The following is a 68010-nucleotide window of genomic DNA, read 5'->3' as shown; positions in this document are numbered from 1 at the left end:
CATATTGTCACAGAGAAAATTCTTTCTGTCATTGCTAAGATTAGACAATTATTTGATAGCACATAATTAAATCAAATGAAAAGGAAGAGCAATTCAACAATAAAGTCAGTCATCCAAAGAGCTCTTGCCACTGTTCTTTTTTTGGATCTCTATTAGTTCCTTATTTGCTGGATAGAATTTTCTTTTAAAAAATATCTTCCTCCTTGCTCACAAATAATTCATAATGTCAATGAGCAGAGAGACCTACACATAGTTTATACCATGGAAGTTTACAAGGGGCAGTATGTGATACATAACTGACAGCATGATGCATGCAGTAAGTTTTATAATTTGCTACAGTTGTGTGTGCAACTGACACAAGTTGCCTAATTTGTCTCAATATACACACTACACTCTTGTAATTCTATGAGATGCCTATGGTTTTTTACAGATGCACCTAGCACAGATATCTAGATTATAAATGAAGTGGGTTCTCCTTCTCTCTGCTTATACTTCTGCCTACACAGGTGTAGGTCTAAATGTGTGGTCCACATCTGAACAACCAACCATGTTCTTCTTGGATCAGGATGATTATCTATCTAATATTTAAGGAAATTGAAATCCAGTGCAGCTGCTCTACATATCACCTGTAAATAAAGCTAATTAATAGGATACTACCAATCATAAATTTTATTATTTTGGAAAACTCCTGATACAATATTATTATGATCCAAATCATAAAATTAATACTAACTGGTTATGAAGAAGCATAATCCCAATCTATGCTTGGCTTCTTGGATGTCAGTCCCTGTTCTCAGGTGACCTCTCTCAGTCAATTGTTATACAGAGATGTTCAACTGGATAGTAACTATGCACTCCTCATAGAAATTGAATATTATAAGGGGGGGGGAAACCCACTGAGGAAAACTATTATTCTGGGTCATAAAATGCCAACATTCCTGTTGCAAGGACTGCATCAGATAGTCAGAATCAATGATCCTGAGACTAGACTTCACTGTTACTACCCCAATGCATAAGTTCCATAGCTTCACTTGCCCCCAAGTGAGAGGGTCACAGATCCAGAAAATAAAAGTGTGATTTAAACCTTGCTTTTGCTATATATGTTCTGCATTTTACATTTTCCAATAATTGAAGTTCTCCATCAACTATATTTCTAGTGTCTGTAATAAAACTAGATTATCAGAAACGATGTCCTTGAATCTCTGTCTGTGAAAACCTCTAGTACCAGCTTTGGTCCATAAGAAGCCTAACAATGCCTGAAATAATTTTATACAGTACCAGAATATATTTGGACAATCAACATAGACTGCAAAAAAATCCACTTTCAATTTAATCTTGTTACTCAAAAAAATAATAATGAAATGATCATATTGCAGGCCACACAAAAAACTGCTACCACAAAATATATAAAATTTCCACATTGAATTGTTTGTCTTTTCTTATTATGGTTGTTCACACAATCAGACAGATGTTTAGGTTGGATTTGGCATATTCATCCATCTGTTCAGTCCTTTCCAAGGACCTGGGTTAGGCAGACTTCTTTGCTTGATGATATTAAGGGTTTATAAATATAATTATTTCATAATCAAGGAATAACAGTACAAAAAATAAAAATGATCACATTTTTGACAGGTATTTTTGTAAATTCAGATGCCAGTCAGGAAGCTAGGATTTATCCATATAATGTAATTATAAAATGACCAAAAGTGGGAAAGCACAATATACAGGTGAGATATTGAATACCAATAAATATTTAATCTGCTCGTATTCCACCTAATACATCAATACATAAATGAATGTCTTTGTAATAATCTACCTATATTGATAATTACCTTTCTATATCTTATTTTATTTGAATTCTTTTCTTGATCCTGCTGTCCTGGTGTATTGACACATCTACAAAAAATACTTTTTTTCTTTGTTGTATCTGGTGGGTTGTATTTTAGATGGTGATCAGCTTATAAGCAAAAGTCCCACAAATATTAACATCATCATTTCAACTATTTTCTCAATTTTGTCATCATACTACACTTAAGAAACTCAGAAATTATAGTTTGGCATAGATGCCAATGGAATAAAGTGGCTATTCTGTCATAACATCATTTATTACCAGGCTGAGCAATTTTGCAGCATCTATTAAATACATCGTCTGTTTTCATCTTTTTATTTTCAACTTCTGCATTTGCTGCTACATTATTGCCATTGTTGCTTGGTGTGAAAAGCAAGGTCCTACACACAGGGAGGTATTCAGCAGGTTCTGACCAGTTCTGGAGAACTGATAGCGGAAATTTTGAGTGGTTCGGAGAACCGGAAAATACCACCTCTGACTGGAAATTTTATAGTATCCTTCCCCTGCCATGCCCACCAAGCCACGCCCACAGAACCGGTAGTAAAAAAATTGAATCCCACCACTGGTCCCACAACTATGCAGGAAAAGAAATGTACAGGTATAGAATCAGCAGTAACTAAGTCAAGAGTAATGACTGTGAGAGAGAACTAGGTATCCCCAATGGACCACCATCTAGTGAGCCAACAGTGTGCTGCAGCTGCCAAAAAAGCCAATGCAGTCCAAGGCCACCTTGACAGAGGGATAGCATCACGATCACAAAAAGTGATAGTACCACTTTATACTGCACTAGTGAAGCCACACTTGGATTACTGCATCCAATTCTGATCACCATGTTACAAAACAGATGCTAAGCCTCTGGAAAGAGTGCAGAGAAAAGGAACAAAGAGGATAAAATATCTACAGGTTAAACCATACGATGAACAGTTAAGAGAACTAAGTATGGCTAGCCTAAAGAAGAGGAGGATTGGGGGATGACATGATAGCACTCTCATGGTACTTAAGGACTATCACACAGAAGAAAGGTCAACTTATTCCCCAAAGCATCCAAGGGCAGGACAGGAAGCTCATCAAAGAGAGAGCCAACTTGGGACTAAGGAGAAATGTCCCAACAGTGAGAACAATCAATCAGTGGAATAGCTTGCCTCTTGGAGTTGTGGGTTTTCCATTGCTGGAGGTTTTCAAGAAAAGATTGACCATGAAAATATTAATTTCATCTAAGATATTCAGGATAGTTTCAACTTTAGAAACACTTGAGCAAGCAAAAAATAAATTAAAACAGCAGAATAAAGTCTGTGTCAGGATTCCAGCAGTTACCCCAATTAAATCATGAGTCTTAAGCCAAACTTACAAAACTTCAAAAGGATTTATTGGACTTAACATGTCCAGCACTGGCTGAGTGTAATTGACTCATAATTCATTATCACCCTTGACCCTGGTTTTCCCCCACCCCCTGGGTGTATCATAATTCATATTCTCCAATGAGACACATCCATAGCCAAGAGTGATCAATCATGTTCTCTAGTTAGAATTTTGCATGGCAGAAACTTCAGTCACCTAGTTACTATCTTTGAAAACTATTTATGGAATGCACTTTCGATTTCCAAGCTGCTGCACTGCTCTTTCAAACCCCTCCCCCCCCTTTCTGTTGGCAACTCTAAAAAGACCATTGAAATATTTTATGAGTTGACAGTCTGGAGGACCACTGGTGATCTCTTCACCAGAATTCTTGCTCCAAGGGGAAGAAGTAGAATAAGCAGGGAGAAATTTCAGATAAATGTATAGGAAAATTATTAAAGACAAAAACAGTTCATCTCTGCAACAGAAGCTGATGCCAGGAGCTAGTTGTATGTGCATCACTCAAAGTATTTAACTAGATACCAGATAGCTACCATTCATGAATGTTTCAGGCCCATCATATTTTACAGTTTCTCCATTAAATATGTCATCCGATAGGATTTGGGAATCTTTTGGTTTTGCTTGTATGTGATTTTTAATTGCCTCATGCTGCTCGTGTGCCACTGCAGATCACCCCTCACAGCTTCTTCCTGACCATCCATATTTTAATTTGAATACTCTTTGCAAGGGCTTCATTTTGAAATTAGTTTTCTATGCCATTTTTATAGCCATTTTAAAGTGACCCAGAAAGCAGCAACTGGTTTATTTTTCTCTTTGAACTCAGTTACTTTAACGTATTCAGAGGGTCTTAAGGAAACAGTGAGCCAGAGTCATGAGTAATCATGGTGCAAAAAAAGTTTCCCTGGATACATAATTTACTGTTGTGGGAGACACAATTGTGGTCATGCCCAGCCACTCTTTCCATTTGTAAAAACTGATATATACAATGTTGCAAGCAGAGAATGTACAATGTTGCAAAAGCTTTTTAGGCCCATTAATTGACAGTGAGACTGAAACTGATAAAAGTATGTCGACTTAGGAAAAGCAAATACCAGCAACTTAATTATAATTAAAAATAAATCCCTTTCATGATGCAGAAATCTTGAAATTACACAGTGTGGTACCCCAGATACACTCAAGAAAATCAAGATACCCAGTAAGGTGAGAAAATAATGTTTTCACCTTCCGGAATGTCACGTCCATCAGAACAAACACCTTGATCCCACAGCTCACAAAGGACCAACTTTACTATAAATATCACTAGCCTCTGACCTTCCATTTGGTAGTTACCTCAATTGCTGTAACCTATGCTAAACTGATAAACTACCCTCCTTTTCAATCAGCTTGTCCAGTGCATTTCTTTCATAATCTGCTTGGAACCGGAATTTTCTTTTGATATTGTACTAGTATTTTTGCGCATTACCTTCAACTATATCTAGTTTGCACCTTTTCTGTGAGCTTGAAGGCCACTCAAGCATGCTAGCAGCCAAAAGATTAAACTGAAATTTAAGTCTCTGCAATGTTTGTGCTGTGCATTTTCCTCTTTAAAAACCTTTCAAATGTTAAACAGAAAAGATCAATTTTTCAATGGCACTGATTCTTATAAATTCTGGGGATGGTAGATTGTATAATTGGTTCATAATCTTTATATATCTTTTCAAGATTATCATAATCTTTGTAGCATAAAAGAATATGCTTTTAAAATCTTTATATTTTACAAACAGAAATCCAGGAAGGAATGAAGAAGTTTTACTGATAACAACCAAAACTGTATTTAACTTAAAAAGCCATGCATGCAGATGGTCATAGAAAAATAGTCACATTAGTTTAAATTTTATAAGTTAATAATATGAGTAGTTATAAGCAAATCAGCTATAATCTTTCTTCTATAGATTCTTCTATGTATACATTATAGATTTTTTAAAAAAAATATATACTCTCTCATAATGAAAGGTAATAATACATTAATAATAAAATCCATTATATAAAATAATGCCTGTTCTTGATGATGAAGCTTAATTTGAAACAATAGATATATTATAAGATCATGTTGTAATACAGTTACATGCAAAAACTTGATTTAGGAAAGCAATTACTGTTCATGAAGTATAGCTTTTTGAATTTAGAGCTCTATGAAATCTTCTCACCTGACAGATTACATAAATATTCATTTAGCTTTTTAATTAGTACATTCAATCTCTGAATGGGTTGCCTACAGAGTTTCAGTCACTTGAATGCTGGGTTGACTAATTCTCCAGTGGGGATTGTAGCATTTTATATTTCAATATAACATCTCTATTTTAGGGCAATTTAAAATCCCATTATCATCAGTTTCTATTTTATTGATTCCTTTCTTCTTTTTCTACCATTTCCACACACTTGTGTGCATGCAGGTAGTCCAAACAATTTTCTTAGTGCAAACACTTCTAAGGTTTTAACACAAAGACTTTAATTTCAAATATTTATGACAGCACAAAGAGTTAGGGCCAATTATTGTTACTAAATTTGGGTTTCAAAACTAACAAAATACCTTCATGGAAATGTATTCATTTCTTTCCATACATACTCAGAATTACATGTATCATAAACTTTAAGTGAAATTTCTCATGGCAGAAGTGTCATTTTATATTGTCCAAACCAACTATGCATGTTGGTTAAATATTTGATTAAATGGAGAAATGGTCAGCCATTTCATGTGGAAAAAAAACAATGGTTCTCACTTCGTGGAAATGTTGAAATTAAAGAAGTAGATTATGACACTTGCTGTTTATATGGAGGAAAAAAATATGCTTCATTCCAAGCGACTTCATGCATACTTTCATGTTGGTTTCTTGATTAAAGCATCAAATTTGATTACAGGACCAAATAAAGTGACTTATTTATTCCCAGTCTAACCTATAGCTCTGACTGATGCTCCTGTTCTCTCACTTCACTGTGAATTTTCTCCTCATCACTATTGCTTGTCTGCTGCTGCTTAGGGTCTCCAAACAAAAAGGCAACTCAGACACATGATGGATACTTACACCTAAAGAGCTTTCCTAGTTTTAAATCTCAATGTCTTTGGTTCTAAGGGACAGAAGAAGGGGATGGCCTTATTAGTCTAAAGTGGCCAATAGATTAATCCCAACTCTTGAGGGATCACTTGATTACACTACCAACAAAATCATTGTTGAAGGTCATAGGATGATATACATAAGAGGAAAAACACTATTATAACACTACAATAGTGAAATAAGACTTCTGGCACAGGATAGGGACCATATGAAGATAACATTGTGAGGAAATAACATAAAACAATGATTACTGAGACATGTGAAGGGGCCATGTTTAGATTCAAGTTGTGAAAGGCTGCATCTTTTCTTTTTGATGCTTTTGAAATGCTAGCCTGGAAATTGAAGATAAATTTATGCTTTCTCTTCTATCAGTTGAAAAGGTTGATGTGAAATTAGATCTTGGAAATGAATTAACATGTAACATACACTAGACTCCATCCGCATTTTAAAAAGAAAATTTAGAGAAATAAATGCTTTGCTGGAACAAAATGTTTTCAGCCATAGAATGGACAATCACCGGATTCTGCCTATTTTCTCTTCTATGTGTTGTAACCTTTATAGCTCTTAATGTTATAGAATTTCTTCATAGAAATTTTCCTCTACATCTATCATCACTAAGAGGCAAAAATGTACATGCATTCAAAACATTAGTCAGTTATTTGGGGGAAAAGATGAAAATATATTGAATCAGCCTGTTATTCTTGGAGCTCTGAACATATAAACAAAATTGTTGGTATGAATAACCTGCTTAGAGGTGAAGACTGTGTATCAGTAGAATTGGTGCAAGTTCTCTTCCCACTACCCACTTCTTACAATATGTATGAGGAACAAACAAGACAGCAAATTACACATGGAAGGATAATTACATGTACATAAATTAATTAAGAATGCCATGGTTAAATTATTCCAGAAAGAGAGAATGAAAGAAAGAATTCATATAATATGTGGCTTGGTACTACAACGTGCTTAAATTTTAGAGATGATTTGCTCTGCTTGGAATTCAGAAAACTGTTCTACAAATGCCAGGTTTTACATAAATCCATTTCAAAGGACCATTAAAGAACAGGTATGTGCTATATACAATGTTCTACTTACTATTCTACTCTGCTTCATTTCCAGTGAGAGATTTATAATGAATAAGTAAAAAGTGTATCTAAAAGCTACAAGCTTTGAGTTCAATTAATTGATTCTACTGCACAATTGAAAATAGTTAAATCATTTATAGTGAGAAAAATGGGGTTAGGAGATAATAAACAATCCCACTTAACAGAACTAGAACATTTAGATGTACATTAATTTAACTATGAAATTGCTTAACTAGAAAAATTGTTTGAATTAGGGTGGATGTTAACAAAGAGATCGTTTTTGTCTCTTTGCTGGTACCTAGAGATCATCTGGAATTTTGCAGATAACCCTTGTTTGAAAGAAAGCACTCATCCAGTTGAACAGCTTTGTGACAAGCAGTAATATAGCCATTGCCCATTGTCCATTCATACGCCCAATCTGAGAATAAAATAGAACACTGTCAGCCTTATTTTAATAATAACATTATTAAATAGACCTTGTATCATCTGCCTGAATGACATTTTAGCACTATGTAAAGATAAAATGTTAAAATCTGAATATTTTATTGTGATCTGCCTGATTTAAATTTAAGCATCTCCCCTGCCACTGTCAACTCAACCCCACCCCCGGGCACACAGTGGCTAACTTAATCCAAGATCCAGGTCTCATTCTGGAATTTTCAGTTCACCCAATCAGACAAAGGCTATTAAAAAGCAAACAAACCCAAACAGGGCACTCATCAAATTACACTGAGGTTTCCATCTGTTATTTTAACCTTTGTTCTCAAGTAACATTGAGAAGGGATGCTGCAAAACCCACCTTACTAAAGATTTCATTTGAAATTATATTTTCACGTTTTCCTGCATGCCTCATCTAGGATTATATATGCCAGCCCAACAGAAGAAAGTTGTTTTTTGCATAGCGGGTGTGTTCAGTTTTGCTTGTGCTCTGGCCATTGCAGCAGCTATAGGAACTCAGCTATGGATCCAAGGAAAAATTCTTTGCAAAACTGGAGCATTGCTTGTTAATGCTACTGGCCAGGAATTAGATAAGTTTATTGGTGAAATTCAGTATGGACTATTCTATGGGGAGAGGGTTAGACAATGTGGCCTTGGAGGGAGACCTTTTCAGTTTTCATGTAAGTAACAATGACAATCTGAATTATTTAATACTTTGTGCATGCTATCATGGTCTGACAGACAAAGTAAATGAGCTTTCTCCTATTTCTTCTGAAAGAGTTACAAATGAGAAATTATAGCGCTATAATATATATGTATTAATCTATCATTTTTTAAAATTTGAATTGTGTTTGAAACTCTTATACTATATTATATACCTTTGCATAAGATAAGGCAAGCTCAACCTATAGAGATTTGCATGGTAGTAACATCAATTTATTCCATAGGGCATTTTTTCTAAATACATTTGCAGAAAATTGCAATATTAACTTCTCAGCTGCTTCCCCTCCCTCAAGCTAGACCTTTGTCTTCCCTTTTAATCTGCTTAAAATGAGTGAGAAGAAGTGCAAGGAGAACTGGAATGAATCTTCAGTTTCAATAGATGCAGAAAACTAAATGCAGTAGTACAACCCTACCTGTGGGCAATTCCATTTATTGTCTTAGACCGATAGATGTATAAATATAAGGTGAGCCTCCACAAACCTAATTTGGCTTGGCATTTTAAAAAGAAATATGGATTCAGTTCCAATATATGTATTTCTAGATTGAGACACTACCTTAAATGGAGAAATAAAATGTTGCTTGTGCTGCTAACCCCTGCTCTCCTTGATTGGCACAAAAGGAACTATACTTTATGATGCATCAGTTTATCTTCCACACCAAAATATTGTTAAGGCTGCCAGTCACAAGGCTGACTTCTTTGAGCATCACACAAACCATGGTTATAAAGACAACAGCTGATAACATGTCACCTAAAATTTACTTATTTTTTTATCAGCAAGAATTGGCAGGCAATCTGCAGAGAAGCAGTTCTGGCTGCTCCGAATAATTTGTGATGGTCTGAAATCTTTGCAGTGATGGTAACCATATTCATTCAAGTTATTGTCAAGAATAGCCTTGTTAATTAAATTCTACAGCAAGCAGAGTTTAAACTTTTTCCCCCAAAATTTTCTCTTTATTGAAGATCTACTTTTCAAATTGCAGCCTACTATGAATTTTATTAATGCTGTTGTAAAGAATGAAACAAGAACTGGATGTTGTTTTTACTAAAATCATCTTGCTTAACATTCCATCCCCAAGAAATGCTCTACTAAGGGCGCATGAGATAAATTGAAGAAAATGTATTTTACTGAGCCTTACTCTTCTGATACAATTGTATGAAAGAGGATAGCTTTAGATGAATTGGATTAGTGAGAAAAACACAAATCCACAAGTCACATTTAGAAGATTTCAATAATCCAGTTAAATATAACTACAGTTTGCTGTGTTTGAATTTGAGAATTTATTTCAATAATCCAGTTAAATTTAATTACAGTTTGCTGTGTTTGTATAATACAAACTTTGGTTTATATACAACAGAAACAATCTTCTACTCTTTTCACTGATGCCAGAATTCAGACATAACTTAAAATGAGGCAAACTAAGTAAGTTTGCTTTTTCAATATGCCTGGAATTCTTAAGATTAAGTGTTTGGTTATGACAGGTAAAAAGCATCCTAAGAATGCAGTGTTCATCTCTTGTAATATGAGAACTTGGTTACTAATTTATTAAATGCAAAATGGTGACCACTCTAGATTCAGGCAACAAGGTAAGTTTCAGGTTTTTGTTGAAGGAGCCACGATGACAATATAATTGTAACCTGAACATGCTTCTTAAATAGATGCTTCATTGGCAGTGCAGATAAAACCTCTTTTTTTTTCACCCAGCATAAGCCAAGGGAGGATAGTATTGCTTTATTAGGACAGGGGGGGAAACAGCCTGGCTGTTACATTGCTGTTCTAGTCAAATGAGACCTTGCTAAATGGGGCAGAAGAGAAATATGCAGTGGGGTATACATGCTTCAGAAATGATTAAGAAATTCAATCTTGCGCTGGTATTCATTCAAAAGCTGCTTGCAGTTTTCTGTTCAAGGCTGGCAACAGTGTCACTGCTTTTAAGGATCTCAGCCGCTCTGATAAGTGGATTCTACAGCAGCAATTCCTTTCAACCTCACATGGAAATTTTTAAAAAGTATTTCTCAAACTTGGTGTGAAGACTTCAACTCCCAGAATTCCCACGCCAGCAGGGGTAATTTTTTAAAGTTTGAGAAATACTTCTCTAATAGAGAGCTTGCATTCGCACAAAGTTCCGATCATTTCCAACATGTACACTAATCCAAAATTTGCTTCAATAAGTGTAGTGATTTACAGAGACTAGATTACAGGTAGTCCTTGATTTATGACCACAATTGAGCCCAACAATTTTGTTGCTAAGCGAAACATTTGTTAAGTGAATTTTGCCCAATTTTATAACTTTTTTTGCCACAGTTGTTCAAGGGTCTTCAAACTTGGCAAGTTTAAGACTTGTGGACTTCAACTCCCAGAATTCCTGAGCTAACATGACTGGAGGAGGAATTCTGGGAGTTGAAGTCCACAAGTCTTAAAGCTGTCAAGTTTGAAGACCTCTGTAAATAAACGAATTACTGCAATTATTAAGTTAGTATCATAGATATTAAGGGAATCTGGCTTCCCATTCTCTTTGCTTGTAAGAACATAACAAAAAGTGATCACATGGTCCCAGGACATTGCAGCTGTCCAACTAGCCAAATACTGCCACTACTAGCTGATCGTGGTTGCCCAGATTTCACTACAAATTTTTTACACCTACCAGGAGATATTAAAAATTAAGTCTGGTGTTTTCTGACTGCAAAGCAGAAGTTCCTTTATTTCATTACAATCCTTTGATTGGAGATGCTACAGAGCAAATTCCTACTGAGGAGGCATAAGTGTTAGAAAGAGGAGACATAAGTGTTGGAAAGAGGCACAAACCTCTGAAGGACAGACTCCTGTCATTGTAAACAAGCACAACATTATTTTAATGGAATTTAGGCATTGTGTTGCCAAGTGATCATTGCTCAGGCCCTTGGTTCTTTTGGATCCAGGCAATAAATGTACCAGTGGATAAGGAAATTTCAAATTTTATCATTTAACCATAACAGGAAAACTAAATAGAAACACAAAGAAGCATAACATTCCAAGCAAGGTAGTTCCCCTTCAGCTGCAAGGAGGCCCATTTCAAGGAGCAGGTATACTCCAAGGCCAGGGATGCACAGCACTGAGTTTACAAACCTGTGCAGAGGCACAAAGCTTTAGTGTTATTAAATCCTGGCACCAAGACTTCATGGCCCTGCTTCCATGGTCACCAGACAGCAAGATCTGGCCTTGACCAGATAGTGTATAATTCTGGAATGGGAACGATCATTCTGATAAACAGTTCTCGCCTAAACAATCTGCAGCTGTTTGAAAATTCTCTCTTATTTATTAAGCAACAGTGAAAACAAGGAGGTTAAATATAGCTCAGAATGAACTCTAAACTTTTAGAATTTCCTTAATATGAAGGAGAAATCAAAATACAGATAGGCCTCAACTATCTGGGTGGCCCTTGACTGTCTGTATCACAGTTGGGAATCAGTATTTTTCATTGCTAAGCAAGGCAGTTATTAAGTGAATGCAATTTTACAACCATTGTTGTCATTGTTGTTAAGCAAATCATTGCATTATTAGGTAAACCATGTAATCATTAAATCATAGGCTCCCTTTGACTTTGCTCATCATAATTATTTAATGTGGTTCAAACTGACATAAGTACAATTGCCAAGCACCCAAAGTTTGATCACAAGACTGTGGAGATGTTGCAGTGGTCATAAGTGCAAGGACCAGGCATAAGTCACTTCCTTCACTGTAACTTCAAGCAGTCACTAAATGAACAATTGCAGGTTAAGGACTATTTGTATGTCAGTAAACTCCTCAAAATACAAATGTGTTCTATATTGCAACTAGAGATACATGTTAGGAGTAAAATCAAGTTTTAAACAGGCAAATGGGCTAATAACAACAGATGAATAAATGTTTTAAAATGTTGTACCTTATTTCCAAGCAACACCTAATAAACTCCTAATAAACTCTGGGTGGCAAACAGTAAAACAAAACAACAGCAACAGTGCAATTAAAACAAACCACCCACGATACAATAACATTCCTATTGAGGTTTATGCTATTTGGTCTACAACTACTCTTCAAAAAATTGCTGTTTGATGCTTTAGAGGGACATCAGCAAATTTCTCATACAGTCTATGTAAATCCACTGAAACTGGTAAGCAACCTGTGGTTCTAGGATCCAACTCAGCCTTCATGTGCTGTAGGTATATTTGGCAATATGATCAAAGGCTAGAGGGATAAATGAATATCCTTTCTAAATTTGGAATTTTGATTATCTCATTTACAGGAAACTGGGTAAAGCATGCAGATTATAAATGTGTGTAATGTATACAAGGCAGTGCATATATGGTTTTGCCAATACATGGAAAAAATTGTGTCTATAGTGCAATATATATAATCCTTCTTTCCTTGTATATAACGTACATTGTTTTTATACTGAAAACAGGTGTTTCTACTGAAATCTTTGGCAGCAGAAAAGTGTAATTAATCTATGGACAGCAAAAAGCAATGATAGTATAAAATAATACTAGCATCTTTTTGCCCTTTTTATGGATTTAAATTTTTTGCACTGTAGCTTTAAGGCAGCTAAATCCTATGAAAGGTTTAGCACCCATTTTATCATCACTTGCAGCACCACTCATGCAAACTCTATTTAAGTCACAAAAAATGTCCCTGGTGATAGTACCATTTACTTCTGCTAGCTGTGTTTGCATATCAGTGCATTGAGTCCCTGTATGTCATGCTTGAGAAGAAAAATTAAATCATCTGCCCTTTTTAGGCCTATTCTCCAATTCAATGTTTTTCCTATTAACCACTATTATATATATATATATATTTTAATTGTAAAATGAATTTGCTCTGCCTATAAAACCCATGCAGGCATAGAGAGAGCCTTCTGCTTCGTTTCCTCTGACTTTTGTCAGTTTCTGGGTCAGCAGTTCATTTTCTAAAAGGCCATCAGCATTCAGATTTATTCCTCGACGTTTAAAGTGGCTTTGCTTCTAAGGCAACATTGTTGCAGGATTAAATTTTATTAAATGGCCAGCTATAAATTGTAATGATAGATTTTTAAAATGTAAATGTAGCTATGGAGAGAAATAGGTGGCTAGTGTGGCATCAAGCCTAAGTATTGCAATTGCTAAAAAAAAATCTCACCCTAGCTATCAAAACAATCAACATTTTGTGATTTTACATGTATATTATGCACTTTTTTTTTTTGCACAATATGCATTGCAGCTCAAAGCAGGTTTATTCATGACCACCACTGGGTTAATTCACCAACATAGCCTTCCATAATCTGGAACTCTGCATAAACTATAGTAGGTTTATATGTTGCTTTAATTGTATGATAAGACTACAGATGCCACAATGTGCAGTGACCTAAATTGTAGCTTGGTATGATGGGAGAAAATCCAAAGACATTTGGCAGGCCAAATTATTGAAGTCAGTTATTGTATGCTTAACTTGAAGTTTTTAGTGAAGCCATATGTTTTGTGCATTCTGCTACATTGAGCTCATTGCTTATTTCAAAATAAAGTAGAATGTGACAGATCACTGAAATTCCCAACATTATCATAGCATAAATCTTTGGATATGCCTGTAAAGTAGGATATTTTCAAAGATATGTGCTACGTGTTAGATGTTTGATTAACTTAATGTTTGAACAATTATCCTCTATAAGTATCTTTGAAAGGAGTACAATTGCTTAAACCATGAAAGAACAATTGAAATAGATATCATGGTGTCCGACCTTTTATCTGTCATCAGCAATAGCCTCTTTACCCAGTTGCCTTATTTCCAGAGAAGTGTGCATAGGCATATTTACAATTCTAAAATCTTTTGTTTAAACAAAACTTCACCAGCTTTTTATTAAGTCAATCAAAACATTCTTCTGTTTATCCTTACTCACAACAGATAAATTTTGTGACTTTTTAAAATTTATTTCTGCTAGTACAGTACAGAACAGAACAGAATAACAGTTGGAAGGGACCTTATAGGTCTTCTACTCCAACATGCTGCTCAAGTAGTAGACCCTGTACCATTTCAGACAAATGGCTATCCAGTCTCTTTTTAAAAGCTTCCAGTAATGGAGCACCCACAACTTTTGAAGGCAAGCCATTCCACTGATTTATTGTTATACATATATCTTGATTTTAGCTAAGCCATGCGTTTTGTGCATTCTGCTACACTGAGTTCATTGCTTATTTCAAAATAAAGTAGAATGTGACAGATCACTGAAATTCCCAACATCATCCTAGCAGAAGTGGTAGGATAGTGATATTTATTTAAAGAAGATGGTGCTCTTCGGGTTAAACTAAATCTCCCAGAAACCTATAAATCAAATGGGGGGGAAAAACCAGAAACAATTTTCAGAACAAGGAATTGTGTGAAAAAGGAACAATATGGTGTCACACAAATCTTTTGGGGGAAAGAGCATATTTGAAACAAGTATTTCTTCACTTAGCACCTGTCTTGCCTCTTGAAGAGCAAAAGCTTGGAGGCAAAGCTTCGATAATGATCTGACATGTTCAGGCAGGCTTGTCCGGGAAGACATTGTCCTTCTGATAACTGGATCCAAACTTACACAGATTTTAGAGATTAAGATCAGGACAGGACATTGAATTGTGCTTGTAAATGAAAAAGTAATTAATGTTTTTACACCAGTACATCCAAGCCTTCCGTTTGTGGGCAACGATCTAATTTGCAATATTGAAGACTAGAGCTTCATTTAAAAAAAAAGGGAATGTCCTAGAAATCCACATTTTAAGCCCAACAGCATAGTCTACTGCACCATTACTCCACCAACAAATTATAATATTAAGATGAAGTGCTTGAATCTCAAGTCAGTTGACAGAATTAGAGAGTTCAAACGCAGTTGCAGATAATTTATATTATACGTGTTATATAAATTTATTTGCATTACCTACATTGGTTTTTCTCAGCATGTTTTAACCACAGCCAAGCAATTCTAAGGAATTATTAGCACCAGTTTAATCATACCCCTGTGGACTAGGAGCAGTTATCTTGTATTCTACAAATCATTCTAAAATATCTGTTGTGGCTAACTCAGCAGAGGTATTTAAAAATCAGTAGAAAGATTAACCCACAAACTTTTCTGCCGAAGTAGTTATCTACTTGTACATTGCCTTTAGAGCCATTATGTGACTATATATATTTTATATAAATAGAGCATTTCTTACTATATATTAATATACAATATGTTTAGTAATGCTGAACCAAATAAGGATATGATTCACAAACAAAAACTCACCTTCTGTGGAATGCATCCTGTGTTTAAATTATTTGGAAATTAAACTGTACAGGTTTAATTTATGCTCTTACAAGCCTTCAATGAGCAACCATTCAAAGTTATAAAGGCAAAGTTGCAAAAAGTGATTTATCACTGTTTTTTTTGTGGGGGGGGGGGGGAGTGATTGCACTTAGGACTGTTGCAGCATCCCTGTGGTCATGTGATCAAAATTAAGATGCTTGGCAACTGACATGTATTTATGACAGTTGCAGTTCTGTGTCATGTGATCATCTTTTGCAACCTTCTGATATGCAAAATCAATGAAGAAGCCAGTTTGCCTTAATAACCATGTTACTAACCTAACAACTGCAGCGATTCACTTAACAACTGTGGCAAAAAAACAAGCATGTTAAGTGTGTTTTGCTCCATTTTACTTGTTGTTAAGTGGATCACTGTAGTTGTGAACTTAGAAACCAGGTTGTTAAGTGAATTTAACTTCCCCTTGACTTTGCTTGTCAGAAGGTCGCAAAAGATGATCACATATCTCTGGGAACCATCATAAATACGAGTCAGTTGCCAAGGATCTGAATTTTGATCATGTTACCATGGAGATGCTGTAATGGTTGTAAGTATGGAAACATGGTCATGAATCACTTTTTTTTAGTGCCGTTGTAACCTCAAATGTTCACTTAATGAACTGTTGTAATTTGAGGAGTACCTGTACACTAAATAATGGAGAGTAACCTGGAGAAATAAATACTATTGTCCATATATGTTTGGGCTGCTGGTAGTTTTTGTCTAGAAGTCTAGCTCTTCTGGTAGGCACCATGTTAGGAAATGTAGGAAATATACGTGAATGCTGATTGGCAGATTGATGTACCTCAGTAAGTTTGAATTTGTGAGTTTTGCTCCAGTGATGAAACAAAAGGAAACTAAACGTTGCCAAACTGCATTTAATTGCTAACCCTTCTCGAAAAATGTATATGTATTAAAACATAAACATTGACAACATGTCCTCTATTGTATCAGCTTTACTATCTTCATATAGTTGTCTTTTTTATCTGTACTTCTATTTAATGTCAGTCCTCAATCATAAGCAAGTTACGAAAACATCTTGTCTTGCTTATCAAGATTCTTTCCACGTTGATAGTAATTCCCTGTTCCAGCCACAATGATTGATGAGGCAACATGCAATGTCATGGATAAATAAATGAATATTTTTCTGCATTATTTTTTTCAGCTTTTATAAATAATCAATATTTTCTGTTAGTTTTTCCAGAATTATTCAAAATTATGCCTGCAAGTATCCATGTAAGCATCATCCTCTTTTGCTTGGCATTATTCGTCTTTGCACTGATTGCAACCGGCTTCTTCATGTACAATGCATTTGGCAATCCTTATGAAACCTTACATGGCCCATTAGGACTTTACCTGTGGAGCTTCATTTCAGGTAAGTCCAGTAATACTTTGGCGTGTAGATATATCTCTATAAATGCACTGATCAGATTCTCATGTAAGATGAGGTGGACGAAGTATTCAAAGTATGATCCCAGGCTCTTTTTTTTTTTTTTTTTTTGCTGGTTATTCTTTTCTTTCTTTTTTTACATAAAAACAGATTTTTTTTCTTTTTAAACTGAAGTTTTCTACTCAATATATTCATCATCATATGCAATCTAATTGATATTTTGACAGTTGTTAAGTGAATCACTGCAGTTGTGATTGTTACAGACTCAACAACTCCATCTAATGTGAGAGGCCATCCTTCCCTTCCCTTCTCTTCCATTTCTTTTTTAATATGGGTAATGGATTCACATAGTGGCTAGACCCTCAACATAGAACTATGCTTGGATTGAGAGATTTTAGCAACAGTCTAAGAATGACTAGTCCTGAACAGTGAACCCATCATAGCCCTGCTGGAAGTTGAAAATTTGAGTGCTGTAAACATTTAAAATAGCTATTGAAAGAACACTACTCTGTTACATGTGCTAGAGATTAAAATGTAATTTTATACCCAATAATTTTACAAAATGGACAAAATAGCTTATATAAAATTGGCAAAGTACAAAACTAGACAAAATGCAGAACTACAAAATAGCAAGCAAAATCCCTTGAATTTAAAATAAACTGTAGTTTAAAACAGCTCTGAGTCATATTAACTTCAAAACTGTATCCTTAAATAAAACCATTTTCATTGTTTAAATTTTCTAGCACCTGCTTCAGAAGGCATATATTGATTAATGATTCTTGCACATTCTGCATGGAAATTATAAGGCTTTCCACTTGCACAACTATCAGCCACACTATACCTTACCAATAAATCCTTCATTCCCATGTGCATGTAAATCCTTGGTTACATATGCATATAGCCAGGGATCAATCCAAAGCAAGAATAGGCATTGGGAATTTGAGTCTTCATTTATGTGTTTGTTTAAAATATTTATATAGCCACACATCTTATAATGAACTCTGGGTGGCTCCCAAACAAAACAGCATAAAAATCATTTTAAAACTATCAAAGATTGCTAAAACAGAATGCCTATTTGTTTATTTGATTTCTATATTGAGTTCTATGCAGAACAAGTCACTTTGGACAGTGTGCATCATAAAAACAATTTAAAACAATACAACATTAATCCATATAGGGGCAGGAGGCTGACTGTTTAAACTGCTTAGAGAGGGCTGTAAAGCACTGTGAAGCAGTATATAAGTTTAAGTGCTATTGCTATTGCTGTTCTGTACCAGTTGAAGCTTCCTAATGCTCTTCAAGGGCAGCTTCATCTAAAACTCATTGCAGTAATTCAAATGAGAGGTCACAAGGGAATGAATGACTATGAGCAAAGCTTCCTGATCTAAGAATGGATGCAACTGGCACACAACTCTATGATGGGCAAAAGCTGTCCTGGCCACATCTATCACCTGCTCTTCTAGCAAGAGCCATGAGTTCAAGAAAAATCCCAGGCTGCCCACTGATCCATCTGGGGCAGAGTCACCCATCCAGGAGCAAGAGTGGAAAAACCTTATCACTGGAAAGCCCAAATACCCAAAGGACTCATTCTTGCTTGGGTTGAGTTGAAACCTATTGCAACCCACCCAGACTCTTACAGCTTCCAGACACTGAGACAGGACTATGCAATCTTTTGGACCAAGTTGCACTGTGGGAAGCTGATAGCATCATCTAGAGGGGCAATCTTTGAACAGAGATCTGGCATAAATAGCATATTACACTCCTAGTTTTTGCTTTTAGGAGAAAAGGCTATTTATGACTGTCTCAGGCAACAGGGAATAGAATTAGCTCAGCAAGCACACTTGCTTTACAAGCAGTGGGAAAGAAATTACCAAATATTACCATTCAGACAGATTAATAAGTTTTATTTTTCATGCGCAAACAGATTTGGGGGAACTTTGTTTAATTTATAAAGAAGAAAAAAGATAGAGATAGCATGTTCACCTGTAATACATGAATTGGAACACTCATTTTAATCCAAGCAAATACCAAACAAAGCAAGAAAGGGGATCTGTCAGATGAAGCTGGCAGGCTACACAGACCTGGTGAAACTCAGTGGAGTGTGGATTTTAAACTGATATATTTAGAGAAAAGATGGAGAAGAAAATCAAATTATAATTATCTGTTCTTATTAATAATTGGATTCAACTGGGACCCAACCTCTTAAAGAAGAAAATAGATAGAAGAGCTAATTTATAAATGTTGAAAGGCTGCAGAATTAGGTTGAAAAATTGACCAAATATTAATTTTGAATTTCTTTTTTTTTTTCAGTGTCTTGTGGTTTTCTTATTTTGATACTGTTTTCTTCAGAAGTGAAAATCCACCACCTCTCTGAGAAAATAGCTAATTATAAAGAAGGAAGTTTTATTTTTAAAATTCACAGTGAGCAATTTGCAAAATCCTTCTGGATCATCCTGGTGTGCTCATTAGTACACTTTATGAACATTCTGCTTATACGCCTGGCTGGATTTGAGTTTCCTTTTTCAAAATCAAAAAATTCTGAGGCACCGAATGGAGCGATGGATCTAATGTACTAACTAAACATACTTTAAATCTTGATTTATGCAAATAAGACATAAGACATAAGAATTTATTTGTCATTACACTCGCAAGCGGGTGCAACGAAATGAGGTGCTCTTCCACAAGCAAAACTGGACAAACACCACTAAAAAAGAAAAAGAAAAAAAAATTAAACTAAACACAACCAACCATACAATAATCTCTATACAATTTAAAAATGTAAATACCCCACTACTCTCAGCCATTAAGCTCCACAAAAATCTTATGACCCCGCATTCAAACTCAAAACTGCACTTGGATAAAAACTGTTCTTAAATCTGGTCGTCCTTGTTCTTAATACCCTAAATCTCCTTCTCGATGGTAATAGTTCAAAGAGCTGATGTCCCGGATGAGAGGAGTCATTCAATATGTTAAGTATCTTCCTCCTACATCTATTCCTATACAGTTCTTCCAAAGAGGGGAATGAGCAGCCAATGATGTTTTGGGCCATCTTGATCACCCTCTGAATTGCCTTTTTCTCTGCCACTGTGCAGCTCGAGAACCATACACAGAGACAGTAGGATAATATACTCTCAATTGAACTCCGATAGAAGGTAGTCAATAGACTCTCAGCCAGTTGTTGTTTCCTAAGAATCCTTAGTAAATACAACCGTTGTTGTGCCTTCTTAATTAAAGCAGCGGTGTTTGCACTCCAGGTCAGGTCATTTGTAATGATGGTCCCGAGAAACTTACATTCAACCACCTGTTGAATGAACTCCCTCTATATACAGTGGCTGAATGTCTGCTCTTTTTTTTCTATAGTCCACTATAACCTCCTTAATGCATCCTGGCTTTTTTCCAAAAGATGCAAAGAATACACATATTTAAAAGGTTGGTTTTTGCTAATGTACTTTGAGGCTGAAAGATACACAGCAAACAGGATATAATAAGAGCTTTATTCAGGAATATTATTTTCATTAGTGTATCACTTTTCATCACAGCAATACAAAAAGAACATAAAACAGAACACCTGCAGCAATCCATAACAGAATCTGTTTATTTCCTATTTGCAATTCTGTTGAATAGTGTTTGTTTAGAAGTATTGTCAATCCATACTTTGAAATATATTTGAAAGCTGATCAGCTATTTCAATTTTCATTCAAAGAACTAAGGGCTCAAGAATTAAAATTGAAAACATCTAGCCATCTAGCATTTTGTTGGAACACTGACGAAACCATAATTTCAGCAGCAAGTCATTTAGATTAAAAAATTGATCTGCTAAAATTGTTAGAGATGAAAAATTGTGTGCAAAATCAAGAATGAATAAACTTTTCCAATAGAAACAAAAAGTGCCATTTTGAAATCAGACATAATTGGCATCCAGTATTTTCAACTCACCTCAAAGGAATTTTTTTTCACAAAAGAGTTTACTCATAAACAAATCCCTTCTGTAGGTCTCAAGCAGCTTCTGTTCATTGAGTACATCTATTGTGCGCCATCTTGTATTATTTCTATTCTAAAGGAAAGCATTTATGTTAGAAATCAATGTTCTATAATTAATTCCTAATTGAAATACTTTTTATGAACTACCAAAGATGTTTGTACCTTCTGTTTAATGTTGTATTTGAAAGCACTGGGCCCATAAACTATGCATATAATAAAGCTGTAATATTTTTCTTTCTTTATTCACTGTTATCCTTTAGTTTTGGATCTGATCTTTCTCATATGGAATTTTATGCTTCATAAATAAATCTGTTGTGCCCTATAGCTTCAAATAATTGTCAGTAGGAAAAAATGCTCAAAACAGAAGAAAATAAAATATCTGTGTTGGAACTTATTCTAAACTCATCTTGTATGTTAGTATTATGTGTAACAAGAAATTTGGGACATTACATCTCTGACATTTTTATCTTATTATTCTTGTTATTCTGTTATTCCATATTTATTTTCATGTTTACAATTTTAGTTCCAATAGTTGGTGCTATTTACAAAATGCATACAATGACATTTCATATTTTTGTGTATTGATTTATTTCTTCCCCCAGCATATTTCAGTAACTACATCAGAAAATCATCATGCTGTATTATCTTAAATAACTGAGCTATGTAATATAATGAGAATTAGAGACAACATGTCTGAAAAGTACCAGATTTGAAAGATTGTCATATAGCATATCTCAAGTGAAACAATAGTCTGGTTCCTATGGCATGCTAAATCATAATGTCAGAGGCTGCACATCAAACTAAACTAAAAACTAAAAACCAACCAATCAATAAATATTGAATCACAGTCCAAGACTAAATAATAAATGTTAAAACAAATATAAGTCCTAAATATAACCAATACTGATCAAGTAAACTACTTACTTCTATTGTTCTATTGCTTGTCACACAGCAAGCCTTATTGTTTTGGAAAACAATTTAGCCATATGTTGTTTCAAGATGCTTATCTTGTAGTTAACCACTATAGAAAATGATAAATAACAGCAACAAATTTTATTGGATAAAATAGAGATTCTGATCTGAGTGTAGAATTGGAATTCAAAAAAGATGCTGGATTACAAAAAGAATATGGAAAAAGATGCTGTAAAAGATGTAAAAATGGACTTCAAAATGCCAAAGTGATATGACAAAAGATGACAACATGATTTACAAATTATCCCAGATGATGTCTTAATAATTAAATATACTTACAAATAATAAATAATACAAAGGAATGTGGAAGGCCTTCTTATCTCATATTTCTAAAAGGAAAGTATGAAACAAAGGAAACTGTTTCTGAGAGCAGATAAAGAGAAATTGATAAGAAATCAACCTGTGGGACATTACTTAATGCAAATAAGGATCAAGATTTTTAAAGGTAAATAGAACTCTACAAAGTGAATCAATTTGATCAGAGTTAAAATGTATAAGTTGTGGTTTCTGTTATTAGTTATTAATAGGATTTTTCTTTTTACCATGATTGAATGATGAGGCTGTAAGGATCTGTTTATAAGTGGAAAGATTTTTCACTTTGTTTCTTAGAGAACAACATTGGGTTACAAAATGATTTTTTTTGATTAAGGTTAAAATAGTTGTGTTAATATTTATGATAGCTCTTTTGCTGGTTAGAATTGAATGATGAGTTTTTATTTGTTTGATAACATAAAATATGGGAAGAAGAGGGCTTTTTAATTGAAATACTAGAGAAGATGTTAAGTTACTGAAATGATTTATACTTGTCACCACCAACCTTTTGGACCTCAGGAACCACCAAACTCATAATTTTAAATCCCAGGGACTATTAACTGGTTCTGTGGGCATGGCCTAATTTGTGGGTGTGCCTTGGTGGACATGTGACTGGCTGGGCATGGCTTGTATGTAAATATTATAAATATTTATATAAATATCGATTTTTTTATGAAAAAAGAGTAACTTTTACCCAAAAGCAGGCAAAGCAGGCAGGCAGATTGAGTTGCCCACAGAATCATTCAGTGATCTATCTATCTGCTATCAGCTAGCTCAGTCTGTCACATAAAATTTGCTTGCTGTGAGTCTGCACTGAATAATAGAACCTTCAGTCCTAAGGGAGGTTTGGCTGTGCTTAAAAGCAGAGCCAAAGATCTAAAACCTAGCTAGAAAGCAAGAAATCCAACCATTTCTTGCTTCCTAGCTAATCTAAATCTCCCAGCATAGCAGAACAGCTGATGGTCAGAAAAAGGAAAAATAGCAACTTAACAGGCAAGTTTGCTGGGTAAGGAGTGAGTGGGTGGGGAGGGTTCCTGCGGGCCACGTGGGCGGCGCAGCCTTGTGTTTCTGCACAGCCTGGATTAATTGCTTTGGGGTGGGTGCTCTGGGGGTGAGATTTCTCTGCAGCCCACCAAAATTTTCTCACAGCCACGGCCCACTGATTGGCAACTGCTGGGAGAGAGGGGTGTGTGTGTGTGTGTGTGTACCTTTTCATTTTTCATTCACTTTATACTTTTTCTTTTCTTTTTATATTTTCCTTAGTTTGTATTAGTTTTTTTATCTTTGTATTTGCAAACTTCAATAAAACTATTGTAAAAATAATAAAATGTGTGGACTCCACTCATATATTCAGGTTTATGGTTCAATACAGTTGGGTTATTGGTTAAACCATTGTTAATTGGTAAAGAAACATTGGTGCATTTTGGTTAAAGATATAAACTCACTTTCTATTAGAGTAAATCAATGGTACAATTGTGTTATAAAGCTGATGAAATTCTCCTGATCATTCCTCAAGATTTTTGGGCTTATTACAGCCTTAATACCTCCTTCAAAAAATATTAGCTTGCTCTTTACTCACAATAAATGCCAAAAGAATGACTCTTTATAAAAAAAAAAGTAGACTAATAAAAATGTTCTGTCTACCCAGCCTGGAAATATGGAAATATCATTATGTCAAGGTGACCTTCTTTCAGCTGCTCACTAATGCTTCAGTCCCAACATTTTGAAGAGTTTTCAATGCTCAGATGAAAGAAGATCTGAGTTTTGTTATGAATTGAGACTAAAATTGCTAGGAAGTCTAAAGGAATAACAAGCTGAGAATTCTAGAAAGTTATTAGCTGAAATAAATGGAATTCAGAATGAAAACATTTTGGGGTTGGAAGGTCGCATGACAGCTGCAGAAAACATAAGTGCTGGCTTTAAAGATGCAAATTCAATTATGTGGTTCTGGGAAGGATTATTATGCTCAAAATATAAAAACCTACCTTTTGGGATTCTTTCTTTCTTTCTTTATAGTTGCTTAGGATTCCTGCCGGATCATCTGTCATAATTCTTAATAAACTTCATTCCAAAATCTCTAAAACTAGGGATACTGTCCAGGGTCCTGAACCTTTCCCATCCAATTACAAAACATATTTTTAGATTTTTTTTTCATCCCAAGTTTATTCTTTTTCTAAATAATTCAAAGAGGCAAACATACCTAACAATCCTTCCTCCTCTTATTTTCCTCACAACAACTCTGTGAGGTAAGTTAGGCTGAGAGAGAATGACCAACAAAAAGTTATCTTTCATGCCTAAAACAGAACTAGAATACACAATATTCTGGTATCTATGTTGATGTCTTAGCCACTAGTCCAAACTGGCTGTATTGTTCCTACTTTCCTGAGCTACTGTCACAAAATCATGGAAATGAAGCTATTGTATTAGAATGAGGTAAAAAGTCCATGATTCTGTCAAATTTAGTAGATATGGGACTTTACAATGAGGGAATTAAAAGCCCCTATCTCTATTTTAAACATTCAAGTTTTGTCAACTTTCTGTGACTAAACAGTACAGAAAAATAAAATAAATGCTGTGATGAAGTTATATTTTAGACAATCTTGTCACCAATTATTGTCCCATGTCATTAGGCTTATTACCAAATCAGAAGCACTATACTGATAGCAGAACCTTAAAATAGCTGAGGGATGTTCATTTTCTACTGAGGACTGATTTCCCTGAGGATACATTTCTTTATAATGATATCATATGTTAAAAAGGTGTAGGGCTGAAACAGGACCGAGAATAAGAAATAGTGGGAGTATCATTCTCTCCTTTTTTTTGAAATCCATTTTATTTTCCTATTTTTTCTACTGCAGGCCAAGATAAAATATGTTGCTTTAGCAAGAAACTATAATATTTTTTTTGGAAGACTTTTTTTCAGGTGCCACAAAAAAATAGCTAAAATATCACATGTAGTTATATAGTAACAGGACTGGAGGTGATTGTAGCTATTTTCCAATCATATGTCCCTGAAATTGGTTTATCTTTGAGTGGCAGAAATCCCTACGAAATTAACTGAATTATTAATTTTCCTATAGTGCTTCAAGCAGTTGACACTTTATCTCTTCATGGAATTTGAAAAATCATAGCTTGCTTGCAAACAAGATTTCCTGGGAAGCAGTGAACTAAGTTTGAGACTGCTAGAATTTTGAGCTTGCTCTGACTAGAGATGGTTTTATTAGATTATGTTGTCAAACTTTTTTTTCATTTTACAACTGAAATTATGTTTATTTCTCCACTTCTTAGGCATGTTCTTCAAAGAAGACGTAATTGGGAAATGTAACTGATCAGTAATAGGAAACAATACTATTTACTTATTGCTATATTGCTCAATATAAGTCTGAAAGGTGAGAAAAGTGTTGACATTTCCACAGAAACGAATGGGAGGGTGAAAACTCTGCATATGGCCAGACAGAACCTGAGTGAACATTAAAGACTGGTGGCATTTTATGATGAAAATGCAGACATAACTTTTAGCAGAATGGAGATGGATAATTTTGGACCCTTCCTTGGACATCAATTGACAAGTAGGGCAAGCAAAATCAATGGAGTAGATGAGAAAGAAGAAATAGAAGCTAAAAATGAAGAAAGTATGAGTAACTGGTTGCAATGCCACAGTAAACAGCAAATAGAAATCTCCCTAACAGGAAGCAGGAAAAGGACTGTGAGTATAAAACCAATATTTATATTATAGTCCATTTAATTTAAAGGAATGATTGTGTGCTTAGATATAGATTTCTATTATAGAAGTCTTAGTAACAGATTATCAAGAGAATCAAATGGGTTTCTCTGTAAAAAAAATAATTCTTATAATCCCAGAAGCCCTATTTAGCACTATTTATTATTTATGGTTCTTCTATGGTTAATTATGGACTGCACAGGCTTGACAATAACTTACAGATCTCAAGAACTTAAAAATTTAGCTATCACCCACAGGAAGTAGAAGACTCCCAGAGGCACCTTGCCAAGATTAGAACTTTATCTCAGACAAGAATGATGCCTCAGATACAACAGTTGGTTATACACTGCAGTGCAAAGAAACCAGAGACGTATGTAATTATTCCCAGTGGTTAAAACTCTAGGCTTCTTCTTCTAGTCATTCTGAATTCACAGTTATTTACTGAATGTCTTGGTGGCCTTGGGCACTACTTTGACAGCAGCTCTCACTAACCACTTCAGTTCTTAGCATATCATTCAAATATAGGCTAACTGCATTTTAAAATCAACACCTAATCACAATTTCAATTTGGGATTACCCCTGCCCAGAACTGGCAATTGATTTTCTTTCTTACAGTAATTTTATTGCACATTACAATTAAAACCATAAAAACTAATTAAAAAGGAATAAAATGGAAAAAAATAGGTTCAGAAAATAAAAAAGAAAAAGAAAGAAAAAATAAGAAAAAATAAGAACAGAGATATATAAAGAAATTATTTTCCCCTTCATCAGAAGCATAAATAATTTTAGTAATTTATCACCTTCTCTGGGATTAAGATAATTAAATGCACTTACTCCTTTCCACATATATACAGCATAAACAGCTGCATGTATACAATTTTCACAAATAGCATAAATGTAAGAGAAAGAGAGAGAGAGAGAGACAGAGACAGAGACAAAGACAGAGAGACAGAGAGAGAGACAGAGAGAGAGAGACTACAGCATATTATTGCCCTACAGTTGGGAATACATCTTGAATGGTTCTATGGAGAACAACAAGGCATTTATCTTCTTGGCTCTGCTTCTCTAATGTATCCTAGCCTGGTAGCCACTGCTGTCTTGAGGGCTTAAAATGGTCAGGCCCATGTATTTTTTTCAGTAGCCCAGTCTTTTCTTCATGCCTTTCTGTAATTCCACCAGTTACCAACTTCTCTGAAGTTGCCTTGATCTTAGCTTCATTTTATGGAGAGGTATGTGCTGCTGTTCTTCTTGGTTCTGTGGCTAAACATATCCGGGATTACAGTAGCTGTGGTATATACCAGTTTATTGGTTTAAGTTATTGTGGTAGTAGGGATTGTTTGCAATGGTATCTGATGGTACTTCTTTACTGAATTTTGGTAACTGGTTTTATGCATTGATAGTCCCTAGCTTACCTACGATCTTATGTCTCATATCAGCTGTTGTGCTCTGTAATGGAGAGGGTAGCAGATGTTCCAACTTCAGGGGTTGGCTGCACATCCAATTGTTCTTTTTGAATATGGAATGGAATGTGTAGTAGATCTATTTCAAGTTGTGAGAGCATCTTCCTCTTCACTATGTTGGAGCATTGAATAACTAGCTGTTTTTCAGTTAGTGGAAGATACAGGTTTTCTGTTCTCCATAGTTGCCTCATACATTTCATATATCTTCTCTAATTAGCTCTATTATTATAATAGCATTCCACCAATTGTGGGTTCTCTTGTCCATGTATAGCTTGTTTCAGTAATCCATTTATCATCAGATTGTCCTGCTTCCTAAACATCAGATGCAAACCTGGTTAATCAGTGTGGCATCAAATTATATAACTCTCTTATTTTGAGGTAGGCTGATGAAGCATTAGGGGGTTCTGCCAAAGGACTCTACAAGTAAAGTAGGTTAGATCTGAACCCAAGTCTCCCAAATTGAAAGCAGCTTTCTAATCATATCCTATTGAGCTGCATGCAGGGGTGGGTTTCTATCGGTTCTCTCCACCTCTGTAGAACCAGTAGCTCTGAAGAGCAGCAGACATAGAACCGATTCTATGTCTGCTGATGTTTTTGCCCACCCAGGCTTTTACCTGATCTTTATTTCCTGATTTTTCAATTTCAGCTGCCGTACGAGGCACAGCTGCAGTTTAAAAAGCAGGAAAAGAGGGCTGTTTCGAAGGCTGCTTCTCTGCACGCAGCATGCTGATGATGATTTACAGGTGCATGCTCGCAGCGTGCAGGGAAGCAAATCATAAATCACCGAACCTTGTAAATCACCGAACCGGTAGTTAACCCTGTCGTATCCCACCCGTGGCTGTTTGTTATATATACATATGTATATAGGAATGTGCGTGTGTGTGAGTTTTTACCCTAATCCTGTATCTTTCTCAATTTCAGGTCTTCTATCAGGTTCTGTGCAAGATCTTAGCTGTTTCTAACACTGCATTCTTCTGGACAGACAGCTCTGATTTTGTACATTCTCTCTTGTTCTTCCTTCAGGACCTGGTATTTCTCCAGTTTCTCATACTCCTTCTTCCTAATGTTGCTATCAGTTGCCACAGCTACATCTATCACCACTGCTGTTTTTCGGTGCTTTATCTGGTTTATTGGCTGTACCTACTTGTCTGTCTGGATCTGGATCAGGAAATGCCACAGGACTTTAGCTCTCTTATTTCTCACAATCTTCTGTAGAATCTCCTACTGAGACTTAGGATAGCCTATCCATATTCTGTACAGATGTTCCTATACACAATACATCTACTTGTTGTGCCATTCAGTATATAATGTTCCTGCCTCCCACTATATGCAAAGACAACCCAACATAGTAGAAATATGTAAGATATCCATAGAGAGAGAGAGTTAATGGGAAGCAATAGTGAATATCAGGCACAACACTGAGAGCAAGAGTGAGCAGCTCTACATTTGCATATCTTTTCATCTAATTTATGAAGAAAATTTGCAGTAAGTTTATATGCAAAAAAGAAACTAGGATAGTAAGAGCAATTTCTTCTCTCCAAAGTTGGACATTCCAAATTCTCCTGTATTTTTTTTTCAAACAGACAGCAACAGAAAAACAGCTCACCAAGAATTATTTGCTCTCCAATTATTGCTCAGACCTGGGTTTGTAGCATGCTTTAAAACAACTCCAGTGATGTTTCATCTAGATGTTTAGTGAAGCCCATTACCACTCTACTTATTCTGAACTTATAGGCTTTTCTCATAAAGTTTATTTCACTGCTCACCATAATAGTTCTGTCCTGTCCCATCCTATCCAGTCCTGCCCTGCCCTGTCCATAGAAACTCATTACTTGCATTAGATGAAAATAGCATTGTGGCATTGCAGTGCAAGTTCCACCCTTTTAGGCATGTGTGTAATTTAATGACATATATTCCAAACAGACAGCCATAAAGTTGTTGATATCATTTTGACATCCCATTCCCCTGCAGATACTGATTTTTACTTTATTCTTTCCTGTATCAAAATATGTGCCATAAAGCAAACACACGTCTTGTGGATTACCCAAAGTTAGAGACAAGTACACACATTTCCAAGATACCTGATGTCCTGCCCATGCTGTACCATTGGACAGAGTGGGCATACTCCAAATCCCATCACTCAAACAATGTCACCTAATGGGGCCCAGGAAGCAGGCACCTGCCCTCTGGAATAACTTCCCCAAAGAGTTCTATATAACCGAGATCCTACCTTTAAAAAAATCCTTGTGGTTTACTTGTGAAGTGGCTTGTTTCATGTGAATAAAGACTGCATTTGCAGCCGAAGCTTGAAAATAATACCATTACTGTTTCCCCAAACAAAGAGAAAGGTAATAAGAGTAAGTGTCCCTGGGGAGGTATTTGGCAAAATTCTGTCTGGCAAGGTTGAAGAAGTGACGATGAAACAGAAGTTTGGGAGTTGGGTGCTGCCCTGCGCTGGACAGGAATCTGCACCCACATTTTTGGATTAGGTTACTTCATCTGGTACTGGATCACCAGGCAAATGATTAAATCATGGTGGTATCAGATCCAGGCATATTGTATTGTTTGAGGATTTATTTTACTCAGTGAAAACACAGAAAATGTTAGGACAAAAAAAATTGATTAGATAGACGATCAGATGCACCTGCTGCTTTGTTGCCTTTTTAAAATAAAGAACTAAATATGAAATATATTCACAATTTTATAATTAAACATCAGTTTCATATTAGTCATCAGTCACTTGTTTATCTAATTTTTCTGGATGACTCATCTACTAGATAAATCTAAGAACTCAGATGTCACAATACATGTCTGTTTCTAGTTTTGGACTTTTAAATGTACAGTACCATATTTTCTATCATCATCACCAACATTGCCATCACTAAAATCTTACATATGATGACCTATTTAAATGATCAAGCATTTAAACAGTTTTCTTGAGACATCAAAAAAGATCTGACAGAGATGCCAGGTATCTAAAGCTAATCTAAAACAAGGGGGGTGGAATTGCTAATATTTGGAAGTGGAAAGTACAGCATTGTTCACATTTTAACTGTATGTGTGATGTTAACATATATGTCATGTCGAACTGTACATATCATATACTATAGCTCTTTATATGCTAGCTGCCAATAAGGGATATTCATCAAAGACCACATTATCTTCAGGTTAAATTCCTCATTTCCCAAATGTATTATCTTATAAAGAGAACTTTGTGAAATACAATTGTTACTGCTGGCTGTTCATGTTAGGGCACAATTTTGGTTTCATTTTATTCTGCCAAGCATTCTGCTACCAGCAAACTGAATAAAGCATTAACCCTCATATATGTTGCTGCCTGCCCAGTGGTATGAAAGTAATCTGTCAATCTTCTTCACTGGATCCAATTTCCCTGAAATGAGTGTGTAATTGCAGCCTGTTTCTATATAAATCTGTGTCTTGCATTAAACATTTATGCCATATATACAATGGGCAGAAAACACAGGACTATGTACAACTCTAATGAAAGTTTAATTGCAATGCAACAGTATTAAGTTTACAGTAAGTGTAATGAGGATACAGAAAAGGGGGCAAGGTTGTTGGGTACAAACCGAAGTTCAAACCTTTTCTGATAGGTAATCATATAAAAGTATTTTTATGTCTCGGGAAGCTTATTGCTAATGGTGAAAATACATAATTTTGTGCAGCAAACAGATGGACAAGGAAGCATCTAGTGATGTGCGCAGCTCAGTCCAAATGGAGCTGGAAGAGATATCCAGCAAAATAGCAGATCTAGACAAGTGGAGAAAGATTTTCAATGTTCATGGGTAAGGCTTTTTTCTCTAATGAGTACTAAAAATTAAACTACTTTTAAGGTCAAGGATTTATAGAAATAAGACCCACATAATTTATGAAGACTTTTATTGTAAATGTGTTTAGGACTGGAATGTTCCCTATATACTGTACTAAGAGGTAAAGTGGTTTGATACAGAATGGTAATCTTTATGATTATGTATGCATAAGCTATTTGTTGGCTAGATGGTTATTTTCAACTGTGTTTTTCTCCATAGGTTGGAAATCAGTCACAGAACCTTTCAGGTAAGTGTCCTCCAAACTTTTCCAGTATGATGATCAGGTTGATCTTTTGATCTTACATAAAATTGAGTGTATCAGTAGATTAATCTTGCTATCAACAACTACTCATAAAAATAGCTTGTGAACCTAAGGGAGATGATGAGAGTTTTCAATAAATCAAAGAAACTATTTACACTCAAAAATGTTTTCACACAGAGCTGTTTCTCAATTTCTGTAACTTTAAAGGCATTTTATAAACCTTTGCATATTTAGATATCTTATGGATTATTACTAGTGCATTTTAAGAAAAAAAATCTAATCCAGTTTTTCTGTATCAATTTCTAAAGCATTCTTAAAGTAAACTAGACATTTGGTTTTCTAAAAATATAGATATGTTTACATAACTACACAATTCTGTCTTTCCCTTCCACTGAATCAACATGTTTATGGTTCTAGTTTACAAATAAGACAGCGTCTTATTCTATAATATTTGTGGTCTAAGATAAAAAGTAAGCAATGCCCAGTCTATAATCAACAATACAGCAAAAAAAATCCATATGGACATTTTGCATTAAAAATTAAGGGAATCTCATTTTGCGAGGTTTTGATTAAAATTGTATGCATAATTGCTGATAAGAAGATCAGAAGCCACATACACAAACATATAATATACATATTCATGTTTTCTAATTTTTTTATTATTTTCTCTATCCCTTTTTTCTTTGTCTCTTCTTTTCCTCTCTTTTCTTTTTCACATTTATTTTCACATTTGCAATTTATTTCCTCTTTCCTGTTTCACATTTACTTTCCTGTATTTTTCTTTGAATGTAATTCTTATTATGTGATAAAATCTTTTAATAAAATTATTTTTAAAAAACAATACAGCAGAAAAGTAACTGTCATCATTAAAATCAACTTGAAAGTGAAGAAGTGAGTTTAATTATGAATGGAGATACTAAGTTGTATTTCAGAAAGTATGACTTGGTCATTTAGGTTATGCATATGCGTGAAAGTGGGAAATCATAGCTGGTGTGGTTTATATTTCAGTCCTATTGATCGCAAAAAAAGGAAGAATTGGGTGTCTTTTGGGAGAGAAAGTGTAGCACTCTGAATAAATGTGATAAGGAAGAAATTATTCTGTTACGCAATAGAAGTGGATGGGAGAGAAAAAAATCAGAACTTGATTGATAAATATCTGCTTTGTTGTCTGATGTTTTGAAATATTGGTTTAAGTGTAGATCTATTTATGTAAACAAATGAGAAGATTGATGACAAGTTTTGAATATGGGTCAGAATTTTGGTACTGGCAAGAAAGCATCTTGGGGAAATGATATGAAAGAAAGGGAAAGACTCTAAAATAAAAACAAAATGATTGAAGAGAAAGTATGAGGCTTGTATGAGTAGAAAACAGATGAACTGGGTATAAAGAAGGAGGATATGAAAGCTGCTTGAAAAAATGTGAAAAGAATTCTATTATAGAGTTTACAGAAGTGTGTGCAGTCAGGAAGACAAATAGGCATAACTGAAATTTAGCAGAAGGATGCTCATGATTGACACATGCCTTTGGAAGGAACACACTCAACAAAAAAGGTGTTTGTGCTCTACGGGGGGTGGGGAGAGATGGATAGAGAGATAGAGAGAAGGAGGGAGGGAGGGAGGGAGGGAGGGAGGGATGGATGGATAGATAGATAGATAGATAGATAGATAGATAGATAGATAGATAGATAGATAGATAGATAGATATAGACAGATAGATGATAGATGGTAAACAGACAGACAGAAACAGACAGACAGACAGATAGATTTTGGTGAGATTAAAAGAAGAGGGAGAAAAAAGTAATGCCATTATTAAAGACCCCTCTGGACAAGCAAAAAAATGTAGATGAAGTGCATCCAATGCACTTCTTTCAAAGTGGCATACAATAGTGATAATGAGATACATAATCCAAAATGCTGAAGACAAATAAGCCCTTCCTTCTACAGGAAATGGAAGGAGGGGCTTATAACCAAAGATATACTAGGTAGTGTCCATAATATGTAGGAATTTTGTCGAAAAGGCAAATTCCAGAATGAGCTGAGGCCTGTGAAAGATATAGAAAACAACAGAGTAATTTCTGACTAAGTTAGAAACAAATGGACAGCCAGAGACTATAGTTCTATTGTGAGGAGAAAGTATGAATTAGTAATAGGTGATGATAAGAAAATAGAATTTCTTAATTTCTATTTTGTGCCTGTCTTCTGTCTGAAGAAAAATAGAGCACTAGCTTTATTTTCATTCTGCATTGGATGAAGGAGAAAACTGCAACTTAGGATACACAAGGAGAGGGCAAGAGACAACATAGCTGACTTAAATGAAAGAAATAATGAAGATGATCTTGGAATTGTTTTAACTCTTATAGTGTTTGAGAACTTCCAGACAGCTTATACAAACCGCAGATGAACAAAAATAGGAAAAAAGAAGATCTGAGAAAATAGAAATCTATCCGCATATTTGGATGTGGCTGGACAGGCAGGAGCTAGTAAAGGTTTAGCTTCAAATTAATCTTGCTGGATTTACTTTCAGTAGCATTACTACTTTAGTAGATCAGAAAACCATATGTGTATTATACCTGGACTTCAGCCAAACCTTCAGCTGAGTTTCTCATGATATGCTCCTTAATACACTGGTAAAGCATGGCTAGATGATACTGCTGTTGATGGACTGGTAATTGTCTAAGATATTGTACCCAAGCATTCTTGTTAATAGTTCCATTTCAGCTAGGAGGGAGATATCTAATAGAGTGTCATAGACTGTGTAATGGATTCTAAACTATTCAGTATCTTCATCAATTACTGAAATGAGGGAGTTTGTGCAGATAGTACAAAACTGCTGCAGCTGGATAACACTTTAACAGGAAGAGGTTTTTTTTTAAAAAAATCTAGATATTTGAATTGTGGGCTGAAATGAATAGCACGGAATTCAAAGAAAACTGTAAAATTCTTCATCTCGGAAGGAAAAATGAAAGGCAGAAATATGTTAATAATAAATGTTCCAAAATTTATGTATTTATTAAATGTATTGACCATCCATCTTATTACCTACATGGTGATTCTATAGAATGCAGGAGACCCACATTGGCAATAGTGCATGTGAAAAGTATCTGGTGTCCTTATCAACCACAAGTTAAACCTTAGTTTGCAGTGTAATGCAGCTGCCAAAAGACAAGTGCTAATTTGGGGTGCATTAACAAAAACATTGGTCCTGATCATAGTAACTATTCACTCTAATTTCAGCAAGTCAGACCCTATTTCAAATTAATGTCAATTTCTGGGCATGATAGTTCAAAAAGGATAATGACGAATTAGATAGCAACAACAAAAGCACTTAGACTTATATACCGCTTCACACTGCTTTACAATCCTCTCTAAGTGATTTACAGAGTCAGCATATTGCCCCCAACAACCTGGGATTTTACCAACCTCAGAAGGATAGAAGGCTGAGCAGAAGTAGCCTGCAGTACTACATTCTAACCACTAAGCCACCATGACTCATGAATAGTGCTATTACTTTGTGTGTTTGTAAAGACAGGATCCATCCAGTGGTGGGATTCCAATTTTTTTACTGCCGGTTCTTTGGGCATGACTTGGTGGGTGTGGCAGGGGAAGGATACTGTAAAATCTCCAGTCAGAGGTGGTATTTGCCGGTTCTCCAAATCACTCAAAATTTCCACTACCGGTTCTCCAGAACTGGTCAGAACCTGCTGAATACCACCTCTGGATCCATCCCTTTTGTTGGAAGAATGCCATTATTGTTTCTTTGTATAAAAAGGGGGGAGATAATAAGAAGCAATAGAAAAACTATACATGGATTAATTTATTAAATATTCTTGGGCAGAAATTTTGCAGAATTCTGACTTAATAAGTATAAGTAGTGACCAATAACAAAAGTTGGGTGAGCAGTGCAGATTTACACCTAAAAGGAGGTCATAGACCAGTTTTAGTTCTTCAGCAGTTCAGTGAGAAATGTATGAATATTGTATATTTGTTGATTTAGAAAAACATGAAAAACTGAATAGCTTGAATTATGGAAATTTTTGCATGAATTAAACATTGGTTGATGAATGCAATAGGGTAATGTTTTTGAGAGTAAAACAGAATGCCTAGCAAATGGTTTTGAGCAGAATATAATTTATTATGTTACCTTGATTGTTTAATGTATTTATAGATAAATGTATTGGGACTCTCTAAATGAATTATAATTCCTTAACCTATAATAACATTAAACAAACAAGTCTAATATGTTATAATGTTACAGTTGTGTTCCTGGGGACATGAATGCATGTGTACTTTGAATACAGATGATGCCATTTTGCTGGTAAAAAATTCAAATGATTTGCAAACATTAAATGAATTGTATGATGCAATGAGGAATATGGATCTAAAACATAATATATCAAAAGCCATGATAGTTGTTGTTTCTGGGCTTTGTATAATGTAGCTTTCTCTGAAAAGAAATAATACGATGGATATGTATGAGTATACTATATGTATAAATACACATTTCTGCACATATTAATCACTTAGAGATATCTTCAGATTTGATAGATGGACTCCTTATATGAGATCAGGGTAAGTGCATGTTTTTTTTAAAAAAAATCCACTAACAATATTTTGAGTCATCCAATGTTTATGCAAGTGAACAAATATTAACAAAATGGATCTATAAACCATGCATATGGCTGTTTTAGAATAAACAGCAAAATTGAGGTCTACTTAATTCAATAATGCACCTATTACTCTTTATCCATATAAATATATAAATATACTGCATATGACTCATAATCAGCCTTCACCGAAAATCAAATTTTAAAAAAACTATTTAAAATAACTATTAATTTATATGGAGACAGGAGAATCTTTAAAAAAAATGTATAAAGAACTTATCTCTATTTCCAGGATTACTTTGACATTTATTTCTAAATAAGATCATTGTTCTTGAGTAATTCAGAATATTGTACTAAGTCAGTTCTCCTTTTTAAACGCCACCAGTCACTTGATAACTTGTGACATCTTTCATTCTATCCATTAGCTATGGATAGCAGACTAAAACTAAGCCAGCTCAAACGATGGGTAGGTTCTAAGTTGAGTTATATAGAAATATTGCAGGATGAAGTAAGCAGGAATCAAATAAGACAAGTAAGACAAATATTTATCTTTTCTTTCTTAATACAGAAAGTAAAACTGACATGTATGCTTGGGAATTCCAGAAGTTGGTTATTTTTAATTAGTTAAGTTTGCTGTAGACTATAATACATGAATCAGAATATAAATGAAACAATGTATGTAGCTCAGGAGTAATTGTGAATGCTCATTCTGAGCCTCCTAACTCCAAATATTTCAATGGAATTTGTTTCTAAGGAAATTTGCTTAAGCTAACAAAGTGCCCACATTATTATTGTACCGATTGTACTTTCTGCAAAGTTAACAATATTGTTTGCCTTTAAATTACTGTCATTTTTCTTAAAGATGTGCATCTGAAAGAATTGAATTTTCAACCAATGATTGAAATTAATACCAAAACCTTGTTATTACCTTACAGTTAAAATGCTCTCGTGTTTCTGTTTGTCCCTTTCTTCATCTTTTTCAGAAATACCAAGACTGTAAATCTGATAATGATAAAGAAGATGCTTCTGGAACATGTCAAAATATAAACCCTTCAGAACAGGGGAGATTTCCATTTAATACACTATATTCAATTCCCAAAGCTGTAATCATTTCATCAGATCTAGGAGGGCATCCTGTCTCCCTAGAAATGGCTCTGGTAAGCAGATCTTATCAATTAAGCATGAGCTGAAACTTAATCTTGCCAGAATTAAGGAAACATAGAATTCTTATCCAGCCACGCTGTTAGAAGGAAGACTGCAGTATACTGCTGTTAGTAGGATTAAAATAGATGTTTATAGGGAATGATCACTTAAAATACACAAACCTGATACCTCACTAGGCATACAGCATCATAGACATTAGAACCAGATATCACAACAAAAGATGATGTGTCACATCTGAAATTACAGGAGTTATTTTGGTGAAGAAGGGCTTTCTCTTTTTGGCACCCTCTACTACTAACCAGCATATAAACCAAGATTAATGAAATACAACTCTTTTGTTTGCCTAACAAGGGATGCTCAAACAATCAAACCATATTATGATTTAATATGATAGCCTGGTTTGCATAAAATGCTAAGACATAGTCAACTTCTATATTATAATCTAATTTAACCTAGACTAGCAAATCAAATGAACCTAACTACAGTATTGTGATCTCCATGATTTCACATTCCCTAGTTCCAGTGCTATTACCTGTTTGTTCCTGTTGACTACCACAATCTCTGTTTGAAATTGTACATCCAGCACTTCTTAAACGGGCATAACTACCTCTGTTTATTTTGTTGCTGTAGTGTTGGAGACAGGCTGACAAAATTATATTTAATTATCTGCCTTGGAAGGGATCAGTTTAAAGGTGTTTCTGTCAGCTTTGGAAGCCATATTAGCCTCAGAAGCTTCCATGCTGCTACATTCCAGTGTATGGGAATTTGGGAGGGAGGAATTTCATAGAGTGTAGGTAATTAGTCAAAACAACATTCTTATTCTCAGTCAAGGACATGTCGTCCTGCACCTGGGAGAGGAATGGTTCAAGGAAGGTCTCCATTTGGGACAGATGGTCATATGATGGACTGATGGGTGCAGTGGAATGGGAATTTGAAAGTTCAATTACCAAGGGAAAACCCGGAACTCTCAGATTTGGGTTTTCCCAGATGTGCCAATATGACAACTCTAATAAAATGTAACTTTGAGCAAATGCTCGTCTCGGAGTTTATTAGAGTTTGTTAGTTGGAATGCTCTACAGCCAGGACTAACTTGGAGGGTTATTGCCATCCTTATTTGGCTGTCTGGGACTTAAGATGTTTAACCAACCCCCAATTTTCATTGCCAAAGATTGCATAACAAAAGGTTGTAAGGATGGGACATGCCATGCAATTCCTGTGTTTTGGCATGGTTGCTTAGAAGGACTAATATAAAATAGAGGAAATATTCTTTACTCTATGACATTTTAAAAATGGTTTTATTAATTGCTTTGTGAGCTAGTGATTTTACTTCGCTTTTTTCTTCTATCTCTATATAGTTTGGCTCCAGGGATTTTTTTAAAACTTGGCTCTCTTTTTATTATGTCCTATAATGATTGTATATATGAGATTTTTAATATAACTACATCACCAAAAGATCTTTGACTGTTGGCCGACTTAACAGTGTACTAAATGAATCTATTTTTCCCATTCAAAGGAATTGCGAAGGATGTTATTTGGAAACACATTTCAAGTCTTCAACTATGAATGGAAAATATCATATTTCAGGTTTCACCACCCTTTTACTGATTTGGCCTATGCCTTAGAGATTGATAAGGTAATGTCTGCCCAACTTTTTTTTTAATTCATAAGTATTTTATCAGGACCTCCCTTATTTACTGGAAGGTCCAACCAAAGCCACTATCCGTCTACAGATACCGTCTATCTGTCTTTTCTTTTTTGGAATAATAAAAATAAAAATGGATTGCAAGCAATCGTGGTAAAGGAAGATTTATATTTTTAGACCAGCATCCTGTAATAGATACTTGTACAAAGTCTAGTACATATGGAGAATGTCAAGTAGTAACAAACTTTCTTGACTGATTATGTGATTTTTAAGTATTTTGCATTTTCTAGAGAGATAATTGGTAAATCTATGCTATATAGGTTCAAAAGTTTCCAGCTGACTCTAGCAACTTAGTGCACTGTCTGTTGGCAATTTTCATTTTTCACTCAAAACATATTCACAATAATGTAAGTCAGTTTGTTGTGTTGTTTAAGATGCTGGCCTAGAAACCAAGAGACTGAATTCTAGTCCTATGCTAGGCATGAAAGCTGGCTGGGTGACCTTGGACCAGTTACTTTCTCTCAGCCTATTGAGCTTGTTATTTTAGGGAAAATAAGAGGATAAAAGACTATTTGCACTTTGAGATATTTATCAAATATAATAAAGGATAAAAAACTAAATAATACTAATAATACTAATACTAATAGTACTAACACTAACACTAACAATGATGATAACAACAACAACAACAACAACAATAATAATAATAATAATAATAATAATAATAATAATAATAATAATAATAATAATAATGTTCAGAGTATTGCAGCTTAAATTCAGCGCCAGAAAAGTAAACACAGATGACTGAGGCTTTGTTTAACTTCTTTATAAATACAAAGTAAATTTTACAATACCAGTTGTAGATTTCTCCAATAGGGAGCAAACTCAAATAGAAGCAGACATGTTACACGTTCACAGCAGAGCTCTAATTTTCAGCAAGCAAGTTAGTTTCTCTTTCACTTTAGATCTGAGCACAGAACAGAAATAAACCATGCCCAGATTCTCTCTTTAAATTTCAGCCCTCAATTCAGCTCTCATTGGCTAACCTTGTTACTAAGCTCTATTCCAGTTCATGAATATACTCTGACATGAGCAATAATTAAATGTGTACGTCACTCAATTTATACAGTCATGTAAATCTGGAAAACACTAAATATACTCCATTTGTGATATTGTACTTCCTGGGTCTGGCCAGATCTATGCTTTCCAAGACTTCAGCTTGATATCTTCTTCCTGCCTAAGCAGACAGCAGGGAGTTAATAGATTTTTGTTTAATTTCATTACATGGAAAAATGTTTGCCCACTATTGTTCTAAATAAAGCACGGGGGTGTATGTATGTTGCTCAAAGCTCAGTCTCCTGTAAGCATTGGATAAGGTCCCCAATACATTGAATTTGTATCATAGTGTAAGCAAAACACAGAGCAATTCACTCTTGATCTTGTTTTTTTAGGGTGGAGCCCCAGCAATCCAGATGGCAGTTCAGGTTCACATCATGAAACACTTTTTGTTTGTACAAAACAAAGAAGCAAATATCTCCCTTCAAAGGTAAGGAAATGTATACATCTGGGATGGGGGGAAATTTTATTAATTAATTTCTAGATGGAGCAGGAAGAACATAGTACAGGTAGTCCTCAACGTACAATCACAATTAAGCCTAAAATTTAAAATTAAGCGACAGCTGTTAGGTGAGTTTCGCCCCATTTTACAACTTTTCTTGTCACATTTGTTAAGCGAATTGTTAAATTAATAACACCATTGTGAAGTGAATCTGGCTTCTCCACTGATTTTGCTTGTTGCAAAAACTGATCATGTGACCCCAGGACAGTGCGACCATCATAAACATGAGTCAGTTACCAAGAATGTTAATTTTAATCATATGACCATGGAGTTTCTGCAGTGGTCATAAGTGTGAAAAAAGGTGGTAAGTCACTTTTTTTCAGTGCGATTGTAGTTTTGAATGGTCACTAAACAAAGTATTGTAAGTTGAGGACTGCCTGTAGTAGCATTTGCCAATCATGACTTAGAGAAGACTGAAAGCTTCAGTTGGCCTTGTTGAGGTTAGGAGGTTCCCCGTTAGGAGAATGAGCGCATACAGGGAGACGTATTTGAGAGAAGTTTTTGAATAATACACACACAGTACACAGATACACTGTACAGTAAATGTAGGTTTTTACTTCCAGAAAGGTTTAAGCAAAGTCCAAAATAAGCAATCCAAAGTCATTCACAAGTAAATCAGTCAGTTTTCAATCCAGGGATAATCCAGTAACAAAGTCCAGTGTCAAAAAACAGTTCAGTATCAGACTTACATTAAATCCAGGAATATCAGTCAATTAGGAAAAATGGAGCAACTGCAATACTTTCCAACGGAAGGAAACAGAGATTCACTCTCTTCTGAGATTAAGACTAAAACTAAAACAACCCAGGTTTCTGGCTCCATCTTATGGCCATTTGAGAAACCACACCTAATTACAGTTTTGCATTTTCTTAAAGATACAGTTTTAAAATGTTTATCCTGGTTTATATATTTCTAACCCAAATAGCTGTTAGGTGACTTATATTCCTAACAGGCCTTTGAGGGGTCTGCCATGGATCTCAGTCCCCATAGTCACAGGTAATATCTAAATCTGGTTTTATTTCATTTACTCTTGAATTAAATTAAAATTAAAATGTAATTATATTTCTCTCCAGTCATTCATTTATTTCAAAGAATGTGGAGGTCTTGATGACCACACCCAAGGCTTAATGGGATCCCTTGTGGCTCTAAAACTTCAGGATTTGTAGCTATTTTCATGTGAAGGGCACTGAGCTTCTGATCTCCCACTCTTCTCCCACAAGTCCAGAGAGGCAATGTAACCTCCTTCAACGTTCCTTTAATTAACCATATTAGTGGTGGGATTCAAATTTTTTTACTAACAATTCTGTGGGTGTGGCTTGGTGGGCATGGCAGGGGAAGGATACTGTAAAATCTCCATTCCCACCCCACTCCTGGTGGAAGGTTACTGCAAAATCCCATTCCCTCGCCACCCCACTAACCTGCTTTCCAGCTCTTTTCTCTTGTGCAGGGCAACAAAAGAAGACCCAGCCAATCAGCTGGGACTCAGGAGGCAGAGAATAGATGGGGGTGGGGCCAGTCAGAGGTAGTATTTGCCAGTTCTCCAAACTAGTCAAAATTTCCGCTACTGTTCTCCAGAACTGGTCATAACCTTGTGAATACCACCTCTGAATTATATGTAACTTCGTTTTTCAGATAGCACTCAGTCCTAAATTTGAGGAGTGGATTTGCAACAGAACTCCCAAGTAGAATCATTCCAGCATCTATTCAATTCATATACATCTTAATTTGCTGCCATATCTCTGTCCAGTGGAGAGGCATTAAAGGGCAATTTCCACTGTGAGTTATGAATAGACAGGAGCTTTATAATTTGCATTAGGAAAACAATACAGAGAGTATAACACAGAAAAATAATTTAAGTAGTAATAAGGACTTAGTGGGATGAATCTTTATGCACCCAGCAGGGAAGCTTAATCATAGCTAGCACTCCCTGCCCATTACACTGAGCCATCTAAGTTACAACTCATTTCAACAACATCATACATAGTTGAAATGATTCTTCCCACCTTCTTCCACAAATGCCCACAGCAACAGCCATCCCCCTGCAAAAATCTCAAGGAAACAGTCCCCCTCACTCCATTCTGTATCACTCCAAGCTCCAATCTGCTTCTCATCCTCCCAGTATCAAACCTCAAGTTTCCTCCAGCCTATTCTCTTAGCAGTTTCTTCACAAATGAAATCTGCCAGCCATTCTCTCTGTCTCTGTGCATTATCTGGCCTGCTAAGTCACCTCCAAGCTGCCTCCTCTCTGTTTCCAGAAAGAGGAATCCCAGCTGTCAAAATGCTGTATATTTTCATTTATTATCTATCTATCTATCTATCTACCTATCTCTATCTATCTATCTATCTATCTATCTATCTATCTATCTATCTATCTATCTATCTATCTATCTATCTATCTATCTATCTATCTATCTATCTATCTATCTATCTATCTATCTATATATCACATTTATATGCTGTCCACCTTGCCTAGATGTGACTCTAGGTGGCTTACAATCAGTAAAAACAACAGAATATAACACTGAAACATTAAAACAAATATTAAGACTAAAACTGACTTAAAATGGGCAAAGATGGGAAGGGAGCAAGATACACATTTGGAGGAAATGGGGTCTTATCTTAGTCCACTAACCATTTCCAGAATATCATGTGCCCATTGGGGCCCCAAGCCAGTTGATAGAGTCAGATTTTCAATCCCATTTGGAAGGCCAGAAGGGCGGATGCAAATCTCACTTTGGGAGGGCATGATGTTCCAGAAGGTAGAAGCCACAGTAGAAACGTTTCTGCTCCTGGATCCTGACAGCCAGAATTCCTTGACCATTGAGATCTGCTGGCGCAAGGTCCTCAGATAATCTGAATGCATATGAATCTGCACAGGGGCTGCTGGGCAACATTCTGCAAATGCAGGAAGGGTGGAGAAATCATCGTGTTCTGTTGCTCTTATCATCATCAGCTCTCACTCACGTTGGTTGGGTTCACCCCTGATTTCCTCCTTTTAGTTCTTGCTTATTCTCGAGTAGTATTTTTCTCCCCACTGATGTTGATCCTTGGTCACTTCAGGCTTCCTCTGTCTAGGTTAACTTCTTCTTTTTGCTAACCATCCCTCTAGGCTAGTGTTTCTCAATCTTGACAATATTACATATTGGACTTCAACTTCTGAAGTTTCCCAGCCAGCATGTTGATAGGAGAATTGTGGGAACTGAAGTTCACATACCTTAAGTTGCTATGGTTGAGAAAACTGCTCTAGGCTAAACTTCTGCTTATCAACTTTTCCTTTCTTTGTCTATTTGTGTCTCTGCTTATATTCATAGCTTGTTGTCTCCTTTTTTTGTCTCTGAGGTCCATTTCTGGCCTCTTTATACTCTTGGGGGAAAAATCCCTTTCTTCAAGACGTGTTTCATTTCTGATTTTCTTACCAACTCCAAGCTCTCTAAGAATAGCCACTTTTTCATTTTGCTTAATTTCTTTTCACCTTAGCATCTCCAAAGACCTTATTTCCCCTACTTTTGACTTCCTCTGCTAAATATGTGAAAGTAGATGCCCAGCATTCAACTCCTCACTTCTCAATATTATTGCAATCAACAGGGTTGCACATCATTTACTGGGCTTACTTGCATTTAACATTAATCCTGGTAAGTTTCATCACCCAGTTTAAGAAACCAAGGTTTGAATCTACCTTGTTGAGCATAGACCAGGGTGTCAAACTCCCATTGTCATGGCAGCGTCACGTGACATATCGGGACTTTTTTCCCCTTCGCTAAACTGGGCGTGGGTGTGGGCGTGGCCAGTGTATGATGAATCCGGCCCACAGGCCAGAAATTTGACAATCCTGGCATAAACTATAGTTTCTTACTCCATGATATATGACATATCAGCAGTTAATAAAAGGAACCATTTTGGAAACCTTTTCTCAGCCACTTTGGAAAAGCCATGGTGAGGGACCAAGCCTTGCATATTTTATTCTAACATCATGCTAAATCATGGTTTTGTTTTGGTTTTTTTTTTACATGTCCAATGCCTTTTGAAAATAAAAATCAAAGAAATGGTTCAGAACCTACTGATTTACTTTCATGGTTCCCTATGACCTCTTTCTGTTTGGCTTTCCAGTATATCTGAAATAAGCCTCAAAGAACAAGAAAAAACTCTTGCAACAGCACTAGCTGATATTCTGTGGACCGCAGGAGAAAGTCAGAGAGCAACTATCTGCCTTATCACAGATGATACTTATTTTACTGCAAATATAGACTATGAAGTGGATCACTTTACTGAACAAGTAAGATAAGTTATTTTAAAGATCTGTAAGAGAGAAATGTTTTAGTTGAGTTTAGACCCAACATAAGAAAAACTCAAAAGTACACAAGCTAAAATAAATACTTAGAATGAATGCCATCCATTTAAAGCCAGAATTTTAAGAATTTGAGTAAAAGTACAGGTGGCCCTTGACTTATTACCATTTGTTTAGCAATCATACAAACTTACAATGGCACTGAAAAAGGTGATGCACCATTGGCCATTTCACTTATGACTGTTGCAGCATGCCCACAATCGCATGATCAAAATTTGGGCACTTGGCAACTAGCGTGTATTTACAATGGTTGCAACATCCCATTTGCAATCTTTGCAGCCAATTTCCAACAAGCAAAGTCAATAGAGAAACCTGGATTCACTTAATAACCACATGATTCACTTAACAACTGCAGTAATTTGCTTAACACTATGGCAAAAATGTCCTCACTTAATAACCACTTTACTCAGTAATAGAAATTCTGGTCCCAAATGAGCTATATATATGTAGTCCAAACATATATACATACACATATATATGTGTATGTATGTATGTATATGTATATATACACACCTATATACATACATACTACATGTTAAGAACTATCTAAAATATTGACAGGTTATTTGGGGAAGACTTAGAGTGCAGTACTGCAGGCTACTTCTGCTGACTGCCAGCTGCCTGAAGTTCAACAGTTCGACTCTCACCAGACTCAAGGTTGACTCAGCCTTCCATCCTTCTGGGAAGGGTAAAATAAGGACCCAGATTGTTGGGGGCAATATGCTGACTCTGTAAACCACTTAGAGATCACTATAAGTGGTATATAAGCACTATAAGTGGTATATAAGTCTAAGTGCTATTGCTATTACTATATGATAAAATAGGAAACCATATGTGGGATGCAAATATTCAAACAACCCATTAGATGCCAGGAAAGAGTTAACTTTTATGTATTACTTTGCTGCTCTTTAGGGGACATGCACATTTTTCTAACCCAGTAAAATCTGGCAGATTTTACTAAGGTGAACTCTAGGATATGCGACATACATAAGTCAAATCAGAATAAAGAATGCTTGTCTGTGATAATGCTGAATGAGGTAATTACTATATCTCACAATGTTTTTCAATATTTTGTTCTTACTGGAATCCAACCAATTTATGGGTATACTGTAGTTCTTAATATTTTTTTGCAGGTTCAACTGTTTGACTTTTTTGAGAAAGAAACAATGCAGCAGTTTATCTTGGATCACATACACTGCGTAAGTAGAAGGTGTACAATTCATTTACAATATTGAATCTGTTCCAATCAATATTTTTCTCTTAAACAATTACTATCTGTTTACTAGAGTTTATTCTTAAATCATCATACACAGGATTGCTGTCTGGTTCATATCCAGAAGTGTTAATTAATTCAATTTTATTCTTATTCAGCTGCTAAACTTTTCATACATTTTGAATAATCATATTTTCTTTTGTATGAAGAAGTTTTCTTCATCTTGTCATCCAAAATCTGGCTGTTTATCCAGCTCTTGGGTTAGAGTGTATAGTGGCTCCTGTCTACTTGATCAGGGGTTGCCAACCTTTTGGACCTCAGGGACCACCAAACTCATAATTTTAAGTCCCGCAGATCGCTAATATAAATTTTGACTGATGGTGACATTGGTGGGAGAGAGAGAGAGAGAGAGAGAGAGAGAGAGAGAGAGAGAGAGAGATCTAACCTCGAGGGAGAGGGATGAGGGTCCCTCAGAGGCAGCCACATTCCTAAACTGCTCCGTTTCGGAGAGAGAGAGAGAGAGAGAGAGAGAGAGAGAGAGAGAGAGATGGTATTCTGTGATCCCAAATAAAGAACAATCAATCGGTAGGAAAACGAAGTGGGGGATTTTCCTGCAGTCTCTGTCTGCAGAGATCCTGGAAAATTTAAAAAAAAAAAAAAAAGTCTGCAGGAAAATTCCCCACCCCGTTTTCCTACTGATCAATTGTTCTTTATTTGGGATCGCAGGATACCATTTCCAGCTCCATTTTGGGGTGGGGGGGAGACTTTTGGCTTCATGCAAGGAAAGCAGCAGAAGCAGCAGAAGTCTTTCTCTCCCCCAAATTCGGCCAAAAATGAGTCTTTGCTGGTGCAGCCTCTTGGAGCAGGATGCCTTGCAGGGTCCCAAAGACTCATTTCTGGTGGAGTTTGGGGGAGAGAAAGACTTGCTGCTTTTCTTTCATGCAGCCAAAAGCAGAAAAAGAAAGAAGCAAAAAGAAGCAGCCTGATGGCTATACGAGGCGCATGGGGCGAGTGGGGCAAGTTCCCCCCTCCACCCTTTTCCCCCTCCCCTCACTACCTCATGTTGTTCGCAATGCAAGTGATGCAAACCTTGTGTTCCCGTGGACCATGTGGGTGGTGCAGCCTTGTGTTTCCGCGCAGCCTGGATTAATTGCTTTGCTTAAATGCTCTGGGGGTGACATTTCTCTGCGGACCACCAAAATTTTCTCACAGACCACTGGTTGGCGACCACTGTACTTGATTGTTCTTCTAGCATTTGGGTTCTTTTAACTGCATTTTAAAATTATTGTTTTCTGTGTACAACCCAGAGCCATTGTAGAATTGGTCAGCCATGTAAATTTTTAAATAAATAAATCTGTGCTGGTGAAGAATTTTAGAAGTTGTAATCCCAATATATCTGGAAAATACCAGGTTAGGAAAGGCTGATTTTGGATAATATTTTAATTAAAAACAAGAAACAACACCTAATTACAATTGTCAGAAAAGTTGGGCAATGTTAAAATCATTGTTTTCTTTAATCTATTTTAATCAGCTGAAGTCTGAGGGAAGTCATGGAGTGATCTTATTTCTATATAGTTTACTTTTCTCCAGGACATTTGAAAGGTAAAATGCTTTCTTCCCCCTTTTTTAAATACTTAGATTTAAATTAAGCAATTATTTACCAATCAAGGTGTATACCTTAAGATTCTGCAAATGTTACTTATATTCATTAGTAAAGAAAGTTTTAGAAAATAAGTTGGTCCATATATTATCAAATGTAAGAAGAAATTACATGAAATGATGCAAAATTAATTGGCCATTTTGCAAAGTTATCGTGTTTTGGTCAAAAAGATTGCTAGGACGCCATGGGCTAAGTTGAGTTGCTCAGAAGACATTAGCAATATTATTTTATTTAGGCATATTGAAGCAAGCCCTACCCACTTCCCCAAATGTCTTTCGTGAAATAGCTGGTCTCTTTCCTACCCTCTGTAGCCTCTCAAAATGGTTCTTGCCATCCTACCCTACTTTTGTGTTTTGTTAGGCAGGTAAGCACATTTCTTTTTTTAAAAAAAAATGCATTCATTGGGCTAACATGCTTATTTTCTAAGGTTGCCTGTCTGGCTTAGAGACATATTCTGGTAAACAAAAATTAAACTGGAGGTTGCCACTTTCAGCATTCCAGCATTTCTTTTTTTATTATTAAAAATGCCATAATTAAACTAAAGGGTAGCAGTGAGATATCTGCAGGCACATTAGTGCTCAGGCATATCTGCCTGTTGTGGTTAGCCAGCAGCAGGTGCAGATGGCTGAGGAGAGCGATGACTTTGAGGCCAGGACCATCAGGGGGTGGACTGCTGCCTTCAGAGATTGTGGGGGCTGGCAGCAGTGACGAGGAGGTTCCTGAGGAGCCTGTGCCAAGTGCACGTGCACGAAGGATTGCTTGGAGGAAAGAACAATTACAGCAGCACAGGCGACTCGGGAGTAAGGCTGCAAGGTAATGGCCCCTCCCCCAAGAGGATAAAAGCCAGGTTTGGAAAAGTGTTCTTTGCAGACAGCAAAGAAGCTCTTAAACTCAACTGGTGGACATCTTAGTTCATGTTTGGAGAATTTTGTAAATTAGTTCTTATCTCTAGGTTTTTGGCAGCCTTGACAAACAACTTGGCAAGGCTCTTTCTTGTCGGAGCTAATTAGTGGAAAGCAGCCTTCAGAACAGAATTCGTTATTAAACCTTAAAAGGTGGGGGCTGCTGCCTTTGTCTGTGTTTGCTCTTTGGGAACCTGGTTGGGTCAGAACACTGCCTAGGTTTGTACAATGATTCAACTTCATAGAAGGGAATATTTGAACTAATAAAGGAGAATATTTGTAGCTCCATTTTGACATGAGGAGTCCTTGGTTATTTCTGAGCTTGCTTGTTTTTGTGCAGGTGTTTCGTTACCCAAACTAGGTAAGATCATCAGTGCTAGTCCCTGGTAGGGATACAATTGGACAGAGGGATATGCCAGATTTGTGTTATTTAGGAGCATCCCTAGAAGCATAATCACTAGCACTGATGATATTACCTGGTTTTGATAATGAAACTTCTGCAAGAAAACAAGCAAGCCCAGGGAGCACCAAGGACCCCAGAATACTTGTAGCTCAGTACTGAACTATGGAGTCCTTGCTGCTTTCTGAGCTTGCAAACGTTTTCTTGCAAACGTTTCATTACCCAGTCACGTACCCAATACCAATTGGCTAATGAAATGTCTGCAAGGAAACAACCAGGCTCAGACAGCATCAAGGACTCCACTTCAGTTCCACAGAGAATCTTTTCAATATATGTGGTTAGCCCCAACATAGCCCTTGTTTGCAAACAGTCCCATTTTTTTCCCTTGGGAAAAAGAACCTTTGGTGTATGGAATCGCTGAATTTTTTTTCCGCTGGTTGCAATGTCACAATAAAAACAACAGAATTATAACTACATACTGGGCAAATTGCAAAGCCAAAACCAAAGTAGGAAAGAAAAAGAGGATCAAGAGAGGCAGGTGATTTTACAAGAAAGGCTCCTCAAAAACAACCTTTCAATTAAATGATCCTTAATTTTCCAGTGTCATGTTTGTTATATCTTTGCTTATTATTTCCATACCCTGCCTCTCTCTTCAAAGGGAGGTTTATTTGATTCTCTTCCTTCCTATTTTATCCATTCCATAACTCTGCTATATAAATTAAACTGGACTGTTATATAAAGAAAAAGGCTGGGCATGATCTTAATAATATAAAATGAAATGAAATGTGCTGTGTGATAACAAATAATCTATTCGCACACAATAACTTTCAAGACTGGATCTGGTCTCCCAGATAGGTCTGATGCTTTAGTTAATATCATACTGATTAATATCATACTGATATCATACTGATTAATATCATACTGCAATGATGTTATCCTTGTGATGTACATTGTTTATTCTCCATCCTATAAGCTTTGCCATTGGATTGCTGAAACAGGATTTTGTGTAGATGGCAAACTATAAATGAAGTGAAGTGAATTAAGAGTTAAGTGAAACCAATTCTGTAGCATCTTCTTTGTGTTTGGCTGAACAGGCTTCAGAAAGATCTCGACTTCACCACAACTCACTTGTTACAATGTAGACAGGGAGACATTAGCTGCAGACAAGTAAGTCTCCAATTGTGAAATGTATAGTCTTTGACTACTTTTCATAAATACATAAACATGAAAAAATAATATTCCACTATACTTTAATGTTTCCAGTTACTGGGCAGGGTTGGATTTCAGGGTTTATAGTCAAGACAAAAGACTTCCTGATGTTTTCCCAGCAGCTGCAGCTGGCAGTTCAGAGGCAAGGTGGTTTGTCTAGCAGACCCCAGGCAAATGAGCAGCAATTTACTGGGCTTTTGTCTTTATAGTCAGATATCCTGATTCTTTATACTACTTGGAAGCATAATGTTGGTCCTTTCTCCCTTTAGGCAATTTTGAATCTCATTTTAACTGGCAGGGCAAGTCCACATGTATTCAATGGATGCCAAAAGCTTGACACTGAAGGCAGTGTGGAAAAAGTACTGCATGGAATTCTCTCCCGCAGTGATGTTGGCTACTTACGATGGAGCAAGGAAGAAGCAGGACAGTACAGATCTCTACAGGTATGGGGGGGGAAGCATTCAGGTGATAAGTATTTGATGGTGTTTTGCTCCCTTGATCAGCCAGTCCAGTCCCCATAAGAAGGTCTCAAAATAGCTTTGAGACATCATGAGCCAACAAGGGTGAGAACAATAAGAAACAACAGCCAGCATATAGAAGAATATAAACAAACGTCTTTCTTGGTGAAATAAAAGATTGCTCTTGTTTAGCATTTGTTCTAACAGGGGCCAAGCAGGGGTTAACAAGAAGCTCATAAGTAGATGTAAGTCCTATATAACCCTTTCTCCCAATAACTGATAGTAATACTGGACATTATATGTGCAAGCAAGATTTTCAGCTTCTGAGTGGAGACATTTGCATGCAGCCTACACCAGGCCTCCCATGGTCTTTCCACCCCACTGAGGCACCCTGCATGCCTTATTCTACTGCCTCTCCACTCATGGGGTGAAAATCCTGAATAGCTTTCAGCTCCCTCTCATCTCTGGAGGCTGGCTGAAAGAGCTCCCTGACATAAAAAAAACAAGCTAGCACAGGGCTGAAATCCTTCAACAGAAGGTTGTTTTGCTCTGAGGGCTGGCTGAAAGTGCTCCTTGCCAAAATCCAAGTAGACTCAGAGCTGAAATCCTTCAGCAAGGAGCTTTCTAAGTCAGACCTCAGAGACAAAAAGGATTCCTTTCGGCAGGCAGCTGGTTTCCCCATTGTCTTGCTGGGGATGCTGGCAGAGAAAACTACAAATGGCAATCACAAGATCATGAGGCACTTGCCAACCAGATGTAAGTGTGAACAGTAAGTGTGATGTAAGTGTAAACTGTGATCATGTGACCATGAGTTGAAGGCACACCCTCTCTTTATCTGGAGAGGTTCCAAGTAACCAGTCTTCTCACCCATTCATTGGTCTTCGCTGCAGTCATTGGCTCCACTTTAGCAGATCTGTCTTAAGTTTGTCATAATTCTCCAGAAGTCATATTTCATGTGTTTGTATAAATCTCTGTTTAATATTTGCTACAACTCATGGAAGATAATGTTATAATTCATGTGTTTTTCTTTTTCATCATTCAGCTTCACTGGATAATTCAGGCCATTTCTTGGACTGCCGTAACTTTCACAGTCCACTTGACAGCATTTTAGAAGAAGTAAAGATCTTAGGGAATGATAGCTTACTATCCCAGACATGGCTAATTAGACAACCCTCAGAAGGATCCAGAATTGTTCCCAGGGTGATTGAAATAAAGAACTATCACCACTTTTCACAGACAACGAATCTCATTTTACTTTTATGCCAGTTTAACCTTTTTAGAGTGAAGTGTTTGCATTTTAAATTTAGAAAAAAGCATGCAAATGCATTTTATTTCACTTGATGCATAACTACAATTTTTATACTACAGGTTGGAAGCATGTTGAAGACACCAAAATTGCCAATTTGGCTGTGCAACATAAATGAAACATACAGCATTCTCTTCAGCTTAAACAGGTTGTTATTGTCTGATTGGAAAATGGAACACCTCTTTGATTTATATTTTTATAAAGGCAAGCCCTCCCAAAAGAAAACTCTTCATCTAACAATAGGTAGGAGTTTACATTTGTTACAAAAGTATTAAAGGAAGATGCTTATTTCTTTTTCTTTTTCCCACAAGTAATGTTTAAATCTATTTTCCTGTCTTTTCTGATCATTGTAAATCAAATTTTAAAAGCGATATTGATTTAAAGCCCCTTCTAATTGTTAACTGTGAAGTGATGAACCCCAGATTAAAAAGTATTCCTAAAAATTCTTAGAAAATCACCCAAACTATAAACAAATTTTAAAAAAATCTAGCACCTCCCTCCCTCTTAAAAGATCCTGAGAATGAACTTGAAAAAAATACAGTTTCTGGGGAAAATTCCAAAAGCATTGCCAGTAAAGGTAAGGAAAATACTCCAATTGTTTCAAGCCATATAATCCATTAAAAGACCAGAACTAATTCTTCACCTAAAGATCATATATATCATAAAACTGCTCTCTATTGTATACAAGAAGTGACGTGCTGAAGTGCTGTAATAAAAAAGTGAAGGTGTGAGAATCATAGTATGGAATACTATGTTAGAATGAGAAGCTACTCGGCAAGAAGGACCTTTTTAAATGAAATGGGACAATTCACTGTAACCAAATTGCCATGGCCAATTCACCATGGAACAATTTGCCATGGCCAATTCACCATGGAACAATTTGCCATGACCAATTCACCACAGGACAATTCAACAGTTGGGTTTAATTGTTTAAAATAATTACAAACAAGTACTTTATTTTTTGTCATTCACATTTCATTTAGTCCCTCTTTTTTTAAATGATTCTATTCTACAATTTCTTCAATATTAGTGTAACTCTTGTTCCACAGCTAATTGTCCCATGATAAGTTAGCCTTGACAAGTTGGTAGCGGCGAGTTGACCATGGTGAGTTGACCATGGCAAGTTGACCATGGGGAATAGTCCTAAGATCCCTTTTTAAATATTTGGAAGGTCTCCATTCAGTGGATAAATAGATGGATAAATAGGTGAATGTGTGAAGAAATTCAAACAATCTAATTATGTAGAATGATAAATGCAATTGCATTTTCATATTTCAAAATATTCTGTGATTCATAGAGTTGGAAGAGATCATTTAGGCTATTGAGTCCAACTCTCTGATCAGTGCAATAATCCAAATTAAAGCATCCTTTCCCTATTTAGCCTTTTTTTGAATATATCCCATGAAGAGAACCCAGTATATCTTTGGATAATTGGTTTCACTGCTGGGAATGTTATTTTTCTAACATTTAACTGATATCTACCTTCCTATGTCTTCTATTTCGTGTACTCTGGAAGTATACAGAACTGTGTTAACTATAGGCAATGGTCCTAATCTGAAATGTAGCTCTGTGAACATAGGGCTCAATCATTTTCTTTTGTATCGTTTCTTTCACAAAAGTTACATTTTGTGAGCTTTATTCAGAGAAACATTTCAAAAAGTGCCTGAGACTTATATGCATTTCTAATTTCAATATATGGCTATATGCTGAATTAATGCTAAATTGAACTCAGGGTCTGTTTTGCATGAAACAGAGTGCATACATGTTTGCTGTTCTCTTCTCAGACACACATTCTCATCACTGGGAAGAAAACCATTGTGTGGATGACAGGGATCCCAACAAAAGAGTGCCATCTCTGGAAATGGCCATTCAAACTAAATGGGAAGGAGCCACCATCAGCTGGAATGGGACAACTCCTTTCTTCTGATCCAAGTGACTGGAGGAGATAATCTTCTTTAAAGGTGCTGTCCACATGAAGGAAGACAGCATATTGCTAATTTAAAAAGTGGCTACTGCTAATTATGGGGGGGGGGGATTAGCATCTTGCGTAATTCACTCAATTGCTGATCAAGATACAATGGATTGTAGCAAGATGAGTATTTGTCTGTACAATTAAAACCTAACATTAAAAGCTTTGAAAATAAACATAAATCAATAACCATAAAATGTTCAGTACATTGAACATATAATTTATTCTTATGAATCAGAAAGAACAAGAGTATGCAAAACTCAGAAGCAATGAATCTACAAACTCCTTTGATGTACAGCCTGCATGTCCCTGCTATTCGCTTTTCCTCTTCCTTTCTCACTCATATCAAACAACAAAATGTGTGATGGCAGAGAGAACAAGGGTATTTAACTGAGAATATTCTCACCGTCTTCTGAAATAATCCAGAAGATGGCGCTCAGAACTACAAATGAACCTTTCAAGTCAATGACATTCATTGCAGTATCAGTGTTTAATCTCCTCAATCCACAGAAAGGAAGAAGCACCAGTGTTGTTTGTGAAACTTTCACCAACAATGGAAAAGTAAATATGAGCTCCCAGTTGTGTGAGTTCTCTAAAAACGCTCTGTACCAACCAACATATTACAAATGTATGAAACCTGGAAAATTCTTTTTTTTTTTATGAAAAACTTTATTAATTTTACCATTAAAAACAACACATCTACAAATTATATACAGAAGAGAAAGCAAACAGGCCTTGGCAGAGGCCGAGAGGGAAAGAGAGAAGGGCAAATGAGGGAGGAGAGGGAAGGGTAAGGGGAAGGGGGGGATATAATGGGAAAAACAGTTAAAATAAAACCATATTTTTGTGACTGTCTGTAAGATCCTTTCTTCTTCTTTTTTTTAAAAAACAAATTTTTATTGATTTTAAAAACAAACAAAACATAAGACATCAAATTATAAAACCTCCTTTCTCAAAAATTACTTATAAGTTTTAACAAGGCAAATAAAGCATTATTTTTAAAGCATAGTTCCACATTATCACATTTCCATTTAAACACATATATATCTTTTCCAAATTTCTCATTGTTTCTCCCTTCACTTTTATTCAATTATATTTCTTTCTATCAAGGTTTTGTTAATTCTCCATCAAGCATAAACACACAAAATACAGAACATAAAACAAGACATAAAAAGATAAAACCTTCTTAATTATTATTTATACATGTCTTTTCCAAATTTCTCTCCTTTAGTTTTATTCCTCCAAGGTTTTATTAATTCACAATCAAAACATAGCTAACCAAAACACAAAACACAAAACATAAAACTTCTTTTGAAAAGTGGCTTAGCCCCGGGTTACATCTTTTTTTACAGACCTAAATCAAGTTCATGCTCACCTTATATACCATTCATATCTTATTAACCATTGTATATTTTCTATATGACTTCTCGCTTCTTTTCACTCTCTTAATTATAATTTGTTTATTTCATCTTATTTCAAAATCATTATGTTTGTATCTTTTGTCCGTTCTTTTCCAATCATCTATTTATCTCTTCTCTTTAGCAAAGAATTTCCCCTGTAATCACTTTTAAGGTGTGACGCCTTTCCCTAAAGTAACACTTAAAATAATACATAATTTCTATCCTGATTCTGCTTAGTACATTCTACATGTTGCATTTTGGGGGGGGGAAAGAATAATAAACTTATAATATAGTTAAGTATATAATTTCCATTCTAATTCTAATTCTATTTAATAGTATAACTAAGCATTAATCATTTTACACATTCTCTTTAATATTTTATTAAATATTGAAATCTATCATTATAAAACATTTTAATATTTTAATATTTTGTTAAATCTTATAGTATTCCAATAGACTATTTCAAATGCAAATACTACAATACTATCTTATGTACTCTTGCAGAATCTTTCTTAAATTATACACTATTCTTTATCCTTTATCTATAAAAAAGATATGTTGTTTCAGACCGTGGCTTTTTTTCCCTTTTTCCCTCCCTTTCTTCTCCAGTCTGATCCTTTTGCCCCCCCCCTCTTCTAACCTCCACCTTTTTAGCTTCCCCTCTCTGTTGTAATTCTCTTTTCAATTGCTTTCTAACATTGTACCTTTTTTTCACCTTATTTTTCTTTTTCTTGGTTGTTTTATTGAATCTTAAATTCTCATTTTTCCTTCCTCTCTTCCTATTTTCTTTCTTAATCAAACTTTTTGTCCATTAAAAATGGCTTCCTTTTCTTCTTCTTCTTCTCCTTCTTCGTCAAGTATTTGCTGGTATGTAGAAACTGCCATTTCTAAAAAGTGGAAGACAGCTCCCAATGAATTCTTGCCACTTTGTTCTCTTAATTTTTCATATTCCATTTTTAGTTGATCCACAGATGGTGCCATTGTAAATTTTTAAGAACAACCCAGAGGTTTTTAGTCTTAAAGTAATTTGCAAATGTCAAAGTTATCAAACAATCCAAACAGCCAGAGATTATTTCCTCTTCTACTCTTTGCCACTTTTCCTCCTGGGGCAAAATCCCAAATATATTTTAAAACCGTATTGCAATTAGTTGTTGGTCTTATAATCTTCAAAGCATCTCCTCCAGTCAGTTTTTAAAGATTTTTTTTTAGTCCTCTCCTTCCCACTTATAACAAAGAGCTTGTTTTTACCTTAAAGAAACAGGTTTTTCTGTGCTCATTTGCTTTCTCCGTAAGGAAGGGGAGTGAACTTTCCTTCAGCACTTTCGCCGCTGTAACAATCTTTTGGAAACAAATCTATCAATCCACAAGTCAGGTTTCCAGGGTGTTTTAAAAGTAACTTAATGTCCCGGTTCAGCCAAGAAAACTTCTCCTTCTAAAAAACTTCCTCCTGCACAGTCTTATCCAGTTGAAGATTCCTTTATGGCTGCCATTTCTGACAGCCGCTCCACCGCCTCAGGAAAAAGGAGTCTAGCCGTCTGGGGAAGGGGGGTGCGATATCCCCAGACCCCTGCCCGGATCTCCTCTGTCTTCCGCTGCCTCTTCGGGGCAGCGACAACCCCCAAATCCAGTTGGATCGGGGGTACCTCAGCGGCGAGCGCAGCAGGGACCCGCAGAGAAACGGATTCCTGCTGCCGCCGAAGCCTTGCAACCAGAAGTTTCCAGATCCTTTCTTCTTCAAGTATATCGTCAGCGGTACTTTTCATTAACTCTGCTTAGGTAGCCCTTGGCTACAGTTTTTCTCAAAATAGTCTATCTTTGATTTAGCCAAATGTACCAAGGATTCCAATTGTTATAATAGGTTGAGGATTCTTTATTTTTTAATGATTGGGTTAGTTTGTCCATTTCGGTGCATTCTAAAATTTTCTGAATGATCATTTGTTCAGTGGGGATAGAAGGTGATTTCCAGCACTGAGCGAACACCAGTCTGGCCGCGGTTAGGATATGAATTATAATATACTTCGATTTTTTGGATACTTGTTTATCAAAAATTCCTAGAAGGAAGGACTCTGGTTTGTACTCAATTTGTTCCTTAGTAATCTCCTCTAGCCAATGCCTAATTTTTTTCCAATGTTTCTGTGTTTCTTTGCATGACCACCACATATGGAAGAAGGTACCTTCTATGTTTTGACATTTCCAACATTTGGGACTCGTGTTGGGGTGCATTTTCGCCAATCTTGAAGGGGACAGGTGCCATCTATAAAACATTTTGTATGAGTTTTCTTTATAAGCTGCTGATTTCGTGATCTTAATGTTCCTATTCCAGATCCTTTCCCATTCTGCTAGGGTGATACTCCGTCCCACGTTTCTGCTCCACGCAATCATATTTCCTTTGACAATCTCTTGTTCTAGTTCCGTTTCCAATAAGTGTTTGTAGAATTTAGATATATTTTTTTTATTCGGTTCTAATAAAATAAGTCTGAAAATGTCTAAACAAATCTATTTTGACATGCAAAGAAGCCAGGGAGATGGTTAGCCCACAAACTCAAAAAAACGAAGGAAAAAAAATGGATACACCAATTAATGGACGAGAGGGGCAACTTGCAAGATGAGATAGAGAAGAAAAAAGAGATCACCCATAAATACTTCGGGAAATTATATAAAAAGGAAGAAGTTAGTGAGGATAAAATAAGGAAATACCTAGAGGAAGCGAACGATAAAGCAATTGGAGAGGAAGAGATAGAACTATTAAACAAAAATATTACATGGTCCGAATTGAAGTTAGCAATAGAGAAGCAAAGCAACAACAAATCGCCAGGACCAGATGGGATACCTGTAGAACTTTACAAAACAATCATAGAACAAATTGGACCACTGATGTTGGAAGTATTTAATGAGGTACTCTTAGCAGCTAGGATGCCGGACTCGTGGAGGGGAGCCTTAATCTCGTTGATCCCGAAGGAGGATCTAGACCAGGGGTGGGCAAACTTTTTGGCTCGGGGGCCGCATTGACTTTTAAAATTTGACAGACAGGCCGGGTCAGCACAAGATATTTTGGGAATCGCCCCCCCCACCCTTTCCCCCCCCCTCTTCTCCTCCTTCCCCTCCCCTCGGAGGCCCCCTGAGTCAGGAGTTGCTACCACCGGCGCGGCTCCGTGCGGCTCCAGTCCCGCGTTGCCTCGGGAAGGGAAAGGCAAAAAGGAAGAGCCGCGGCGGTGCTTTGCAACGGCAGCAGTGGCACCGGAGGCTCAGGCTCAGCGGCTCCTGGTTTTGCCTTTTCCTTCCCAAGGCAACGCGGGACTGGAGCCGCGCGGAGCTGCGCCGGCGGTCAGCAACTCTGACAGCCCCAGCCGGACACCTGAGCGGAGCCCGGGCGAACTTCCTGTTGCTGCTGCCGGAGCACCGCCAGGTCGCCTTCTCCAAGCAGCCCGCCCGCCCGCCGGCTTCCCTCCGCCGCGCGGCTCGGGGCCAGGCGCGAGCGCCCATGAGTTAAAAGGAAGCCGAAAGTTGCTGGGAATTTGCTCGGGTTTCCGGGGCTTCCAGGCTTAAACTTTGCACAGGCAAAGTTTGCAGGTGGGAGCGTCTTCCTGCCGAGGAGCGGGAAGGGTTCCGCCCGGCGGGCGGGCGGGCTACTTGGAGGAGGTGACCGGCGGTGCTCCGGGTTTCCCCTCCGCCCGCGGGCTCCGGGGCCAGGCACGGCGCCCCAGCGAAGAAAAAAGGAAGCCGCAAGTTGCTGGGAAGTTGCTCAGGTGCTGGGAGCAGGCTTTTAAAGTGCCGCCCGAGCAGGACTGCCAAGCCGGGAACGGGGCACCAAGGCAGGTCAAGGCTCCACCAGCAGCGGCCTAACTTTAGGTGGCTCCAAGCAGCCCGCTCCAAGCAGCCTGCTCCAAGCAGCCCACCCGCCCGCCGGGTGGAACCCTTCCCGCTCCTCGGCCGGAAGACGCTCTCGCCTGCAAACTTTGCCTTTGCAAAGTTTAAGCCTGGAAGCCCCGGGAAAAAAAGGGGGATCGGCGGGGACTCACCTTTGGAGAGGTCGCACTCGAAGGTGATTTCGAACTCCCAGCCAAGGCCTTTGCAAAGTTCTTCTTTTCTTTCCTACCCCGAGAGCGCTCCGCACTGTTTTGCAGCTTTGGGGGCCACGCGGCACAGGGCAATACGCCACGCCAGCAATTTTTTTTCAGGGGCGGGCCAGATTGGACAGACCAGCGGGCCGGATGTGGCCCGCAGGCCATAGTTTGCCCACCCCTGATCTAGACCATAGATTCATTAATAATTACAGACCGATTTCGCTCCTGAATGCAGATTGCAACCTGGAAAATTCTAATTTACCTTGAAGTATGAACTTTGTGCACCAACTAATCATGACCCACCCAAAAGCATTTGTGAAAAAATATTGTGCCATGTTGTATCACAATTTAGTACTGTGGTAGTAACAGTCTTGCTAGTAGGTTTCTGATAAAAAGTTAGGTAATACGCCATCCCCAAAATACCTTTTGTCACTCGTGTCCTCAAGATGTGTTAGATTTTAAATCTCAGGATCTCAGAATCCTTCACCTACAGAGAACATGTAGATTATGGTTTGTTTGAAAAGACAACCAACACATCTGGAAGAGACCAATTTGGGGAAAGCTACGAATTTTTTAGCACATCTACAATTCTCTCAATAAATGAATGAGCACTCAAAATTGATGGATTCTCGACCCTTCTGTTTTCTCCAACTCAATGTTTTCCATCCTTCCAACATTTTTACATTTAAAACCAATAGTAGGTTTTTATGTAGTTCATAGACCTTATACGCAATATTTTTCTTAGGGCAATGGAAACATTGAAATCATATCTATTTTTCCATCAAAAATGCAACATAACACCGGGGGAGGGTTCCTCTTAAATTATCTTTGCATAATGAAGACTTTTGGAAACTCAAAAGCTTTAACTCTTAGCTTAAAAGCTTTTAGCTAAAGCTTTTGAGTTTCCAAAAGTCTTCATTATGCAAACTTAGTTTGAACAAAAGAAAAAAAAACCTCTGCATCATTTTGCATTTTGGAAAGAAAAATAGAGATCCTCCGGACAGGCAAATGGTATAGTTATCAGATACAGAGTAGTATTCAACATTTTCTGGAAATAAAAGTGAGATGTGTCTAAATTTCACATCTTAATTCCTCCTTTAAATAACAACCTGTTTCCAGTCACTGGGGAAAACAAGAGAAATCAGCTCAGCAATCTTCCTATTTAACAAGGATTGAAAATACCTTTTATCTGACAATTGCTCTCTACACAGCTGACTAATTCAGTGTATATTTGTTCCCCGAAAAATAATTCAGATGTCTTGGCATCTCGTCCTCATCCATGTTTGGGATATAAAAGTGTGCTGTTACTGTAGGACTACACTATACTTGTGTAGGTCTGACAACATTTTGGATATTTTGAATGTTGGCTTATTATTTGCTCCCAAATGTTATCAGAGTTGATGTGTTATATGATATCCTATAGACATATAAACAATATAACTGAACAAATAAGCCCAAGTCTCATTCTTGTTTCATGTTATTACTTTAAAAAGCATCCAGCATGGGATGGACCTCTTCACTTCAGAAGCTGCTTGCTTCACTTTTAGTTGCAATAACTGCACCCAAATGTTTTTTGTAATTGGCAGTTAATCTCTCTTTACTAGGTAGAAATTTCATCTCACTCCTCCCCTTGGCAACTGCTTCAACGTAGTACTGTTTGAGAATGTATGTCCTTGTTTCAGGTCTTTTTATAACCTTTCTACAGTTTTGTGTTTAGATCTGGCCAATCTAAAACATTTAATGTACTCTTCTCCAGTCTTTTGCAGACTTGTTTGTGTGTTGCAGATCTTATTGCATGACCCATTTTCATGACTCGCATTTCAGCCTCCAACACCTGATGGGCAGGTTTTACAATATTCTGCTGTAGAACTCTCAGATACAAAGCAAAATTCATATTGCGAGTATTTTATCCACTTTTATTGTACAGAACTATCCCGGGAAAAATCCAGAGAACCACTAGATAGCAATAGAAATAGCACTAAGATTTATATACCATTTCATAGTGCTTTACAGCATTCTCTAAGGCAGGGCTGTCAAACTCATGTTGTCCTGGTGGGCGTCCCATGATGTATCAGGACTTTTTCCCCCTTTGCTAAATCTGGTTCCTCATTTTACTGACCTCCGAAGAATGGAAATCGAGTCAATCTTGAGCCGGTGAGAATTGAAGTCCTGGCAGTGAGCTGAATTAGCTTGTAAAACTGCATTCTAACCAGTGCACCAGCAGAAAATTCTAAGTCTTTGCTGTAATCCTGTGCTCATTTGGATTTTTGAGGCCCAGATCATAGTCATAACCAAGGGTACCTAAAAATATTGAGTTCATGAAAGGAAATGTTGTAAGTTCTGTATTGCCTTAGGAATCCATTGCCCTTTAGGCAGGGAAGAGGACTGACAGATTTTTTTTCCACCATGAGAAATCGCTTGAAGAATTCCTATATTGTAGATTTATTGATCTATACCTTATCTTTTCATCACTTTTTGGAGGGGGTGTCAAGTGTCTTGTACCTACAACTTCATGGGCCTTTGGTTTTCCTACTTAGGAATTCTGAGAGTTAACTCCAGACCATCTGAAGAGCATCAAACTCAGCAAGTTGAGTATTTTGTTGGCAGCACTTTTCTAGTGCCCCAGTCAAAGGGATCTTCCTTATCTATTGTGTAATCCTTTCAACTGACCTGTAATTTTCTAAGTGTAAAACATGTACCCTACTGGGCTATTCTCCAGTTTGCTCAATACAGAAAAAGACTGTTACTATGGTGATTTGGAATGGGGTCAAAACATCAGGTAGCAAAATATATATATCCACCCCATCTTTCAAGGTATGCATTAAAGTATTGCTCATTATAAAGGGCCTGTAAGTGGAATGTTGCATTTATGATACAGTTGTAAGGAATGTATTCAAGTAATATAACTTACTTTCTCAGACAAACTTTTCACATATACTTTAAAAGGTAGCAGTTGACCAACATTATTACTTTTTGTCTCTAAATGTATCCCAAGATACTATTCTAAAATGGACTTGAAATTGTCCAACATTATTTTTTGCCTACGTTTAAACTCCCAAGTGGAATTCTAAAATTCATTCTTTATTTCCAGGGTTCAGAGGAGAAAGAAAAAATAAACAGAAGCAGATGCACATTTTGGCAAGTTATTGCTTTTCCATCAGGGGATGCTGTATCTGGGAATATAATGAATTACAAAAACCATCTTCTTTTCTGTTTGTTATCTTAAGATTCCATAAGAATGACAAGCTGTTATATTTATTTTAAAATCTGTCTGTTCTGCAAAGCACTCAAAACATCTGAAGTTGATCTCTTCTCTTATAATGGTTAACTGAAGATTTACATTGGTATTATGCTAATGCTGATGCAGGCAGTTGCTGGATAGGGCAAGACATTCTGGAAATGAGCTATCATCATACTGGATGCTCCAAGTATCATTATTTTAAAGAATGTGTAAGCTCAAATTTGTGTTTGTGTGGATGGATGTGAAACACGTGTCGCGTGTATGTCCTTTTGTGGACACATACTTCTGTATATGCTAGATTAATAATTTCATTCTGACCTGGTTTGCATGACACTGTAAGCCATGGTTTGTTCAACCAGGATCAATTGCATAAGACATTAATCAGTTGTGATTTGCAGAACATGCTATGCATAACCTAGTATTTACAAATCAGAGTGGCTTGATTCAGGCAACATGCAAACCACATTTACACAAATTGTATTAACATGATTGGAAAACCATTTGGCAGTTTAATTTAGTACAGTGATATGTATGATATCAAATTTGTCAGATATAAGTGAGCTATGTGGTACCTTAAAGACTAATGATTTTATTGTATGCATGGATCTGCAGACTAATGCCACAAAGCCAGATTAAATTGCTTTTTTTAAAAAAAAGTAGTCGTTTTGTGGGAGCACCCACAACATATTTTCAAATTTTCAATTGAAGCATAACAACAGGGACAATGGAGTTAGAGAATCACTTAAGATCATTAGGAGACAGTCTGGTGGCAGGGAACACTACTTCCAATGAATGCTTCTTTGCTATCTTTGTATTTAAGAAATGTAAGTTAATAGCATCACATCTGTTGTAATCATTTCCTTATTCTGTCAAGATTACACTGTGAGTCTTACTTATGTAACCATGAAAGCATCACCCACATACAGAAGGATTATCTGGAGGTTTTCAGAAATATGATATGAAAAATATACACAGGAACAAAACACCACATTAAGGATGAGAATCTTATTGGTGTGGGAAAGGAGCTATTACAATTCTGATAGTAATCTCCAGTTTGCAACAATGTATTATGCATTAGCTAGAAATTTCTGATTCTGATGTAATATTTGAAATTGAGCATGGGAACATATTTTAAATAATCCAAAAAGAAAAAAGAAATGCCATCGCTGACCATAACAAAAAAAAATCCATAGAATGTTTTTTGTAAATAATCTTGAGGCAGAGAGAATGAAACACACAACTTTCAGAAGTAAAAACCTATTATAAGAGTGTGTAATGAAAATGATTTCTCTGTTTTATGTGACTCTACGGGTTACAGCAACATATGAGAAAGTTGTGGTAATGACCAATTGATGCCATTTAACTTAAATTGACAGTGCCAAAAAGAAGGGAAAAAAATGTTCAACAGAATATCACATGTCATTGGCAGATACATGCAGGGCACACGTCCCTAAAGTGTAGTACAAATCTATTTTAGTAAACAGATGCTATGGAATCTGCTTCTAATGCAATAAAAGGTACAATTTTCAACTATGATAACCCTGATTTCTCAACCAAAGTTACATCTATCATCATAACTAAATGCTCTTAAATGGTTCCTCTCAAGAGTATGGAGGAAATAACTTCATTTTTCAAACTGTTTTGACTGTTTTCGAGAATTATTACTTTCTTTGTGACTTGCTACTGATTGCAATGTCTTAAATCCTGTTTGGCATGTGATCCATTAGAATGTTATTCTTTATAAATAGGGAAGAATATTTCCCACCTCCGAAATCCATTGAAATGACTCCCAGTGTAATGCTACTTGGATATGTTCAAACACCTACACTTCGAGACTTTTCAGTCATTCAGATCAACGAATTCCGATGTAGCAGAAGGCAAAATTACAAAGGAAGTAAGATGGTTCAAGTTTAGTTGATGATCATACATTTGTGCTGCCTCATTTTCAGAATTATAAAAAGGGCTTGGAAGACATTAGGCTATTCTGTACCATTATCTTAAACTCATCCTGCTCTAGTGACCCCATATCCCATATGATCTGTTTGAAAAAAAATTCTGATGCTTAAGCACTGGGACTGGAAAGGTGTTTACTTCAGGCTGTGATCTAGCATGGATCTCATTGCTGCAACGGTCCTCTGGGATACCATCACATTGCATGGCCTATGGACACACATTCATATTTGTAAGTCCACAATGTTCTACTCTACTCTCCAAATGCTGGAAATCACAATTCTTGGAATTTGGTGATTGCTTATACATTATTATATTGCAAGGAAATCCTATCTCATCCAGACAATAATGTGCTCTGCATTCACCTAGTACTAAAATAAGTAACAGTCATAAAAATCAATTGCACTACTACTGTGATGAAAGAAATAGTACTAGAAACTATCCTTAAATATCACAATTAGATTCTTACTATGTTACAGAGCACCTGATTATGACATCGAACATGTAAACAAGCTAAATACATTACTAACATGGGCTGCATCCTGCCCATACCCTTTTATCTTTCTTGGTGATTTCAATCTACCTCATATTGACTGGACCCTAAATGATTGTACAACTGAAATCATACACACAACCTTCTACAATACTATTACAAATCTGGGACTGGAACAACTAGTAACCAACAACACTAGACTAAACAACTGCCTCGATCTCATCTTCTGCAATAGTTTGAATTTAATTTACGAAATACAAACTAAAGAACCCTTTTCCAGTAGTGATCACAATATGATTGACTTTTGTCTCAACATACGTCCACACAAAAATCACCACAAAGATGTAATCCCCAATTGTAACTTCAAAAAAGGCAACTATGATCTTATAGACAACGATCTCTCATCCCTTGATTGGCAATCTCTATTCACTGGATGCAATACTGTTGAAGACCATTACAACATATTTTTACTTGAAGTCAAACTATATGTACCAACAACAACTCCCAAAACAAAACAAAAAAGCAGATTACCCATACCAATAAGGAAACTTCAATCCAAAAAGAGATCACTCTGGAGGAAAAACAAATCTGGTCACATTGCCAATTTCAAAAACCGATACAAAAATTTATGCCACCAGATAAAGACCGAATGCACCAATTATCACATTAAACAAGAGGAAAACCTTCTAAGCACCAATTCCACCCATGCTTTTTACAATTTTGTAAACAACAAACTAAAAGACTCAAGGTCCATCCCTCCCTTGATAGGACCTGATGGTAAAGACTGCAACGACGACACCATTAAAGCCAACATTTTTAACACATTCTTCGGCTCAGTATTTGTAAACAGCAATGGATCATGCCCAGTATTTCCTAGCCGTACCACAGATAACAATAATGATCTAATACATATCGATTTCACAGAAGACAATGTTGAAAAATCACTACGCAATCTAAAACCATCTCTATCTATTGGACCGGATGGAATATGTGCCTACTTCTTAAGAAAGCTATCCACTGCCATAGCCAAACCTCTAAGCATAATCTTTGAAAAATCTTTCAGGACCAGCTCCTTGCCTAACCTATGGTCACAAGCCACAGTCATCCCCATCTTCAAAAAGGGAGACCCAAGCCTAGTTGAAAATTACAGGCCAATCTCCTTATGCTGCGTCACCTGTAAAGTCATGGAATCAATTATTAACCAATCCATCATCCTCCACTTAGAGAGAAATAACCTACTCTCCAATAAACAATTTGGTTTCAGAAAAAACTATCCTGTAATCTACAACTCTTACACTGCAAAAACATATGGATGACACAACTCGACCAGGGCAAAGCAATAGACGCAATCTACATAGACTTCTGTAAAGCCTTTGATTCAGTGGTACACGACAAACTACTCCTAAAAATAAAATCCTATGGTATCTCTGGACAACTGAATAACTGGATAGAAGCATTCCTGTCAAACAGACAACAAATGGTCAAAATCGGGAGCGTCCTATCAAATCCAGTACCTGTCAATAGTGGTGTCCCCCAAGGCAGTGTTCTAGGACCAACTCTCTTCATACTCTACATAAACGACCTCTGTGATCATATTAAGAGCAATTAGTTCTCTTCGCTGATGATGTAAAGCTGTTCAATACCACAGACAATACTGCTACCCTACAAAAAGATCTTGACTATGTATCAGAATGGTCAAACAAATGGCAACTTCAAATCTCAACAAATAAATGCTCTGTCTTACATATTGGCAAAAAAATCAGAAAATAAAATACAAGCTGAATAGTCAAGAACTTGTTGATGACCCAAGCTCTGTAAAGGACCTTGGAATACTCACCTCTAACGATCTAAGTGCTAGAGCCCACTGCAACTACATAGCCAAAAAGGCATTAAGAGTTGTTAACCTAATCCTACGTAGCTTTTTCTCTGGTAATATCACACTACTAACCAGAGCATACAAAACATTTGCTAGACCAATACTCGAATACAGTTCATCAGTCTGGAACCCACATTACGTATCTGATATTAGCACAATTGAGAAAGTCCAGAAATATTTCACAAGAAGAGTTCTCCACTCCTCTACTCGTTGTAGAATACCTTATGCCACCAGACTTGAAATTCTAGAACTAGAAAACCTTGAATTACGCCGTCTTCGGTCTGACTTAAGCATGGTATATAAAATCATACATTGCAATGTCCTACCTGTCAATGAATACTTCAGCTTCAACCATAACAACACAAGAGCACACAATAGATACAAACTCAAAGTAAACCGCACCAAACTTGATTGCAGGAAATACGACTTCAGCAATAGAGTGGTCAATGTCTGGAATACTCTACCCGACTCTGTAGTTTCTTCCCCAAACCCCAAAAACTTTAACCTTAGACTGTCTACTATTGACCTCACCCCTTTCCTAAGAGGTCTGTAGGGGCGCATAAGCACACCAACGTGCCTACCGTCCCTGTCCTATTGTTTCTCTTATTCTTTTATTTTTCTTATATGTACCCATTTCATGTATTCACAACTATGTATACACTTATACTTATTATCTTGTAAACAATTGGCAAATCAAATAAATAAATAAAATAAATAAATAAAACTGC

General features: G+C 36.4%; 2 protein-coding genes across 2 annotated transcripts; both read left to right on the top strand.

Annotated features, from left to right (window-relative positions):
- Positions 1–8162: 8162 nt before the first annotated feature.
- CLRN1 (clarin 1) lies at positions 8163–19842 on the top strand. Its single transcript, XM_026668143.2, has 3 exons — positions 8163–8500; positions 17038–17217; positions 19543–19842. Exons 1-3 carry the CDS (start codon positions 8227–8229, stop codon positions 19806–19808), a joined length of 720 nt encoding a protein of 239 aa, XP_026523928.2. The 5' UTR covers positions 8163–8226; the 3' UTR covers positions 19809–19842.
- An 11528-nt stretch (positions 19843–31370) lies between these two features.
- Positions 31371–54885, top strand: MINDY4B (MINDY family member 4B). The gene is made up of 12 exons (XM_026668133.2): positions 31371–31484; positions 31728–31755; positions 37358–37531; positions 39052–39171; positions 40632–40726; positions 44904–45069; positions 46275–46340; positions 47886–47956; positions 50411–50483; positions 50795–50968; positions 52352–52532; positions 54074–54885. Exons 1-12 carry the CDS (start codon positions 31372–31374, stop codon positions 54214–54216), a joined length of 1404 nt encoding a protein of 467 aa, XP_026523918.2. The 5' UTR covers position 31371; the 3' UTR covers positions 54217–54885.
- The last annotated feature ends 13125 nt before the right edge of the window (positions 54886–68010 follow it).

The sequence above is a fragment of the Notechis scutatus genome, chromosome 4, assembly GCF_049901735.1.
Source record: "Notechis scutatus isolate UNSWTSFEM ecotype Mainland chromosome 4, rNotScu1.2, whole genome shotgun sequence".
In the NCBI taxonomy this organism is placed as follows: domain Eukaryota; kingdom Metazoa; phylum Chordata; class Lepidosauria; order Squamata; family Elapidae; genus Notechis; species Notechis scutatus.
Note: the sequence above shows the minus strand (reverse complement) of the source record. Positions and strands in the feature narration are given on the sequence as shown.

Bases quoted from the DNA above. Each gene is read 5' to 3' on its own strand.
- CLRN1 (XM_026668143.2), top strand. From the start codon at position 8,227: ATGCCTCATCTAGGATTATATATGCCAGCCCAACAGAAGAAAGTTGTT. The intron at 8,501-17,037 runs GTAAGTAACAAT...ATTTTCTGTTAG, and splicing joins GAGACCTTTTCAGTTTTCAT to TTTTTCCAGAATTATTCAAA. The intron at 17,218-19,542 runs GTAAGTCCAGTA...TTTTTTTTTCAG, and splicing joins CCTGTGGAGCTTCATTTCAG to TGTCTTGTGGTTTTCTTATT.
- MINDY4B (XM_026668133.2), top strand. From the start codon at position 31,372: ATGGACAAGGAAGCATCTAGTGATGTGCGCAGCTCAGTCCAAATGGAG. The intron at 45,070-46,274 runs GTAAGATAAGTT...ATTTTTTTGCAG, and splicing joins TGGATCACTTTACTGAACAA to GTTCAACTGTTTGACTTTTT. The intron at 52,533-54,073 runs GTAGGAGTTTAC...TTCTCTTCTCAG, and splicing joins AACTCTTCATCTAACAATAG to ACACACATTCTCATCACTGG.